At 28.4% G+C, this 72,089-nt stretch overlaps 6 protein-coding genes and 1 long non-coding RNA gene across 15 annotated transcripts; 2 read left to right on the top strand and 5 right to left on the bottom strand.

Annotated features, from left to right (window-relative positions):
* Nucleotides 1-8,986: 8,986 nt before the first annotated feature.
* LOC141532789 (cytochrome P450 6j1-like) lies at nucleotides 8,987-10,492 on the bottom strand. The gene has a single exon (XM_074251292.1). It carries the CDS (start codon nucleotides 10,490-10,492, stop codon nucleotides 8,987-8,989), a length of 1,506 nt encoding a protein of 501 aa, XP_074107393.1.
* Nucleotides 10,493-31,548: 21,056 nt separating this feature from the next.
* LOC141532909 (uncharacterized) lies at nucleotides 31,549-38,794 on the bottom strand. Its single transcript, XM_074251516.1, has 8 exons — nucleotides 38,665-38,794; nucleotides 36,281-37,451; nucleotides 35,027-35,250; nucleotides 34,676-34,891; nucleotides 33,396-33,560; nucleotides 32,991-33,289; nucleotides 32,737-32,893; nucleotides 31,549-31,947 (listed from the first exon to the last, which is right to left on the bottom strand). The coding sequence occupies exons 1-8, from the start codon at nucleotides 38,738-38,740 to the stop codon at nucleotides 31,760-31,762; spliced, it is 2,496 nt and encodes an 831-aa protein (XP_074107617.1). The 5' UTR covers nucleotides 38,741-38,794; the 3' UTR covers nucleotides 31,549-31,759.
* Nucleotides 38,795-40,381: 1,587 nt separating this feature from the next.
* Nucleotides 40,382-42,773, top strand: LOC141532935 (uncharacterized). Of its 3 annotated transcripts, XM_074251582.1 has the most exons (8): nucleotides 40,392-40,741; nucleotides 40,828-40,912; nucleotides 41,001-41,153; nucleotides 41,260-41,348; nucleotides 41,965-42,105; nucleotides 42,203-42,359; nucleotides 42,432-42,539; nucleotides 42,636-42,773. In XM_074251582.1, the coding sequence occupies exons 1-5, from the start codon at nucleotides 40,652-40,654 to the stop codon at nucleotides 42,103-42,105; spliced, it is 558 nt and encodes a 185-aa protein (XP_074107683.1). In that variant the 5' UTR covers nucleotides 40,392-40,651; the 3' UTR covers nucleotides 42,203-42,359; nucleotides 42,432-42,539; nucleotides 42,636-42,773. The 3 variants fall into 3 exon arrangements, with proteins under 3 accessions (XP_074107688.1, XP_074107683.1, XP_074107674.1); XM_074251587.1 differs by having other exon boundaries at nucleotides 40,382-40,741; nucleotides 42,210-42,539; XM_074251573.1 differs by having other exon boundaries at nucleotides 42,203-42,539.
* A 303-nt stretch (nucleotides 42,774-43,076) lies between these two features.
* Nucleotides 43,077-45,257, bottom strand: LOC141532925 (uncharacterized). Its single transcript, XM_074251562.1, has 3 exons — nucleotides 44,736-45,257; nucleotides 43,959-44,101; nucleotides 43,077-43,879 (listed from the first exon to the last, which is right to left on the bottom strand). The coding sequence occupies exons 1-3, from the start codon at nucleotides 45,062-45,064 to the stop codon at nucleotides 43,077-43,079; spliced, it is 1,275 nt and encodes a 424-aa protein (XP_074107663.1). The 5' UTR covers nucleotides 45,065-45,257.
* A 4,349-nt stretch (nucleotides 45,258-49,606) lies between these two features.
* LOC141532977 (uncharacterized) lies at nucleotides 49,607-57,584 on the bottom strand. 2 transcript variants are annotated; one of them, XM_074251611.1, is made up of 14 exons: nucleotides 57,149-57,584; nucleotides 56,731-56,841; nucleotides 56,517-56,652; nucleotides 55,718-55,831; nucleotides 55,323-55,641; nucleotides 55,095-55,252; nucleotides 54,804-55,030; nucleotides 53,518-54,498; nucleotides 52,492-52,722; nucleotides 52,363-52,415; nucleotides 51,219-51,301; nucleotides 50,524-50,562; nucleotides 50,186-50,401; nucleotides 49,607-50,110 (listed from the first exon to the last, which is right to left on the bottom strand). In XM_074251611.1, exons 2-14 carry the CDS (start codon nucleotides 56,812-56,814, stop codon nucleotides 49,818-49,820), a joined length of 2,934 nt encoding a protein of 977 aa, XP_074107712.1. In that variant the 5' UTR covers nucleotides 56,815-56,841; nucleotides 57,149-57,584; the 3' UTR covers nucleotides 49,607-49,817. The 2 variants fall into 2 exon arrangements, with proteins under 2 accessions (XP_074107712.1, XP_074107718.1); XM_074251617.1 differs by lacking the exons at nucleotides 56,731-56,841; nucleotides 57,149-57,584 and having other exon boundaries at nucleotides 55,718-55,848; nucleotides 56,517-56,641.
* A 796-nt stretch (nucleotides 57,585-58,380) lies between these two features.
* On the bottom strand, nucleotides 58,381-64,719 carry LOC141532782 (uncharacterized). Its single transcript, XM_074251284.1, has 4 exons — nucleotides 64,172-64,719; nucleotides 63,998-64,116; nucleotides 61,926-63,604; nucleotides 58,381-60,149 (listed from the first exon to the last, which is right to left on the bottom strand). The coding sequence occupies exons 3-4, from the start codon at nucleotides 63,394-63,396 to the stop codon at nucleotides 58,519-58,521; spliced, it is 3,102 nt and encodes a 1,033-aa protein (XP_074107385.1). The 5' UTR covers nucleotides 63,397-63,604; nucleotides 63,998-64,116; nucleotides 64,172-64,719; the 3' UTR covers nucleotides 58,381-58,518.
* Nucleotides 64,720-66,703: 1,984 nt separating this feature from the next.
* LOC141532960 (uncharacterized) lies at nucleotides 66,704-70,152 on the top strand. 6 transcript variants are annotated; one of them, XR_012480155.1, is made up of 3 exons: nucleotides 66,704-66,802; nucleotides 66,878-69,096; nucleotides 69,692-70,152. It is a non-coding gene; the product is annotated as an uncharacterized LOC141532960 (long non-coding RNA). The 6 variants fall into 6 exon arrangements; XR_012480156.1 differs by having other exon boundaries at nucleotides 66,878-68,855; nucleotides 69,692-70,146; XR_012480153.1 differs by having other exon boundaries at nucleotides 66,878-69,532; nucleotides 69,692-69,812.
* The last annotated feature ends 1,937 nt before the right edge of the window (nucleotides 70,153-72,089 follow it).

Genomic DNA, 72,089 nt, shown 5'->3' with positions numbered 1-72,089 from the left:
TTTACATCTTCAATTTCTCGATTCAATCCACTGCTGCAATCGCCTTGCTCGCTGGTTCTTTTTCTTTTCAACAAATCAATTGACGAGTCAAATATCTTAGAATTTTATTCGGGGAAGAAGAAAAAGAAATAATCAAATGAAACTCTAGTGCCGGCTGAAGAAAAACTTTTTTTAACTTACTGTCATTCGTTAAGCTTTATTCGGAATGAACTACTTATAGGATTAAAATTTTTAACAAATTTCAGCGTGACTGACTTTAAATAATGTAAACTTTTTTTATTGTTTACTTTAACAACTTACTTAAATTTTTAGTAAATAATAATTAAAGTGAAGTTATATTATAATAAAAAGTCAAATGAAGTAAAAGAATATAATATAAAAAATAAAATTCACTTTGAGATGTAGTAAAGAAAATTATCGTGTGTATTGTTGAGGTCGTAAAATACTTTGACGAGTGAAAATGCTGGAATAATTGTCAAGGTAACGTACATAAAGAAAGCGCTGAAATAAAATTTCCATCGTATAAAAAGGTAGGCTAAAGGCTTAAAGGAACGACAAAGTAGTATAGTATAGTACTGTAAGCACAAGCTCATGGAAAACGTATGAACGTATACTGTGTAGTTGATGTAACTATCGTAAGATGGTAGACACTCTTTATTAAAGAAAGCGAGTAGAGGTAAACTGAAGAGAGTAAGATAGTTTTCAAGCAATAAGAGAGCAAAGTAGCAAAGAACTGGAAAATGTACGATCCGTGAAACGGAATAAGGCCGGCAAGTAGTCGCGAAAAGCGTGATACAATGGCTTGACGAGATAAAAGGAGATAGGTATATTGAGGGTAGAATATTACTAGAAAAGGTAGGAAAAGACACTTGGTACTCTCTCACACAAATTACCGAGCAGCATTCGTGGTGGCAGTATTCTTCCTCAAGTATCACTCAGGGTTTACTTCTCAATCTCACTAGGGAACTACTGTGGGTCTCACCTTCGTTCGAGGATAAATTTCCTAACCGTAAAGGCTTAAATCTTCTAACCAACTTGGTGGTTGGAGAAGAGGCTCTGGACAACCACAAGTCCCATCGAATTTGCCGCTCTATTCATTTTACTGCGAGCTCTCGACTTTTGCACCAAATCCAGCCAGTTGATTTATTATTATTTCGCTTGAGTGTTAATATCACAACATGTGTAATGTGCACACAGAAAAACATGTTGAAAATAAACACAATTTATCTGTTAATAATAGATAGCACCAAATTTTATGTTTAAATCTCGCGGGAAAAAATCAAAACTTCAATATTGTTTAATGTGAAAACTTTTGTTGATTTATTTAAGTTCGTAAAAATTTTTCTCATACATTTATGTATACAGTAATAAAAAAATTAACTTGATTTCAAAGAAAAATTTTAAAATCAAGATTGACCATCTTAAATCAAGTGAACAAATTTTTGAACTAAGAGGTTGTACTTGATTCAAGTAAATTTTACTTAATGTAAGGATTTTTAATTTAATTTAAGATCAAATTCTTCAAAATGATATTCTTGGCTCAGGAATTATTCTCTTAAATCAAATAATTTTCTTCATCAGTGTAATACTTGCTATGTCCTGACATGCCCATATATTACCTACTATGAAAATCTGGTTTGATATGCCTTGATATGTCTCCATATGACATGATATGAAAATACCAGGCGTTTGCAATCATCAGAAACAGACAAATTTATTAGTATTATATTGCTAAGTCAATTTTTTGTAAGAATTTCATAAAAAATAATAGTGACAATAAAAAAATTCAAGCTAAACTCATAGAGAAAGTTTATTCGGAAAGAGTAAATCTAATGAATGTTTGATATACAGTTACGGGTTATCATCGACTTCAACACTGAACTTTGTGACTAAAAAGTTAGTCGATACATTTATCGATACGCTGTAAGATGCTTTTGTATAAAAGAATCCATTAATCTATTTAAAAAAATACTTGAAAATTAATAACAGTAAGTTCTTCGATTTCCCGTTCTTAATGTCAAAACGTAGAACGATTTCGGTAAATCTTTTGGGCACCGGGGATGGCTCATCAAGACTTAAAGTTGCGAGAGTCTTGAGAATAATCGACAAAATATTTTGCAAAACATTTGAAGAAAATGCGGAAAGGATAAGAAGAAGCAAAATAGGTAGATTGTAAGAAAATCCTTCCTGAAATAAAAATAGAAGGAGAATCGATTTGAAAAGTTATCGCTTTAGAGTTTCACGAGTTGCACGTAACTTGCTGGTAACGACCACACTTCCTTGACGAAGCGGAAGACGACCAAGTATGGAAGTCTCTCTTTCAGTGACTCCCTCGGTAGTTGGATCGTACGGAAACTCAACGGGTGGACATTTGGAAAGATTGCTCGTAACCTTGTTATTCGCGGCGGGGATCAAAACTATTGGCAAAGTGACTTAAAAGTCACCCTGAGGACGAAATGCAACCTTTCTACCGTAGGGCATATCTGACTTGATTACATTACCTAAAAACTTTCTGCGCGGACAAAGAAAGAGATCGAGAAAAAGACATGAAAAATTTTATATCCACGATAAAAGTAGGGCGGATTTCAATCCTAACACGCTCCTTTTTTTCTGGAAATATGGACGTCAATTAATAAAACGTATTAAATGGAAATTGATTTAGTGATTGATTGAACTACGAACCAATAACAGAAAAGCTTATGAAATAAGTAAAGAAAGTGATTTTTATTTCAAAACTTAACACCTCGAAGTTAACTCTTCAATTATTATACTGCATAAAAATTAAATAAATTATTTCATACTAGACTGTCATGTCAAATTTTCTAAATCCATTATTACACCAAAATTTCACTCAATGTATTTTATTTTTCTTGTTATTCCTAATAACATGCCATTACTTTTAGGCATTAACCCAATAAATCACCTCGAGAAGTTTTGATAATTGAAGGAAGATAACATTCTTTTTTTTTTTCATTTCCGACACAAAAACTCATTTCCGAAATTTGCACAATTTCTATCCTAATATTTAATTAATGGAGAATTGTCACATTTATTGATGTTTTCTTTATACTTTTTTTTAGACAGGGCTTTATTTTTTTTTTATATATTACTTTTGTTAATTCTTATGAAAAATACCTAACTAGAAATTTTGAAAGAATTATTTCGGTTCTTAAGTCAAGCAAGTATTCTCAATTTAAGATTTTTTTCTCTCGAATCAAGTTAACTTTTTTATCAGTGCAATTACAGGTGGATGTGAAGTTAGTGTCTGAGGAGCCAGACATAAAATAAAGCCATAAAGTTATTTTAAAACTATCTCGCAGCGCTTAATTTCATTCTGAAGTTGCTCGGCAGAGCGATTTTTTTCATTAGAGTAATGTCAAACATCGATTAACTTTTATTGAATTCTAGGCGCGATTGAAATAGAATGACAGTAAAAAGATTTTTTTTGTTTCGGATTAAAAAATTCCGAAGTTTCAGATCATTCACTAAACTTTTTCCTCTCGGCCATTTTTCTTTTCTTTTCAGTATCTCTTTAGTTGTGTTGCGTTGAAATTTCCTGTAAGCTAAAAGTTTCACCTTCCGGCAAATTTTGTTGACTTGTATTTATTCTACCACAATGGCTGCAGGGGATTGAAACTGTTAGAATTAAAAACAATGATAAACTAAAATAAAAGGACAAGCTGAGAATCGATGGTCGGATCTCAATATTTTTTTAAGTTATTCTTTATACTTTTAGTTGAGAATCAAACAAGTCATGCAAAAACAGTGTGTTAAAAAAAGGCGAAAAAAATTAATTTACAATAAAAACGAATGTATAGGATTGGAATGGCAGTAAAGTAACGTATAACATAATAAATAATCATAATTGATTCTTCCAATATTGAGAAAAAAATAAATAAAATAATAATAATAATAATAATAATAATAATAATAATAAGCTGTTGTATTCACTCATGAGGTGTCTTGTTTTAAAATTGAGCAGGAAAGTCTTGGTGATTAACAGAATGAAAAATGTTTCCTTTAGAGCCGTGAAAATAGTGGTTTCCGAGTAGAGTGAGTGTTAGCCTTTGGAAAGGGGCTCCTGAAAATGGATTCATACGAGCCTTTCATGCAGAGTAGCGAATGAACGTCGGTGTTGTAATTAAATTAAAAATTTTAATATTACGCCCAGTAGTGGTGTTCACTCTCAGGTTTCTCTTTCACCCTTTATCTCACTACACATTTTCTCGTTTTCTTTCTCTATCTATCATTTACTCTTTTTCACTATTTTTCTCGCTTTTTCCCCTCTGTATACACTCGCATTCGCACCCCAACTCATTTCATTTATATATACATGTATATCTCCGTTTTTCTCTCGCTTTTCTTTAACTCATAAGGGTTTTTCCCGAGGCAGAGGCTTCCACGGACGGTTGAACTCCTGAAAAACCGTAATCGGTAGGTCCACAAGAGCGTAAAAGGGTAATGCACTTTCGAGAGGTGGATATAAGGAGTTTCTTCATGTAATTCGCAGAGTAATGAAGCAGATATGCAAAACTACTTGGGACGTTTTTAGTTTTTTCTCTTTCTACTATACTTTACTCTCACTTTTTTTAGTTTTTTAGGTTTTTTCTTTCGTCCACTCCTAACTCTGGCTCAACCTTCGCCTCCACTCTCCTGCCAACTGTTAAATAAAAGCCGTCTAGAAAGAACAAGGAGAGGTTAAGGTATTTGCATATTTAATTCCACTTGCTCTTTTCGTGCAGCTCGATTTGACTAATTATTCTTTATATTATTGTGCACGTACCTTTTAACCCTGTTCAAACTATAACCACAGAAACAACTCTTAATTTTCATGAAGAAATTACCTTGAGATTTAGATTTTATTTTTTCCTTTTTTTCATCTAAAAGATTCATTGTTTTTTTTTTTATTTTTTTTTTTTTTTTTTTTTTTGTAAAGAAATAAAATAAAAACTTTTATGAATAACTGATGAAATGTATATAATCAAGTTTTAAAAACTTTTGTATACACAATGACGAATAATAAAAAATTAAAACTTGGCCAATAAAACATAACAGTGTCTTAAGAAATTAGTAGATAACTCAAAAATTTATTCATAACTCAATTTTTGTTTTCATTTCTTCTTAGAAAAATAATTTTCTTTCAGTCTTATTTTTTGCTCCAATTCCTTTGTCTTATTAGAGATTTTTAAAACACATCAGACAAGATTTAGTCTTTCTACAATATACTCTCGTGTATATATTTACACCAAAAAGTAACGAGAGATGATGATGATAAGGTAAAGTTAAAAAAAGTAAGTAAAAGAATTTTAGGATAGTATACCAGGAAAAAAGTTTTCTGTATTCAGGCATCTTCAACGTACCATTTTCGGGCTCACTGTCATTATATAAAACTCTTAAACTCTATATAAACTTTTATCGCTACCCTATAGGTATAACTTATACCTATATATCTGTATAAACTCGTAAAATGTTAGAAAAAAACGTAAATAAAATTTACAAAATTAAGTAATAATTATAAAAGTTTTAAATTTTAACTGTAAAAAGAAGATAAACTTTTAATTGATAACTTTAACTTATCCATCATCAACAAGTTAAACAAATCCAATCCCTTTTTTTACTTTTCTCTCATTCTCATCTCATTCCAAAACTTTGCAATAATTTGAGCGTATAATGAAAATCCTCATCCTCATCTTTATCCTCATGAATAACTCCGAGTGATAATGATAATTCATACCGTACCATATATGTAGAAGATAAAATCCATCGATGTAATAATGAGTAATGATTAATGACAGACTTTGCCCACAAAATTGAAGATAATATGAGCACTCATCAGTGATCTGGTGAGCAAATGTCCGGTGTAGAATCCTCCGATTTACTTATTTGAGCAGCAATGTGCTGGTGCGGTGAATTTTCGACTTCTCGGGCTAGTAGTGTAAAGGCATCGACATTAATTTTCCCGCTTACCACCTACTTGGTATCTTCAGTCGTACGAATAACGGCAGAGAAGAATAAGGGTGTGTAGGATGACCCCGTTGCCGTAATCCCGTAGTATAATCCCGGCAATATCTTTTCCTTACCCCCACGGGTCCGCCCGGACCACGATGTGACCTACCAAACGGTTTTACCTGGGTCAACCCTCCTAGGGGCATTACATTACACTGAAATTCCATTTATCATGGCAGAGCTTGAAAACAGGTGGAACAGAAAAACTCCGCCGAACATCTAAATTATACGAACTACTACTTGCTATAGGGATAAAACTGCACTAGAAGGGCACTGGACAATCCTCGTCGCATTTTTATGTCGCCCAAAATATATTATGTATCCAACATTCACTTTTTGTAAGATCATTTTTAATCTAGCAATAAAATAATATAATATCGTGTTTTATTTTTCTTTTACATCTTCTGTTTTGACATTCAGCTTTATGGATGAAAATGATAATAACAATAATAATAACGTATAATTTTTTTTTTTCATTTGATTCGACGTGAAAATAGAAAATGCAAACTTGTTTTAATAAAAAATTTTAGCATTTTGACGTTTGGCTTACATTTTTATATGTAAATTGGAAAGTCGCCAATCCTTAATTCTCTAGTCCAAGTATATATAACATGTAAGTTTATATTTTATTAAATTTTTTAAATAAAATACTTGTAAGTTTTGTGAATTTTCGGGTGCCAAGAGAAATATTGAATCGACATACATATAGATATCTAAAAAAATTTACAATTCTCGTTCTAGTGTAAATGATTGTATGTGTAAAAAATTTTTTTCACGGTGCTTAGTTCTATAAAATATCAACAATTATTTTTAATTATTTAGTTTAAATACTAATACAATAAATACTACACGGAAAAAATTTTCAATGAATTACGTAGAGTTTTTAATATTTTTTTTTTTCACAATTTCAGTACTCCGTTATTAACCATGTATCTTTAAGACAATAAAAAGTTTGAATAAAATATTTCATTTTTTATATTAAAAAAAAAAAAAATTGTTGAAAATAGTTAAAATAATTTTTTTCCGGAGGAAACCCATGTAACCCCTTAAACAAAACTAATTTTTCTATCAATGTAATGGGATATTCAATTATAATTATTCTATAGAAGAAAAGTAAGGGAGCTATCATTAATCTTAAAATTTTTCACAGAATAAGATAATTGAATAAATCAAAGCATCTTTTCTTGTTCATTTAATAGTTTTTCTTACAGCTTTTATTCTCGGGTAAGTAGTGCAGAATAAGTATGTGGTGAGAAATTTGATCGTTTAACGTCAACGGCAGGTGAAATTATTCAGTCGCTAAAATTCAAGAAGCTCATAAAATTTTTTCCAGCCCTAGTGAGTGCACAGACGCTATATAACATCCCTATAAAAAATCCCTTATGCATGGAAAGTGCGGCAGTAAAAGACAATAAAAAAATGAGGAATAGTGAAAAAAGAAAAATATATGAGGATAATAATAAGTGAATAATTTCTCTTAGTGTCAATTTAAATGGAGAATCAATGGTTGGCTATCAGATTTACATTCAAAATGACCATCGGTATATTATGTTTATATATCTATATCAAAAGCATAGGCAGTCTTTCCCGAGTGGCGAGTGGACAAAATCTTGACGTCCCGTCGGTTTTCCACTGGACCGATACATCGATCACGTGCACGCCTAATAGCAGCACGTGTTGGTGATTACGCTCGAGGGACTGTGGGCAGATCGGGTCTAGGTAATTGGCCAAGCATCCCCAGTCGACCAAGCGAAGCAACTACCCTTGATATGGCCATCACAGGATATCCCATGTCCTATCCACTCATACACACGAACACTTATTTACTCACCCACACTCTCTCAATCTCTCATTTGCCATATCCCGAGAACCCTTTAGCAGCATAGTAGCCTGACGGGTGAACATTGCGCTGCATATTCTGGTTCTACTATAGGCGATTGATTGGTTATCATGCTTGATTCGCTTCCGGTTTAGTCTTGATTATCTGTCTACCTATCTATCTATTTATTCATTTGCACTGTCGGCAGCTTTAGCCATCGGCACATTCAACTTTCATTCTACACGCTTTACTGCTGCTGAAAATTAATTTTCCAACTCACTTTTATTTATTACCTACCAGTTTACCAATCTATAAGTTTCGAGAATAGGTTGATAAATTTTATCAAAAATTTACTTATAAACGGATAAAATGAGATATTTTTGAAAATCACTTCATATTAATTCATGGTTATAGGCCTGAAAAATTCTTTATAAATTTGGTTCAATTTGGTTGGGGCAAATTTTTTAATACTGCAAATATAAAAAAAAAAAGCTTTTCAACTAACTTTGCTTTACTTCAACTGTTGATATCATAATTTATTGAATTTTACTCTAAATAAAAAATAGCATTGGATACGACAATTCGGATTCAATCGGTTAAAATTGAAAAAAAAATTTTGAAATCGGTTGACCGCGCAGGCTAACCTTATAACTTCCCGCTAAGTTTTAATTTGAAGCGCCTTAAAATGTGTTTTTTGGTTAATTTTTGAGATTTTCAAACTCAAAGCAACGTTTTTCACATTTTTAGCTCTTTGAGCTCAATAACTTTTGAATGCAACGTTTGATTTTTACTTTCAAAAATGCATTTTCACATGATACGAAAAAAGCGCGCAAATAATTGACGAAAATTTCAAAAAACATTTCATAAGAAATTATTTAATCATTTTTTTTCTTTTAAAAATATCTTATTATAAATCTTCTTATTTTTTTAAAAAATAAATTAGTGCTATGAGGTGTGCACTTTTGAACTTTTCGAAATTTTAATTCATCTGTCAGTTTAATTTAATAGACCATCTCTTAAAATGCTTACTACAAAATAAACACGCAAATTTTTCTAAATTAATGAATAATAATAACAATGGTTGAAAATTTTTGGATAACTGTAAATCAATTAGTTGAAACAGTTCGTTACTCAGTCCTGATCAATTAATTCCCATTCGCACTAATAACTACAGGTCAAACGTCGTAATTTAATCCAGAACCCGCCTTGCGCAGAAGTCAGAAAATATTTCGGCTCTGTCTTCACCGGTTCAACCGTCCGAGAAGAAGCCTCGATGACGTAGTTCTTCAAAATAATCGCCATCGCAGCTTTCACCTGAACAAAAGCCATGCGCTTACCAGAACACTGCCGTGGGCCTTTCCCGAATCCCAAGTACACATATTTGCGGTACCCTTCAGATCCCTTATCAAATCGATCAGGATTGAACTCATTTGGATTCTCCCAATACTTCTCATCTCGATGGATTCCCACCGGCGAAATGAATACCACATCTCCAGGATCTAAAGCACAAGCAAGACCATCAGCTGCCTGAAGAGTGATGCTCTTTGTACATATTTTCTGCATGCTTGAAACGGGACTGAACAATCTGATTGCTTCTTGGATTATTTGATCCAGGTAAGTCATTTCATTGATGGCGTCATAGCAAATACTCTGATATTTATCCATCAATCTATCAACTTCTTTTCTTGCTTTAGTCTGAAATTTCGGATGCTTGGACAGTAAGTAAGCCGTTGAACTCAGAGTTAGACTAGAAATTTCATAGCCTTCGATGAAGAACAGAAAGGCGTAACATGCAACCACGTCACCATACTTGTTATTAGCTTCAAAATCGATGATTTGTTGCAAAGTGTCATATCTTTTAAAATTCAAGCTCTTTCTTAACTCTCTAATCTCCTTGACCACTTTTGTAAATGTTGTGTTCACCCACGAAGGAACGAAGCCTACATTCAGGAGCTTGCCTACCAATGGCAGAGAAAAGAAAATGTTCTGCCTGATCCCAGTGATAACGTTAGCTTCGAACATAGAATCCATCATTGTGCGAAACGATTCCGGTAAGTGAAAATCATCGAATGCTTTTCCATCAACACTAAAAATCATATGAGCTGCTACCTGAGCCGTGAAATTAGAAAACAGATGTTTGGCATTAATATCAAGTACGCTCTCTTTGTCAAACTTTTTATCAATAAATTCAATTAATTTATCACATTCATACTTGGCTATCAATGAGATGAATTTTAAATTCTTAGCCGAAAAGGCTTTTGAGAACAGCCCACGAATGTGCGCCCACTTCTCACCGTTCATGAAGCCCGGATCCATCGTCAACAGAGGATCCGCAAGAGTATTCACAGTCATGTGGTTGCTGAAACTTGCAAATTCTATTTGTATCACTGTCTTCACCAGCTCCAGATCTCTGATTAATAATGCTGGTTGGTCAAAATCGAATAGTCCCACCATACTATCATCGGGATAGGCTTTGTAAGTATCTTGCAATAGAGTAGACAAGTTTTTCTTGAACATCATAACATCCAGCATGTGACCGAATCCCAGTACTGCTCCTCTAGCTGTTGGTATCTTTCGGATATTCCAGTGATTGTAGTTACGAGTAAGGTATTTGTACATGAGTACCGAGAATAGCAAAACCCCAATGTAGGTAATTACCCAAATCATATTTTCTAATTATAGAGTATACTTCGCACACTTATTGATACGTGTAAACTGATACTTTTTTTGCAGAAATATTTTGAGTTTAGCATTTTCGTATTTTTAGTATTTCATATATAAATTATAATAACACTTCACTGCATAAATATTTAATTAAATAAATAACTCAATATCAGAATTTAATCGACAACCAACAATCATTCGATGTTATTTCAAATTTATTTGGTGCATAAAATTTTTAAAACAACAGCGGATAAAAGTGTCATGGCCGAACGTAATTAATTACTGAATCGATAATTATGAAAACTGAAATAATTAATCAGTAATTTTGTCAGAGGCATATTATATATATTCGTTCCTTAAATATTTGAAGTCTGCTTCTTATCGATTTTTTGTGATAATATTTTAACTATAATCATACGCTTGAAATAATTTTTTGATGGGGTCAATTTTCTAATCTGGTCATTCAACAATTTTCTCGAACCTAGTTTAAATAGAACTCGGGTTCTATCACGATTGGCTCGATCGTTCTAGATGATGGTTTGATGACATAGCTCTTTAATTCAAATTTTTCATCAATTTGGCGCGCAAACTCTTTTTTAATAAGAAAAATTTTAAAAAATTTTTAAATTGTCATTTACTGATAAATTGACCACATTCGAATCTGTTGAAATTCTCCTTCACAAGTTCCGACGCCCACCACTCATACTTCGTTCGTTGCAACTTTAAGTTCCGTATTATTTTAAATTATATGTATAATTGAATTAATCAATAGAAGGTAGTAACGCTGCTACATTTTAAAGCGACTTTATTAACCTACTTATAATAACTAATTTTAATAATTGAGTATCACAAAAAAAATTTCAATCAACTAATTCATAGTATTGCTCATTTTATCGAATGCCTTAATTAAAAAATTATACCCTTAAAATAATAAATTAAAACTCGAAAATGAAGTTATCATTTTTTTAAATTTTCAAATACTTTAATAACTGCATTAAATAATTAATTGTACAATTTTTGTATCATTAGTCGAATCTTTTTTCTCATTGATTATATCAGCTCGCGTATCAAATATAATTGACTCCGTTATTATTATACGTTTTTTTTTTTTAATAGAAAAACTTTCATACTGGTGAAAGAATTTATCAATAAATTCTTTGAGTAATGTAATATTCTGTTTTTATTCTTTTGTTAATTTTTGCAATTGTTCAACATGAAATTACCTTCCATTAGTACATATTGTCCTGTGGGCTTTCATTAAAAAAAAAATATCTGGACCATGATATTTGGATCATACTCGTTGTAATCCAGATTATACTGTGTGATATCTGGATTATACTCATTGTAATATGGATTATACTGCGTGATATCTGGATTATACTTATTATAAGCTGGATTATACTCATTATAAGCTGGATTATACTAGCTACTATGTGAAATTTTTTTTTTCACTTATGATATACATGATCAAATCTGACATGTATGGATGGCTCTATCAAAAAATTGTTTATGGTCAAATAATGTTTCAGTGGTTTTGTTTACTTATAGTGACAAGTTACAATTAATTTCCCCCTTCTTTATTAAAGCAGAAGTTTAACATTGTTTTAAAGTTTAACCAGAAATTTACAATCGTAATGAAACTTTAAATCCAGCAATTAGATTATATGATACAATTTTATTATTCATTTAAGTATAGTTGCCTAGAAGTTGATAATTCATAATCTTTGTTTGAAAAATCAAATAAAAGTCTGATAAACAGTTATATTTTATTCTATTTTATTTTATTGTTATGGTTATTGCTATTGCTTTGTTGTTGTGAGTATTTTCTGGTGAAATTAAAATCAAAACAACTTCTATCACAATGAACAATCTGAAGTGGTTTAATTTCAAGATGAGCCGAGCGCAGAGAAAGAGAGATATTTTGAGCTGAGCCGCGCCTTTCCGCGCTAGAACGCGAAATGGCCTAAGGTTATTTCCCACGAGAGGTAGAACTGTTTTCCCACCAGTACAGATTCTGCGGCGTTTCCAGATCCAGACAGCAAGAACTTATACCTACGCCCGCTTACGAAAATTTTGGGGATCGTCGACACTCGCGTCTGTCCCACAACGTAAACTTTGATGAAATTCTCTCCACACGAGCTTACGTCCCTTGACTATTATAAACTTTCACTACCGCTATCCTGTTGCTGTTTCATTTTTTCCTCTTTTTCTTATCATTTTATTTTATAAAACTTTTTTTCACTTCAGATACTTTTGCATTCATATTTTTACATCATTCTTCGACTTATAGGTTTATATTTATGAATATAAGAGCGTGTGGGCATCGATGTATTTTCACCTCGTAAAAAATCACTTACGCGACTTTTATATCTTTTGATATTCTAACCAACACTCATGGCTTTCATAACATCTTCCAAGACTTGAAAGTTTGCGTACCAGTGAATATTTTATATTTCAATGATTTTCTATATTTACTACGAAACGCTTTTTATTGTAAATTTATTAACCAAAAGAAAAATCAATTTTCGATTGTGCTGTTAAAAAAGTGGACGCAAATCCACACTTAGTGGAAGTCATACAGAAAAAGAGTATATAAGAGTACTTTAAGCGTGAATTCTATAGTCAGCTCATAATGGTAAATCTTAAAGATATTCATCATTTTTTTAATTTTTAAATACATTTACAATATGTATAGTCAATATTCTTTTATTTGAGGCTGTATCGAGCGGAGGACCATATAATAAAACTGAAGTTATGTTAACTAGCTGTTTTTAGTTTCTTGAGGTTATTAATATTCTAATTAGGATTTATTAATAATTAATTATTAGATATTTTTCCAATGTAATGATGGAAAATACACATCCGTAAAGTCGTTACAATTTAAATGATAATACGAAAGAGTATAAATTTAGGCAAATAACTCTGCTCTTCCTATAAGCAAGTCTAAAGCCAAGACTAAAGCAACTCGCTTGGCATGATAATGGCTAACCCCGTAAGTCGTGAGAGCTTACCGCAGGAGTATAGCAGGAGTATAGCCCTCAATTCACGCTTCTACAATGTTCGTTCCTATAATCCAAATCCTGGTGATAAAATAGGTACAAGCTTTCTATAATCCTCGAGAAATATCTACAGCGAACATTGTCACTCTTATTGTTTAAGTAATATACACTCATTTATTTTTATAAACATGTTATTATTTGAACTCTTTTAATTATTTCAACGATTTTTATAAATATTCAATATTATTAATTGAAAGGGTAATATTAAAAAAAAAAAAAAACTTCCATTAATCAATTACCAGTTAGTGTCAATTCATAAATACATTAGTATTTATTTACGAATGAAAATAATTACAGAAAGTGCTGGTATATATAAACCCTCAAGGAATGTAAGTTGATGTTCTTCCACTTTGTTGCACTAACGATCTTGTTTCCATAAAATAAATCTTAGCAATGTTTTAGCAATAACTTTTATTTCAATAAATAAACACCGAGATTTTCCTTCCCATACCTCGATGTTTACAAAGGAAAAGAGAAATAAAATTTAATTTTCTCTTTGCAGTAATGGTACAACAAGATAATACAGAACACTCGGTGAGTCTGTATTAAATTACCGTTTCATCTAAAAAGAAAAAATATATCTCCGGAGGATTTTATTTGTCGAAAAATATATATTGTATTTTGTCTCAGTTCACTTTTCGTCAAGAAATTCACTTTGTTCTACAAATAAAGGATAAAGTAATCTACAATACCGTGTAAATCACTAAATATGGATGTTTTACGCGGAGTCTTTGAGAAAATATACCTCTCAAAGAAGAATATTTCAAATACTATTTTTTTTACTGTTTTCGGATTGTTACAAAAATATTTGAATAAATCAATTAAATAAACTTATCGATATTTGTATTTATTATTTTTCAACTTATTATACTCCTTAGGAGCCCTTCATTAATTACGTAAGGGTATTGAGGGGGGGGGAGAGGGATTGAGAAAATCTCTACATGTTTTTATGTTGGGGGAGGGGAGGAGGGTGAAATTAATTCTTACGTAATATTTCGTGAATCAAAATTCAATATTAAAAATCTAATTCCATTTTGGATTCCAAATAGTTTTCTTAATTTTGAAGTGTACAGTCGAATTTTTATTTTATTTGAATAATTTTTATTACTTCTTAATTAAAAAAAAATAAATTTGTAAGATTCATGTCTTTCGACTGATCCTTTCCTAACATAACAGTTCATTATTTAAAAAATCCAGATAAAATCTTACATGGGGGCAAGGGGGGGGGGTCAAAAGTCTCCAAAGTTGTTCTCATAAAATTTAACAGAAAAACTGCAATACTCATCTAACTCTATTTTTTTATTCTTAGGTGACGTTATTTCACTTTCTTATTAGTTGACTCGACGACAAGCCCTTCGCTCAAATATATATCACGAGAAATACCCATATGTATCCCTATAGAGGCTTCTTTTCATTTTGATAAAAAAAACTTGTATAACATATGCACTTTTCTCAATGACTCCTTTACACTCCCAAAGTGCAGGTAGCCTATTTAGCCACGAACGACATAATACTCACACTTGAGAACAAAAAGATATAGGGAGTGCTCGTGTGATCAGACAGACACCAGGGGTGTCTGCTGTCTCAAGAGCACCACTCTAAAAAGTACTATCATTTGGTTTTATACGCGTGTTTCTCTTGTGTTCTCACGTGATACTATCTATGATCTCAAGAAAACTGAAACACTCGTATCAGATATAAAAATCTGAGTAGCGGTTGACTCTGAAAGCCATCCAGAAACTTTATGCTATTTTTAAGCTAAAAAATATGGTTCATATTTTTCTAGCTTTCAAAATCACTTTTATGCGCACTTTCAAGCTCTAAAATCTGGAAGTAAATTTGAAACAAGCTTGAAAAATTTTAAATATAAATTCTTGAAACAAGAAAATTTTCTTAGACCAAGAATAATTTCTTAGCTCAAGAATTTATTCTCTTGACTCAAGAAAATTATTTTCTTCAAAATGGAATTCTTGGTTCAAGAGTTTAGTTCTTGAGTCAAGTCAATTTTTTTATCAGTGTAGGATTAAAGCAAGCAATTGAAATTCCTAGTCATTAAAAAAAAAAGTCACTTTAATATGTGTTTAGCAATGTGGTATTTTTCTAAACCACGATATTTCCGGACAAAAAAAACTGTGGTCTTTACCTTGCTACGAAATACAAGTAGTTGTGCATGTCTCTTCAATACAACGCTTTTTCATCTTTGTGTATTATAACATGAAACAAAATTTCATGCTTTTCTATTATATAAAAAAGAAATAAAAGGTAAAAAACTCAATGAGAGATGAAAAAAAATTTGCAGTTCGTGGCCACGGTGGCAGTCTTTGGAACGGTGTTTAGTATCGTTCTGTATCTACTTTTCTACATTCATGCATCCATACAGAAAACGTGAGTAACTACTGGCAATGATAGAAGAAGAAATTTATGAATGCACTACGGTAAGCTCTTATGTATTTATGCCGTAAAGCAGAAGAGTGCATAGAGAAAATTGTAAGGACTTTATCCATTAAACCATTGCATTGTTCGCAAAAATAATCTTGTATAATGACCATTGTGAGAAAATTGTTCATTAAATTACTATCACAGTACTGTTGAATATGTTATAAAAGAACTTTATAAATAAAAATGAGTTTAAAAAACTGAGATGGTATAATTTCAATTTGATAGTAGGTAAGTACTAAAAAACAAGGTTTACTTGAATTTTTAACTTCCTAATAAAAATTAATAAAAACTTCTAATAAAAATTAATAATTCGCAAAAATTGAGAATTTTTCTCTATCATATTGTTCTCAAAAATGTACTGAACAATTATTTCAAAAGAAAAAACGACTAAATAAATTTTGATGTCACAAATTTTTTTATTCACTTGAGAATAAATTATTAGTATTACAATAAATATCTTTTATAAGCAATAAATTACTTTAATATTTTGATAAAAAAAGAAAACAAAAAAAAAGACGAGATCTAGGGTGAAGTAAGGATTTTTTTAAACCGTACAAAGGATACAATATGTTAGTCTCATATGTGCTTCAGAACAGAAAAATTATGAGCAGGATAATACCATGAAATTGGGGAATAAGAACACGTGCCGCAGTATAATAAAACGGCTGTGAAACTCAAACTAACGAAACACTAAATTTTCTCCATAAAACCTAAGTATTACGATACTATTAAAATTATGACAGTTCCTTTAATTTGTTTTATAATTAATATGTAGAATTTGATACATCGTTTTAATTTCTTTACGATTTTTTTGAACTATGAACAAACAATGCAAAAAGCTTGATCATTTTGAATCAAATAGAAAAATTGTTTAAACTAATAAATTTTTCTTGAGTCAGTTAAATTGTTTTTAATTCAAGAACTTTTTTTACTTTTTTTTCTGTAAAAAATAAAATAAAGAGAAATCAGAATAAAAAAAAATGCATTAAGTGTCTCGTCCAGTCCCTCGGAAAATTTCTCGTCATTAGCCAGTCCCAGATGTTTTTACGGGCTTAAGACCCCTAAATACACGAGTAAATGGAAATTTTATTGCTCTCTTAATTGACTTAATTCATTTAAATCACTTAAATCAAAGTATAAATTAAAAATAACAAAAAAATAAAAATATGAATGATATTTTACTGTTATTTAGTTTAGGTAGGCATGCAAGAAAATTTTTTTGAATTAGAAGAATATTTGATAAAGGTTATTTTTTATCAATTTTTTTGAATTTGAGGATTTAATGTTCAAATAGATACCTTAAAAGATTTTTATAGAAGATCAAAATCCTCAGCACGTATGAAATGCAAACTCTGAAATCGGAATTGAGAATCCCGATTGCAGAAAAAAAAAAGATAAATGGAAAGATAGGATTGAAGTAACTAAGATTGTCTTCACTACGACGAATCATTGTTTCATAAAGAGTGAAAACGAAAATAAAAGACAAACTGTGGTGAGAAGAAATCTGAAAAGACTATTTGATTTACGATGGGATAAAAAAGTGTTTTCCATATCCGATAGAGATGTCTGAAAATATGGGCACTATGAATCTAGATACTTTAAAGATTCTTCAAGAAATCACTGAAAGTCGATTTCTCATCGTGAGTTGAATGCTCCTCAGTAATCATTACTCATCGAATTTTAAGGGTGATAAAATATTTTCTCACGTTAATTTAATCTGTCAAGAAATGACTTTTTTTTTTTTTTTAATTAATCATCTCTAATTTCATTGCTTCGTAATTCAAACTTTTCCTCAAAGGAATATTTTTCACCAGAAATATATTTTATTTTTACTTATGTTTATTCTTTAACATTAAAATTGTTATGGACAATCCATAAATTTTAAGTGTATTGGAATAAAAAAAAAAAAAAAAAAACTTTAGAGCTATATAGTGAATGAAATACGTATAATTAGATTTTCTTGTATCATTAAATACATAGAAAGTTCAAAGTAATGTTAATGTAATTATGAAATAAAAAATGATGAAAAAAAGTCTTAAAACTTTAGCAGACTATCAATGAAAAAGTCTTCATAAAATATTGAATACACTCAAGTTTGTAAAAGCTGCTCAGAAAGAATCAAATTTAAAGAAGAATCAGAGACGTGAGAATTAAACAGTTGTCACGTTAATTGAGAAAAGCCCTACTTTATAAAAGTTATTTATAGTCGAGCTGACCATCCTTTGAGTGCCGAACTTTTCTAAAGGATTTAAATAAAAAACAATTTTTATCGATATCAATGATTCGCTCTATGAATTTTATATTGTAAAACCATTAAATGGATTGATTTTAATGAAAAAAGTTTATAATAAAATTTAATTCCTTTTTTTTCATAAAAATTGCTCAATTTTAATTAATTAAACCCACTGTCAAATAATATGGCACTTTTATTATTGAAAGTTTTGTATAAAGCCCTGAAAAATAAATATATTTTTTTGCCTGACGGCTCGTTACAATTTTTTTGGTTCAAGAAATTTTTTTTTTCTCAAAAGTAGTTATTGTAAAAAATAGAGAAAAAACACGGCTTGGATTTACATCGAGCAATATTGAGGTCAGATGGTTCGCGATAGCACATATTTTATATTTGAGCATTGATGAACTGTTTCCATAAAGAAATTATTAGAGTTTAATTTTAGGTTAAAATTAATTGAAAAAAAATACCGATAAATAAATTATTCAAGTTAATTAATTTCAGAAGTAAATTTCACGTGTTACGGAGAAATAAAAACTGATTGTCGCACAATAAATTACAAAATGATTCATTCGAAAAAGGAAACCGTACAAGAGTAAGAGCTTTTTTTTCATCGTTTCCGTATTGCCGAACGAAGCATGTTCTGTTACGGATTTTCCGGGGCTATAGATAAATCATATCGAGCCAGGAAGTGCAACTTTTTATCTTGCTATACTTTTTAACATTTCTTGAGTGGAACAACGTCGCCTATAGTCCCTGTCCCTTATATAATGATCTTTTATTAAACCTTAGTTGAATTATAGGACAAAATAAATATTATAACTTAAATTAATTACATAAAGTTTTGTCGGGTTCAAGAAAAATAATTTAATCATTAAAAAGCGATAGTAAGTTTGAGCATGATTTAATAAGTTCAAATGATTACAAAAATTGTAAATCATAAATTTCAAAATTTTTTGCACAAAGATACGAACGGCTTAAAAATCCAGATATGAGATCATAAAAAAATATTGCAGCAAAAGAAAAGTTACAGACTAAATTATCTAAATTATCATTTAAATATTAAATCAATTTATAATTATTAATTAATTAATAAATGCAATTTTTAAAGAATATTTTTTACTTCTAATTTAACAAACAAAAAAAAATCATAAAATTCAAAATATCGGCTAATTTTAGTTTTATTTTTTTTATTAATTTTATTCTTCATACAGGACCTCAGCAAGTCCCACCCGACACTTTCTTTCTTTTTAATTTTTTAAACCAGACTGGATTCCCTCATGGATTTTTTTTGATAGGGTTATTTATAATTTATAATATTTTAAATCCAACTAATTAAAATTCACAGTTTATTCATCATAAAAAATAAGCGATAATTGTAAAAAAATTGAAACTTTGTCGGTTCCACGAGAGAAGTAAAGATTATCTAGAACGAATAACATCATTACAAGACTTTACGATAAATTATAAATAGGCAATAAGTGCACAGCTTAACTGAAATTGTTATCTTAAAAATAAATCCCTAAAACTTGATGAAAGTTCTTAATTAAGACTCTTTGCTACTCAACTTCAAAGTTAATGTCATAAAATATTTATACCTTCAAAAATTGAATAACTAATTACAAATTTGTAATTAATTTAGTAATAACTTAAGTAATATTTAATTTTTGATAAAAAATTCTGGCATTTTTACCCTGACAAATGATTACGTATACACAGTATTTCATTTAATCGAAACACTCATAAGCAGGTCAAGTTAAAATTTTTTGAATCATAAACGGAAAAATTTTTAATTGAAAAGTATAGTTCTTCGATAGAAAGAATTTTGACGATATTGGTAATTTAAAAGCCAAGAAGACGAGATCCAAGACAAGAAATTATTGAGTCAAACATCTGATAGTTTTCAAAATAATTTTCTTGGGAGAAAAACTGATTTATAACCCTTTTATTCACGAAGCATAAATTCAAATAAATAGTAATGAATATTGACTCTGATGTACAATCGACACAAAGTTAAATAGTTAGTCTGCAGGCTGACATCAATGTGCTAACTTAGCCGGCATGAGTTATTCTATCCCATCGACGCTTCAGGTTTCTCATACATATAACAAACTTTTATTTTTCCAAGGTAGGATCTTATATACTTTGAAAGTGCTGATAGCTATTCATGGGTGAATTTATAGCTGCCAGGATATCAGCCGTCTTTCCAAGCCGCTGAGAAAACTGAATACAAAAGCTGATCATCAGAAATGTGCGTATGCACAAATAGTAGATTAAGTTGGTAAAGAGAGACGTAATTTCAAGGGAAAAAACGCTTCAAAGAATCATCTCTTTAGTTACGAATGAATATTTTACAATAATGACATAGAAGTGAATAAAGACTTTCATTTCTACCAGTTGTATTTTCATATAATTATTTATAATTCTGAAAAAGAGCACAAGAATAATCGTTACACTTAGCTCAAAAACGTAATAATGTGAAATTTGAAGCGCTTTACACTTGAAATTAGAGTTACACTCTCGTTGGTCCACGGAACTTAAATAAGTTACACATCATCAGATAGAAAATTCAATAAGGAATAATTCTGTTATTTTTGAAGACTGATTTGATGTATTAAGAACTGAAAAAACTATCAAAGTATAAAAAATAATTTTCCCGTTAAACAGTAAAAAATAATTCCGTAACCCGTAAGCCTAAAAACTCAAGAAAAAAGCCATTATTTGGATCACTTTCTTCTTTAAGAGATTATTTTAAAGCTGAAAAATACAAAAAATAATAAATGGCTATCAGATTTGGTCCCATTTATTTATAATTAATAAAAATAACTTAACTAATTTTGTATATCTATATATATTTTTTACATATGCTTAAGTCATATCAGATACACCTGCTCAAAAAAATACGTCTGCCTTTTTTTTTAATCTCACAGTAGATGAAGCCATAAGAAAAATATATGTCAATTTAAATTTTTATTTGCATCATTAATAAAAAAACAACAAACTTTTTTTATATAATAATAAAATTCTTCTTTCTATTTTCTTACAATCAAATGAACATTATGAGTCTTGCACTTTTGGATTTTCCAAACTTTTTTTTTTTGAAAATCAAAATTTTATGAGATTTTCTCGATTAACTTCAAAATTAATTATGAAAATCTTCAAAATTATAATTAATGTCTAAATTCTGGCAATTTAATTTAAAATTTTATATAATTAGCTTCAATTTATCTGATATGAATTTTTCTTGTAATCTATTTTTTTCTCTAACTTTTAAAATCTGGAAAAATATGAAGACTAATATAACTTTTGTAGAATAGTCTTCAAGTAACTTTTCTTGGTTTAAGTAAATTTTACTTTATTCAAAAATTTTCAAAAATTTTTTGTCATTATTATTCTCTCAATTCAACTAATTATCGTCTTTATTTTTCTCTTGATTTGGCTTAATTTTTTTTCTAATGCGTTCTTTTTTATTATACTTAAAAATAAAAAAAATCAACATAATGAATTAATGTAGTGTAATTAAAAGCTCGAATGATCCATTGAAATCTCCATAAGATTAAAGGAATGCTCTGATGAAAATTCAGACCTGCAAGTGAAATTTCCGAGATCTTTTACACAGTGGTCGACAAGAGTAAGTAAGCACCATACTTGGAACCTAAGTGCATGGCCGAGTGATTCTCTGCTTGGAGACGAAAATTGCAGGTACTTCGAAACTCACTACACCATAAACTTCTCAGTAACGTTTTTGGAACTAATGCAAAACAACATGAATGAAGTCCGTTTAACCACGGATAAAAATATTCCAACAAGTACAGTAGTTTTTATTACAGGTTAAAAGCATCTTGCTTTTTCCGTCAAACGTTAAGCGTAATAGCATTGCATTAAATTCTCAATGCTGAGTATAGAGTATAGTCGTCAGGTTCTTTTTCGTTTGGTTGTTAAAAGTCTTTTTCCGTTTAGAAGCATCCATTACTAAAAATATAGAGTGATACTGTGGGTAGTTTATTTCAAACGCTGCAATCTTTAATGAAAATAATTCAATCACTGCATTAACTGTGAGTAAATTTCATTTGCAGGCAAAGTCCGGTTGACTTAGCTCTCAAGCGTGCATGAAAGTTTTACAATTATGCATGCATCTCTGGACACATGTAACGCTTGAATTACGCAAGAAACTTATCTCATAACCATGTTTTTACGTAACATTTTACGTAACATTTTGTAATACATAAATTTATATTTTTGAAAACTAGTTAATTTAATTTTAAACGTGTACGATTATGATCTTAGCTAACCAATAGTTTGAGATTAATAATTTAAATAAAATAATTTTTTTTCGTTAAATTTAGTATCAATAAAAAAGTCGTGACCGGAACTTGTTCTTTTTTTAAATTTGATCAATGGCTTTCATAGATAATTAATTTATTCCGATAAGTTTTCGGAGTAGTTCTAAATAGGTCCACAGACTTCAATCTGATGAAAACTCGATTTTCGCAAAACGGGATAAAACCGACAACTTACCGAATTTCAAAAATTTTTCAATTTTTTTTAGCGAAAAGTTAAAAATTTTTTCAATAAGTACAAACTGATATTTATAATACTAATGCAAATGTAAAAACTTTAATTTTCCTCGCCATCATTAAAAATATCAAACACATGATAAAAGTAATTTTTTTTTCAATTATGATCTATTATTGCAGTATATACTTTTTGTGTAAAAAAGATGAAATTTTTCGGTTATCAATGTTCATCTGTATTTCGAAACAACGAATTATTTATCTTTTTTATTTCAGTATTGATCTTTAAATCTAGCACTAAAATTCTATCACAAATATTTTATAGTTATTGATGTATACACATGGAAAAAAAAGTAGTTAAAAAATTACAGTTTTTGGAGTAAAAGCAGATAGTATATTGCTCAGACTCTAATTCTTGAAACGTTTATAGTTACAGTAACATTACAATTCAAAGCATTAAATTTTATGGCATAAAATATAATTTAGTCAAATGACACTAGGAAGTATTACAATTGTAAATAAAAAAAAAAAAAAAACTATTTATATACAACAATATATCTTACCAATTTTTTACACACAGAAAAAAAAATTAACTTGAATCAAGTGAAAAATTCTTGAACCAAAAAAATAATTTTGAAAAATTTCATTGCCTTGAATCAAGAAAAATTTCATTAAAACAAGAAAATTTTCTCAGTTTAAGAATTTTTCTACTCAAACCAAGAAGATGAAGTTCTTCAAAATTATTTACTTAATTCAAGTAAATTTTTTTTCTGTGCTTTTGTATTTTTAATTATAGCCAGCCGGAACTTGAGTTATATCACTAGTTTTCATAGCTTCCCAGTAGATAAAAACATACTCTAGATATACTGTATAATATAGATGCTTACTATTATTTGTAATGATAACAAATTTCAAACATCAATTTACAAAACTTTATATTTTTCGAATTTTGAAATTAAAATATAAATTAAACAACATTCAATATAAATTTTTCAATAAAATTCGATGAAATCTCATAATAAATCACTTCGTATAAATAAAAAAAGAAATTTATTTTACAATACTAGTAAAATAAAATAAAATTAAAGAATTAACATTCTACTAATTGAACTTCAATCTAATCAATATATATTTGAAGGCAGATTGAAAAGACTTTTTCAAAAGATTGGAAAGACAGAAACTAGTCTTTAGTAGCACGACAGTAATTTGTCGCCATTGAGTAGGATAAATAAAATAAAAGTTTGAAACAAAAACTCTGAAATAGAACGAAGGATGGCTTTTCAACGCTTTTGTATTTGTAATTGGAATTGGATACAGCCTCACGAAACTTTTTCGCTCTCAGTGTTGTTGTCTCTGAAGAATCTGATTTATACCTATTCCTTTTTACACTCCATTGTTTTCTACCCTCACTTTTCTTTCTCGTTTAACTTCGTAACCACAAGTTGTTGAAAATAACTCGATGGCAGTACCTTATCATTACTATGTAATTTTTTATTTTTTCAACATTTTTTTTATTATACCCATTAATTCAGAGTAACAAAAATTCGTGAACCCTTTTGGTTTAAAAAAAAATAGATAATTCGTCGGAAGATAAAATAGTTGAGTGGAAAATTTGCTGTTCTCCATTCAAGAGTTACAATTTATTGATCCAAAAATCAATCATTTAAATAGAGAGAGTTTAAAATTATTTTATTTTATTTTATTTAAATAAACAAGCCCAACAGCCTAGGCTATTAACAGGGTTGATAATAATAATACATTAGTTAGTATATAAAAAAATTTTTTGATGTATAACAAGATGACTTAAGTAGATAAATTGCTAAATGAAAAGACTAATAATGAGTTAGCAATTGTAACCCATGAAAATAATAATAAAATAATAGTAATACTTCTTATAAAATTTATATAATTGCACGCATTCAACGCCATTTAGTTACTAGTTTGCCAAGTAACGCTGTTACATAGCCATTAGGACAGTTCAAAGAGTCAATGTGCATAGCAAAGTTAAGCTTACTGTCAAATGTTACACCAAGTATTTTGGCTGAAGTTTTCTTTCCTACGATTTTACCAGACAAGTTATAATCAAAAATTGATGGGACAATAGTAAATTTTAAACAGAGAATATTTTTCTCAAATCAAATAATTTTATTTCTTCAGCATAATGTTCTCTTCCTTACTCAACCCAATACAACATCAACTATTTGTTCATCTTACTTGTTCACTTCAAAAAACATCACCTGTAAAAAGAGCTAAATGAAAATTGGTTCGTTAAAAATTTCACATACAGAGAGCACAGAAAAACAAATCACAACAAGGCTTGTTAGTTAGAGCTGAGTGTGAAGATGTAATTCATTTGGAAAAAAAAGAAATCAAAACAACCTCTATACGAGCTACCCATTCGGAAAACTCTTTTCTTCTCTTTGTTTCACTCGTATTTCAACAGTTACTCTTTTCGTCACACGATGTGTACCCTCGGCGGTCTACCTCCACCATTTTCAAGCGATAGTTCAAAAAAAAAACTGAAACATCGACAGAGTTAAAATTCAATAAAGTACACCACTAGGTAATTGGCATTTCGCATTCTATTTGCGTGTCAACGCCGGGCCGTTTCGATTCTATAGTCGTCGGTTCCGGAAGTACGCGCGTCTCGTCAAAGGATTCTTCAATTCTCATCTACGTTTTGTATAGCTCATACAGTACTATTCTACAGTCAACTTTTGCCCTGAAGTCGCGACGCCATCACTCATAGTAGTCAGTCATAAAAAAAAAAAAAAAACTTTGCTGCATAAAAATTGAGCGACGTGGTTTTACCCGTGAATCCATAACCTTTTGTTCTCTTGCTCTCTATCTACATATACATATATATATATATATATATATATATATATATATATATATATATATATATATATATATATATATATATATATATATATATATATATATGTACTATTGAAATGGCTTGACCTGTTCATTTCAACTGCCTATCTTTAACTGAATCGTGACTACAAAAAATGTCTAAATAATATTTTAAAAATATACTATTGAATTTCAATCCGTTGAGTTATTGCTGCTGAAATGAATTTTAGATTTTTTTGACATTTCTATTCTTTCGTTTCCCATTTTTTCTATTGAAATTCTCAACTCACAGTCAATTGAAGTATCGTTTTCCAGACTCATTGTCATCATTCAATATCACAATGAACGAAAATTATATTCAAATTTACGATATTAACATTGTAATTTTCGCTATTGTATATTGTACTTGTGGAACGTTCCATCGTAAAATTAAAATTTTTACAATGCTTTGAATGCAAATAATCATGGTCCAATTTTTTAAGTGAATGCAAAATTTCTTAAAACAATAATATTCATGTAACATTAAATTTAATTCCATCACATTTAAGTAAATTATTATATTTATTTAACGGAATAATTGTATTGGAATTTATTAATGGTCTTTTCACCTGATCCTTATTAAATAAATTATTATTATTATTGCTGTTATTATTATTATTATTATTATTATTATTTTGCTATTAAATGCTCAGGGGGGTTATCCCCGGAGTCCGATTCTCCGAGGGCCCAGCCTGAGCTCCATCCGTTACTGCTGGACCACTCTGCACAACAAGGCGGTTAGTGATCACAGCAGGCCAAAGTCATTTCCCTTAAGAGACGGAGAGAACCAAGTAAAACAGCCTTCTGCATCCTAACTGCCAAGAACTCAGCTTTTGATGAGCAAGCTGGAACTTTGGCAAGTGAGGATACAAAAGACTGTTTCATCCCTCCTAGGACGCCAACAATCAGGACGACAAGCTTGACACGGTAACCTGGGTAAAGTTTGCCAATTTCAAACAGGAGATCCTGATATATTTGTCTTTTGTGCTCTTCTTTGGCTGAGATGTTGTATTCAGCCGGGGCCGAGAACTCAATGACATAAATGTCACGAGTGGCCTTGTCGAAGAGCACAATATCAGGTTTGTTGTGATCTATCCGCCGGGTTGTTGCAAATGGCATGTTCCAATATATTTTGCAACTGTCATTCTCAACAACCTGGGGAATATCTCCTGGCAAATAAGGCAGCACTGGTGTCACGTCAATACCGTAGCAATGACGAAGATAGTAGTACAGTACTCTCAGGGCAGCATTGTGACGCTGGATATATGCACCTCTCGCCAGTACTGGACATGCCGACAAAAGGTGCATAAGCGTCTCCGGATGTTGTCTACACCTCCTACAGGATGTGTCCGGAAGCTGCACCTGGAGCACCTTGCTACGGTACTCAAGAGTGTTAATGACACCATCTTGGCAGGCAAATATGAACCCTTCAGTCTCGGACATCAGGCCCGCTGACTTTAAGAAGGAAAACGTCAGCTGGATGGACAAGCCATGATCACGCACGTGTTTAAAGAACACGCTGTGCATGGACTTGTCCATCAGTTCGCCAAGGAGTAGTTTTTCCTCGGCGTTCCTGATGACGCTCTTAAATTCCTCCTTTCGGAGTTCCATAAGAGCGTTTATTTCTCCAAGACCAAGGGTTCTTGCCGCATATATTGCTGCCTTATACAAGAATGACCCCTTATGCGCATTTTCATGTTTATGTACAATTTGCATAAGAAAGTCATCCTCGTCTGCAGTGAAATTGACAACTTCGTGTGTTAAACCCAGGACCAAACGGTCGTGAAGCCGCTCCAAACTCTGCAAACCTCTTATTATTATTATTATTATTATTATTATTATTATTATTATTATTATTATTATTATTATTATTATTATTATTATTATTATTATTATTATTATTATTATTATTATTATTATTATTATTATTATTATTATTATTATTATTATTATTATTATTATTATTATTATTATTATTATTATTATTATTATTATTATTATTATTATTATAGCTTTTTGAAAACATAATTATTTTAGCCCGTGCAAAAAAAAATTCTGATTTAAAAAAATTTTACAGATAATTGGATTGAATTTCAATAGCTAGCTTATGATGCAAAATTATCACTATTTTAAAGCGAGTATTATTTAGTATTAAGCTTTTCACACAAAAACGATTACATCAGTCTAAAAACTATTAATTTTTCTGAAGTAGCAATAAGAGCATGATAATTATTAAATTTAATTTAAAATATAAAATAATATAAAAGTTATTTATTTTTCAACATTTGTAAATTATATAAATTATAATTCATCATTTAAATTCTTCTAAAATCCAATGGACATGATAAATTCAATGAAACGATTATAAAAAGAGTAATTAATTTGTCGCATTGTTCTTACAAACTAATTAAACTCAATTAGCTGACCTTGACATAATAGACAAAATTCAAAAAGATAAAATATGAGAAACGTTAAATAATAAATGTAATGAAGATTAAAAAAAAAAAGAAAAAAACGTTATCCGTTTATTTTCGTTGAACCCGCAAATTCACAATTTTTCTTTTGTTCCTTTCATTTACTACACCCCGCATATCTTTTATACTCTATGCGTAATACAATTCACCTTTTAGTTTCGCTTTGTATCCTCTTTTGATTTTTATGTTGAAATATTTTTCAAATGCCGCATGTAGCAAATGTAGTTTTCACAGTAATAAAAAATAAAACCCACGCGTTGTTAAATTAAATATGACGAGAAGAAAGGATATAAAAGCAATGAAATGCATGTATATTTTACATTTTATAAAAAAAAATTATAACATTAAATTTAAAAGCTCAAAAAAGGGCGGTTTAACTGTAAAATAAAGTTTTTATATAAATTAGTTAAAATATATATTCAATGAATGCAGTCGCGTTTCTATAAAAAGAAGTGTCTGCACGTGTCGGAAGTAGAATTGTCAATCATAAAGAATAATAAAAAATACTAAAAAAAACCGAGGGCTATAGCTTATTTCCTAACAGACCTCGCAGAATGAATTTTCGAGAAGAACTGATGCAAAATCTCTGCTAAGAAACTCAAGTAAATCATCCGGAGTCTAGTTTACAATAACCGACTTTTCTTCTTACCTTATTCTTATTCTTCTTCACTTAATTTTCTCATCGTCTTCATTCTTTGTACTTTCTGGTTTTCAACCAAGAGAAACTCACTCACTCAGAAGAACCGGAGATTGTAAAGAAAATGAATTTAAAGAATAGAATTTCAACACTTCCTCTTTAAAATTACTCTAAAGGTGCTTCTTAGCAGAAAAATATATTTGGACGTGAAGCATCTACATACGTAAAGAAAAAAGAAAATTTTGAGTTAATGAAGATTAGTTATTTTAATAAGGTTCCTTTAACACATGGTTGCATTTTGTTCAAAAATCACTTTAAATATGCTTACATATAAAGTTATTCGATCTCCACGAAAAAAAAAAAAAAAAAAAAAAAAAAAAGATAATTGTTTAGTTCTACGGTCACTTAGTTTTTCTAAGATTGTCAGGAATGCATTTTTAAACTTGTTTTAAAACTTTTAAAAAAAAAAATTCTAAGTTGACCGAAAATCATTAATGAAATATACCGACATTAGTTTGGCAATTTTTTTCGTATATTTCACATAAAACTAACAATTTATAAAAAAAAAAATGATCAAAAATGTTAATTTTGTATCATCCCTTAAAAAAATTTTTTTTCGTTGAATAATTGAAATATTTTTTAAAAGTTAATTATTTTACTTTTTATAAACTTTAAAAAAATCAATATATAATTGTTAAAAAAAAATTCCAAGTTTAGTTTTCTGTATGGGTTGAAGTATTGTAGAATGCGAAACTATAAAAAATTATCAATACAAAAAAAAAAAAGTTGTGTTGAATTGAATTAGCCAAAACCTTATTTTTCATAGTTACATTCGTCGTATTTCATTTTTCTTTTTTTTTTAAATTCAATATTTTTTCACTTTCGAGTCATGTTACAACGACAAGTGAAAATTATAATATAATCCTCTACTTACGCTCATGTGACATATAAAAGATCAAGTTTTTAGCCGTAAAATTTCGTAGCGCGGCATCGTAAATCGTAATGAAAATGAATGACCGACAAAACCCCGCGAAATAGTCCTCGTGGTGAAATAAAATGGCTGTCGCGTATTTACACTCTGGCAAAATTAAAATTCCTCAAGTGTAGCAAAGCAACGAACAACGAGCCGAAGCTGCCTGGAAGAGAGAGACTATTTAATTAATGACCGGACTAATTAAAACGCCTAAAGAAAAATATTCGCCCGGCCGTGTCAACTGTAGTAGCGCTGCAGTTACTGACGAGTACACGCTTAAAAGGAGACCACTAGTGCAACTTATTCACCTTTTCATCTCTTGACTACCGTTAATTTACTATATAGATTTTATCATTTATATAACCAAGATATGACATATTTTTTAAAGCTAAATTTTTATTATTAATTGTTAAAAAAGCATTACTGAGTACTTCATTTATTGTTCTACTGCTACTAGCCATTCAAGATATATATAGAACAATTCAGTCAATTTACAAGGAGAAAAATTTCAAGTAAGTATTTCGATCCTATCCCTTACAATATAAAATTTATAATTTAATTAAGATTATTTTGAAATTTTATTGAATTATAAAAAAAGAATGGTCCCTGGGTAATCTTAAGTTGAGTAATTCCCAGCGTCACAAAAAGAAATGTCGACTTTTTGGTAGATTTTACTCAACAAGAAGTCAAAAATTAATTATCTTGAACTCAAATTTAACAAAAAAAATTTGTGCCGCTTGAGTAGTTGTTGATATTGAAGCGCACGTCCAGTGCGCGATTCAAATTTCTAGTATGATCTGAAAAGTTTACGACTGGTCCATTTCAAAAGATAGTAACTAACATTTTTCTAATTTAATCAAATGTTTCTTACACAGAAAAAAAAAATTTACTTGAATCAAGTAAATAATTTTGAAGAATTTCATCTTCTTGATTTGAGTAAAAAAATTCTTAAACTAAAAATTTTTATTGGTTTAAATAAATTTTATTTTATTCAAGAATTTTTCGTCTTGACCCAAAACAATAAAACTCTTCAAAATTATTTTCTTGGTTTAAGAATTTTTCTCTTGATTGAAATTAATTTGATTTTAATATCGCCATTTAAATTATAAAATTGATAACTTTATTTTTCAAAAAAAAAAAAAAAAAAAAAAAAGGAATTTTAAGTACTCGAAACTATCCAATAATAATTTTGATTGTATTGCAATCAATTTACAATAAACTTCATAATAAATCATCTTTTAACTCTGATTTTATTTATGAAATATTAGGCGGGTATATAATCCTCCAAAAAAAGTATGCTCATAGCTGGGAAAAAAATATGGAAAACAAAAAGACCAACATGATGTAGATTGATGTAAATTGGGCAATAAAATCAATATTTATGATTTTTTTTTTTTTTTTTTGAGCGATTCCCGTCATTTTGGAGATAATCTCGAAAATGAAATAAAAGAATAAAAAATAAATAAAAAAATTTTGTCTGTAACTATAGTGCAACGTGGATTTGACAAGCTGCCTGCGTGTGATGAACGATCGATGTCCTGGTAGTAAAACCAATTTATTATGCAATTTACCGTAGAGACAATGTAAGCTCGTAAAACAAAGCCCCTGCTGCCAGCGTTCGTCCACCGATAGTACCGAAGATAATCCCGCAGGCGAGCCACAGGAATTGCATCCGTTTGTTTCGATTCGATTTATTTCATAGGTATAACAAAATAACAAAAAATAATAATAACGTTAATAGCAATAATAAAAGTGAAAGCATTTACGCACAGTGGAAATATTACGGGATATAAATAACAATTCAATTGAATAAATTTGTCGTTCATTTAAATAAATATACATTATCATTTGCTTTAATTTATTTTAATTAATTATTTATTTGTACACTCATATACTTCAAATCAATCAACGAATAATATAGCAAAAGTAAACGTTCAAATATTTATTATTGAGCTAACCGATTTTCAGTATAGAATATTTTTTTGATATTGATTTTTTTTTTTTTATTTTTTACCTCGAGCGAAAAACAATACTTGTAAAACACATTTACGACTGGAGAAAAGCCACACGAATCCAATCGCTAAAGTGATTCAATGATGTAAAACCTGTGTAGGAATTGTAATCGCAAGAGTAATCCCTGACAGGACTGACACTCACGATTCCCCGTAGATACCAAAGTCCATCACTTTCAAAACATAAACCTCCACCGCTATCACCTTCACAAAGACTGGATCCTGCGAACAATATTATTAAAATAATATCAAGGTATCATTTTTTATATAGAAAAACCGAAGAAAAATAGGTCACCGTTTTTTTAGATTAAACAATTTTTCTAATAGCACCGAAAAAAATTGATGAAAATTACAGAAATAACCAATTTTTTCAACATAATGTTTTTTTTTTTAAACATTTAAAAGTAATAATTGTAAAAATAAATACGGTAAAAATTTGACTTATTAATTTATTCTTCTATTTATAACCCCTATTATTATTTTCTTATTATTACAGACGTTTAATTTTTCATGTTTAGAAAATAAATTTTCTCTTACAAAAAAAAAAAAAAACTTTTAATTTTTCAATTCAAACAATTTTTTATTAAAAAAAAATAAAAAGTGTTTAAAAACTCGCTTTTAAGCAAAAATTAATTTTAAGCAAAATAAGCATTTTTCTATTGAAATTGATATTAAGTATTCAATCAAGAATGTATTTCTTGACTGACATCATAAATAAATTTTGTACAAAGAATTGTAATCTAGAATAACCAAAAATTCTACTTCAAATTGAAAAAAAAAAATCCTACATTGGTACAATCAATAAAAATTAACTTAATTAAAAAAAAAAAATTTTTTCTTGGAAATTTTTCATACACACAAAAATTAAATGATCGAGAGTTTTTATACTGGTAAAAAAATTAAAGGAAGCTTTTTTTTTATTAATGTGAGAAGCGTTTTTATAAAATTATGACACCGTTCCCATAACTTTTTCCGGTGACGTAATATTTGTACATATAAAAATAAACTAACCGTTCATATAACCAGCGCAAAATTTATCTGGTGTAATATATCCTTGAAAGTCGGTTGGAACTTCCGACAAACATTGATCGAATGATATAAAAGGTATATTTATTTCTTGAAGCTCTTCACTTGGCGCACCATTTGCCGTTTTTCCCCATCCAACAGCCTGTGTGTATATAAGTCACAAAATATTTACGTTCAACATTTCAGGCTACATATATTTAAGAGTAATTCAAACTGAAATAACATAAATCATTATTTACTTTTCCATATTTTCCAGGCTGTAAATGTTCTTTTTCTTTAACGTTATCCCAGTCAATACAAACCGGACGTACGAGACTAGTCAATTCGAGTGGACTTAGTAGCTTGAGTAGAGCAATGTCATGAGCAAAATTACCTCTTGCTCCCATGTACCGACTCCCGAGACGGATCCACTCGACCTTGGACGTTTGAGCGTAGTCCTCCTGAACATTCCAATTTCTGTAGTGCTTCCCTGCAGCTATCGAGAATCTTGAGACATTTTTCACCTCATTTAAGCTTTCGTCATAGAAACAATGCGCCGCTGCATAATACAAAGTTTTTAATTAGTTTAAAATATTAAACATTTATCAATTTCAATTGATAGATAGTATATAAAAGAAAAAACACCCTCATACATCAATATTTACCGGAAACGATGAGACTACTGCTTATAAGTGTCCCCGCGCAGATTTGTTCATAAGTTTTCGTCGACTTTTTTTCATAAATTCCAGTATGCCAAGGAAATACTCCCAATTTAGCTGTAAATCCACTTACGATGAGTGTACTACCGTGAGAAATAGTCGTCCCACATTCTGATACAAAAAATATATAATTTCATGATAAATATATCGAATTTCAATCGTGATTCATCATCACAAGATTATAATTAATAATTTTACTTCTGGTAATTCATAATTATTTTGTTAATAATAAATCATTATCACAAACATATTTAATCATTATGTTATTAATTAATACTTTACGAGTTAAAATAATGAAGTTACATTAACTTCACGGTAAAAAAAATATTGGGATTTTTTTTATTTTTCCAGTGGTAGCATGGGAATTTTTTCTTCATTAATATGATAGAAATATCCATGTGATATAGGAAAAATTCATTTATCACTAAAATTTATATAACTTAATTGAATAATTAAGTTACAAGTTATGAAAAATAAGACTAAAAAAAAAAAAATTGAAATCGAAAAAACACCACTCTGAAATTTTCAGGATATTTGTAGAAAATGTCAAAGTTTCATATGAAAGAAAGAAAAAAAAATTAAAAATCGTTTTCATCGAGAAATTCGCAGTTTTTTCTGAAAATCTAAAAAATAACGATGAAGATAGGTTTGAATAATATTTTTTTAATTTTTTTCCAAAAAGAACATTTAATAAAAAAAATTTTGAAAAAAAAAAAAACATCCCGATAAATCAATTTTTGAAGAAGTTGTGGTAATTTAAAAATAAAAATTATATTTCTATCATGTTAATAAAGAAAAAATTCCCATGTTAACATTGGAAAAACTCTTATGACAACATAGGAATTTTTCCTATACAAAAATAGGAAAAACCCCTTGTTGATTTTTTTGGCGTGTTGATAATCTTATATTGAATTTACAATGATTTGGAAAAATGTTTTTATTGTTGAAATTTAACTAAAAATGCAGGAAAAAAATTTTATATAATAAAATAACAGTCTTGAGTTGTTTCATTATTGATAAAAATAATTTGTATAATTATAGCACAGGTCTAGATGATAAAAAAAAAGTTATGAGCGTTCTTGTATGTTTTTTTCCGCTGAACATGAATCCAAAGTCAAAATCGGAGATCGATGGGCAAATTCTTAAAAAAACTGTTTAAAATCGTGATCTAGTAATTGCACGACTCATGATAAGAAAAATATTGAAGAAAAAAAAAACAAACAAACTTGGTAAGCATCTAAATATAGAGCGATCCCAACTGCCATTTTCAAGACAAGTAATCTCCCTATATACAGGATCATCAGTCAATGGAATCTTATAAGATGGTTTGCACTTGAGCATCGCTGTAGTACCAGGCTCGGCTGGTTGATCGCAAGACACAGTAGTACCACGAATTTTACACGTTATATCTACACTCGAACTCTTAAGAGCAGGGCAGGATTCTGTAACACAAAGCGACATACAATACAGCAGAAAATGACCCGTATATCTGATCTGTTCGGTCAAACTACCAGCACAGAGCTTAGCTAGGGAGAAGATATTTCAATGACATCTTCGTTTATCAAGTACATACTTACTCAAGCACGAGAGGGGCATGTACCATGAGTCGTTGAGACAAACGGACACTGCACTACCGTTTCTGACGTAACCCTCTTCGCATGTGTACGTGAGAATACTGTTTCTGGGTATCCAGTCACCTGGAACTTTGTCGCAGGAGGACTCGCAACCTCCAAGTTCATAATTACCACCTTGTGGCTGTTTGGGTAGTCTACAACCACTTCGAGATGGATTAACAACTGTCCTGTTTAACAGTAAACAACCATTTCAATTTAATAATACGTTTACTTTATATTTACTGTTGATTATAATCTTAATTGATTAATTTAAAAAAAGCTTTACACTGAAAATAATTATTCGATTTAAGAAAAATATTTTCTTCAAGATTTCACATTTGTTTCAAAAGATTTAGCCTTCTTGGTCAAAAAAATTATAATTCTTTGATAAAAGACAGAAAATTATTCATTTAAAAAATGTTACCCTCCAACAAAGCACTTTATTGTTTTAAAAAAAAAAATACATTAAAAAATAAAGTTTTTATTGAAGAAAACTTGTTTTCTTAAAAAATATTTTTAACTTCCCGCTAAGAAAATTGAAAATTTTCAAAATTCCGGAAGTTATTTTTTAAATACAATAAGTTAAATTTTGAATACAATTTGGACCGATTTGAATGGAGAGATTTTGAAAAATCACAAAAAAACTACAAAAAAAAATTTTTTCAAATATAGTTTTTTTGGAATAACTTCTAAACGGCTTTACCGATCAATTCTAAAAACTAATCAGCGCTTAACATAAAAAAACCACGTTGATTTCTGCCAGCCCGATAAAAATTGGTTAATTATTTCGTGAGTTATAGTTGTCGAAAGAAAACCGAAAAAAGTGTTTTTTTGGAATTACTTCGAAATTTTTAATTCAAAATATTTGAACTTGAAAATTCTTTATGAAGCTTTTATTCAACAGTTATTGCGGTTTGAAAATTAAAAATATAGTATTTTATTAAGCTTCTATTAAATTTTTGAGCTTAGAGAGCTCAAAATGACTCAAAAATGATATTTTAGAGCTCGAAGAGCTCAAAAACGTAAGAAGTGAAATTTTGAAAGCTCAAGCATGTAATATAAGCGGGAAGTTGCAGGAATGGGTCAACCGTTTTCCTAATTTTTGTTTGTTTTATGATAATTTACTTTTAATCAAGTTAGTAAATTTATCAGTATGAGTAATTTTAATTAAACGATGATATAAAGGTATAAATTCCCTTAAATATTATTCATTCATACCGATTATTTTTAGTTGAAAACTTTAGTTCCTCTTCTTCGTCTTCTTCGCCTTCTCCTCTTTCATATATCCGGGTAGTGGATAATATATTTACATCAGGATGTTCCACATTTGGCATTGCATTGTTCCGATCATTTTGAGGTCTTCCACTTCCGCTGTTATGAAAATTACTCGAACTAATACTTGATTGTTTTTCATTATTTTTATTCGATTGTGAAGGTTTACTACCACTACTTTGAAAATTTCCATAACCATTTGTATTTTCTTGGGGTTTTTTATACCCCGAATTATTATTACTGTTATTGCTTTGACTTGATAATGGTGGTTTATAGTTACCATTGCCGCTACTTTCTTGACCATGATTTTTATTTGGAATCTTGTTACTAGGATGATTATTTTGATTATTCAAATTTGTGTTAGGGCGTTGGTTGTTTTCATGATCGGTATTTCTATTGGTCAAAGAAAATGTTGGCAAAATTATGTTAATATTTGAGTGAAATTCAATTGTACTAGGCGTTGATGTTTCGAACTTCTGTCCACTGTCACTATTACCATTTTCATTAAAATTATTTTGCGACTGAGGTCGATTTGATGCCCAGTTTTCCACTTCGCCGTTATTGCCATAATAACCTGCGTTTCCTGACGGCTGCGATGGAGTTTCTTTTCGATTCTGATCCTGGAAGGCGGGTTGATAGGACACCGGTCGTTGTACAAATTGGTCATTCTTATTTTCGTTATACGATGACAATGATGATGAGGATGATGATGATGAAGATAATTGCAGTTGAGAATTTTCATTTTTATTTTGACTATAAGTTAAATTCATTTTATTACGATTGTAAAATATTTCTTGGGATGAAGGTTGTTCAACGTTTCCTACAAAGCCATATTGATTATCCGGTGGTTTCTTGATTACTGACCCTTGGTTGAAATTATTATTATTGAAGTCAATATGTGAAACTTCTTCGCGTTCGAAAGGTATTTGTTGTGTCGCATGATTTTTATTGTTATTATTTGCTGTCAAGCCACTGTACTCAGGAGGTCTTTTATTGATCGGCTGTTGATTAAATGCTCCAAATTGAAGTGAAGCTGTTTGAGAACCTCCTAATTGACTTAAGGTATTTCCAAATGATAAACTAACTTGACGTTTTTTTTTTATGATTTCATTGCATTCTGTAAAAAATTTATAAAGTTAAATCAGTGATTAAAAAAAAGAAGTGTTATTCGTAAGGCAAGAAAAAAAAATAATTAAATATTTAAACTATAAAGCTGTTGTTATAAATATCCAATTAATCAATTTTTTTTTTTTCTATTCAATTAGACTTATTAATTTTGTTCGAACTACCGTAGTAAATTTACATTAAATTTCCTGAATTTATAGTGAATTTACTATTACTTGATGTTAATTTTAATTGTAAAAAATTTTGACTCATAATTAAAAGTGCAAAAAAATACATTATTCTAATGATTCATTTTTTATTTAATTATTGATATTGTAAAAATAAAATTTATAATTTTTTTCTATTAATTATTGATTCCTGAAATACTCTCTGAAATCCTGTTAAATAATTAAATTTGCTTATGTATTGAAAATAATTAATGATTTTCTATATTTTAGACACTCTACTCTGATGGATTCATGATGGAAACATGAAAAACATGAAGTTTTTCATGTTTCATACTCAAACTAATTAAACAGTACTGTTAAAATGGTCTTAGCTGCTTGAATTAATCAATGCTAGTAGGGGATTAATTAATAAACTTTTAGCGACAATTATTATTATTCCACGGTTAAGTCAAAATATATGATACATCAAGTAAATTATTTTTTAAAGGATAAATTTTTTCCAACGGTGCGTCAAAACTTTTTTATTAAATTTTTAGTTTAGAAATTTTATACAAAAACCTTTTTTAACGCAATGAGAGAAAATTTGTTAATGATGATGTATATTAGGGTGCTTTGTTTTTTTGGTACTTGCAACAAAATTTTGTGATGGGACCGAAAAGAAAAAAAATTATTGAAAAAATTGTGTAAAATTTTAAAATTTGTTTTTGTCGCTGTTTTATTAAATTTAAAAAAAATCTAAAAATATTTGAAAAGTTTCTGCCTTGATATGAAGATCATAAAGTTCAAGGATCATTGAATATAATTAACGATGTCACGAACTCTTTACATGTAGATCGTGTCAAAAAAACTTTAACAATCTATTTTATGAATCTAAAAATAAATTCTTCTACAATACTTAAACATTTGCAATAAATTTTCTTAATATTTTATAGAAAAATCCTTCGACTATAAAAAAACAAACTCATTAAGTAATACTCGAAAGACGACAACGTAACAGGAAGAAAATGAAATAAAAAGAAAACAGTATTGGTAACTTACGAATGAAAGAATATAATGAAAAAGTCACGAAAATCCACAGTGACAACGATTTAACATCAACAATTGACATATTCATTTCTTACATGCACTATATATAATACTCGTACTCACAAGAGGAATAATCTTTACCCAAGTGATGCACCACAATTAGTAAACGACCTTGCGAAGCATAGTATAGAAAGGACGACAAAGAGAGTGAGTTAAATTCGATTGGGAAGACAAGGTATCCTGAAACTGGTACCCAACTCGTTTCTCGAGCATCTAGCCTCCAGCTAGACAAATATTTTACCGAAAAAAATTAAAAAAAAAACGCAATCCAGGATACAAGAGCTGACGTACCACTGATTAAAACTATGTCAATAAAATATTCCGTAGGAACCGATAAATACATGTAAGTCTGTTTGTTTATTCGGTGATTTATTCATTAATGAAAGATATAATTCAAAGTTCTTCATTATTTTGAAATTGTTAACCCAATCGATTATTTGAACATTTTGTAAATTAACAGTCGGTCTCTACGATTGCAGCTGTATATTTCTCTCTTAGACAAAGAAGAATTTAAAAAAAAAACGCAATAGATTTTTTAATTATCTATTTTTTAGCAGAGCGTTTTTTTCAAAATTCTCATAAAACTGCAGTAGCTTTATAATCATGAGTGCAACAAGGATAGTACCGTTTCTTGCCTTAATTTAAGAGTGACGTGAGAAAAAGAGGGGATCGGCTGTTAAAGAATAGTTGATCAATTAATTCAAAATTTACATACTCTATTATCGATGAAAGAAGAAATTTTTATCAACTAAAAATCATTTGAAAAAAAGAATTGGATTTTGGAATTTTTTAACAAAATAATTTTTCAGACAAATCTATAAAACTTTAAAGCTCTTTTTTTGCCCTCCGGGCGGAAAGTGGCAACTTTCGTCCCGCTGCGCTAAACAAAGTTGCCACTTTCTGCCTTCGTCGAGCAAAAAAATAGCACACACTCCTCGGGAAGTAAATAAGAAACAAACATGTGATCTAAGACATTTCTTACTTTACTTCCCTCGGTGTGTAATATACTAATTGCACAACTCATGATACGAAGCATCAGAGAGTGCTTTATTTCGGCAACTATTTTTACTATTGTAGCCTTGTTAGTTCACGGAATCAAGATATTTTGCATACTATTATCAAGATTTTTTAATTGAGATTAATGCCATCCACTCTTATAATCCTTAATATAAAATTGAGATGAAATATATGTGGCATCAATTTATTCGTGATGTGATTGGTCGAATATATCATAAGCATGAAAATATATGCAAATCCTAAATTCATGTGCACGTTTGCGCGCGCAAATTTGAATTTTAGTTTAAAAAAAAATAAAAAAGAAAAAATTTCACAGGTAGAAAATTTTTAAAATTACACATCTAATTTTTTAAAAATATTTTTTGTCATAATTTAGTTATTAAAAAATCCTAATATAAAATTGAGATGAAATGTATGTAAAACCAATTTATTTGTGATGTGATTGGTTAAGCAAACTATTCGTAGCGTAATTGGTCAAATATATCAAAGCATGAAAATATATGCAAGTCTATAGTCAGGCGCGCGTTTGCGCGCGCAAATTTGAATTCTAGTACTTTTTAAAAATTGATTTAGTACAATAAAAATGGAAAGAAATATCAAAAAGGGTCAAAAAATTTTCCTGTCCGCCATGTATGAAGCTCCGGAAAAACTATAATCGATTCTGATCAATCTGAAATCGATTTTATCAATCATTAATTTATTTTTTGTATTTCAATTTAATAATTAATGGAAATATTCGCGCTAATGATATTGTAAGGTTATTAGATAAATTTACAAAGTGAAAAGCTTCGATACTTATCTATATTCATGCTGTAAAACAAATGCATTTATATTTTTGACAAGAACATTATCTAGTTATTTTATATGCTTCACGATAGTATTTTTTGAATTATCAATCGATAACTAAAAAAAAAAAACTCAAATGGATAGCATATTACAAAATTATGATTCAAAATTTATGTATCAAGTGCCTGACGGATTACGAGAATTGTGCAAAGATATTTCTCACAAGGTATGGATAAAATGTATAATGTATTGATTTTACAAGTATAATAATATTCAATTAATATTATATAATCATTTTATTACCATACTCAGGTTTTGCGCAGTCAGCCAACAAATATTTATCATTTTATCGCTGATTATGTTGACGTACTTTTAATTACACGAGGCAATACGAAAGGTATTTTTTATTTATTAAAATTACTTTTTTAATTAATATTCTATGTTATTGCGTTATAATTTATAATATTTATGGATTTTATAATTAGTGGCAATTAATGTTGTAAATAATATTGTGGAGAGCAGTGAATTTATTATTAATACTCTGGACTCTATGGGATTAGACTTGAAACAAATTGCTAGAGTAGCACCGAAATTACAACAAGCGTTTCGTGATTATTTGGACGCCAATCATAAATCATGTAAAATTAAAATACCTTTTAATTTTATTTGCTGTATATTTCAATGTTGTTAGATATTTTATTATCTTTATCAAATAGTATTAATATTCATTGTTTGTTAATCCAGATGATGAGAGCGGAATTACTATGAAAAAAATTTTTGATAATCCTAGTATTCAATCGGATCAAGCTCAAAAAGCGGCCACCACTATTCAAGTAATGTTATATGTTTCATATTTATTTTATGATGTCATAATTATTATATGACAAGAGATAGAACCAATTATTTGATCATCAAAAAAAAAAACCAAAGCCGGTATTACCCAAAATATCAAATAATTTTTTATCTCTTGCATTACATCGCATTTTTTTTTTTAAATCAAAGTCTCGAGTTTCAATGTATGATTCACTACCAAATAGTGAATATTCAAGCGTAAATTTTTTTAAATCAAGAAAATCTTACGGAAGACTAAAAATTTCTTGAACTAAGTTAAAATTTTTTGAACAAAGTTAAATTTTTTTAAGCCAAAAAAATTTTTTCTTGCTCCAAAATAGCTTCAATCTTCCTTATAATTTTCTTGGTTCAAGAAATTGTTTTTTATGATGATATTTATTCTAATAGATTATAAATAGTAGCCAGTATAATCCAGATTACAATGAGTATAATCTAGATTATAATGAGTATAATCCAGATATCACTCAGTATAATCTGGAATTTTATTAGTTATTATCTGAATTTTTTTTTCAACTAATTAAGTAGATATTAAATCTTAAAGCTTAAAAACACATTTAAAAAAATAATATGCTTAACTAATTTACTTTACTGATCCAGAAAGCCTTTAGAAAATATTGCAAAGCGTCGATAAATAATAAAATACCCAAAGAAAAAATGTTAATGCATGAAATAAAAACTGATGTTAAAGAATCAGCTGTTTTGTCAAAGGAAATAGAAGATATTATTTATTCTATTTAGGTAAAAAAATACAAATATAAATATCTGCATGATATTTTGTTAAAATGTGCAATGATGATCAAAGAACACGAATTATAATACTAAAATATTATTCAAGTTTCCAGTCAACATACCAAAGATTTTTTCCCACTGAAAATGATAAAAGAAGAAATTGCATAAAGGTTACGGTATTAAAATAAAGTAAAATAAAAAGATGAAAGATTTATTATTAGAAAGAAATGGGAATTTTTTTCATATTCCACAAGGAGATTAAAGTAAGATTTTAATTATTATTGACAGTAGATGAAAGAAATGAGAGCGTTGTAATAAAAAATGAATATTCTCAGCCTGAGAGAAGTATTCAAGCCAGAGTTTCATTTAATGTGATGCATAAATATCTTGATAAAATTCATTCTGAATCTCAACGCGTCAATCAACCAGCAACAATTAGTCAGGTAATGGAATTTCAGTGTCATTAATTATTCTCTTTAATCTAAACACTTTTTAAAATAAAAATAGTTGATAATTTTTATTTTTATTATCTTCAACAGAGAAATTTCCAAAGACATCGAACTCCACACAACCTTTATAAATAAAGAAGCTGAAGAGATACGCACTCGATGATTGTGGGAGCGACTTGCCAATACTTTAGCATTAAAAATATTGAAAGAAATTCTGTTATGTGAAAATATTTCAAAGAAATTATTTTATAAAGACGAAATTGAACAACATTTTATCCTTAAAAAAAAAACTTCAATTTACGGACATACAAAAGAAAATATATATTTGCAAAACAAGACAGAGTTACAAAAAATTTACACCTTAATTTTCAATTTTGATAATTGAATAATTGAATAATTGAAAATTTGAAAATTTGAATAATTGAAAAAATTGAATATTTGAATAATTGAATAATTGAAAATTTGAATAATTGAAAAATTGAATAATTGAATAATTCAAAGTAAGTTACAAAAATTTATAGCGAGTAAATTTTATGTGAATAAATGATTGATTAATTTAAGTTGCGATCGAAAACTCTTGGGTCTAAATCGATCGCACAACTGTAACTTGTTGGGTCTACTTAGAGAACTTTTTGTGTGAGTCCAACAGGTCTTACTAGCTCGGTGATCTGTACAACAAAGTTCTTTTGTTGCGTCGTCTGACGTAAGCTGATCTGGGATTTTCTCGCATGACAAACTCTCATCGATCTTCATCCAACTAGGTATTACTTTCTTGCCCTTGGACTTTGACTCCCCAAGGATTTTCCGGTTCTTGAATTTCTCCACGAGAATGTCCAACGAGTCTTTGTGTTTGATGAAACCCTTACCTTTGACTGACTCTTGGCCCTCATAGTCGTCTCCAGTCTCGTCTGTATCTTCAACCGAAGTATGGATCATTTTTAAATTTATTGGTCGAATCGCATTACATCGTTTACAGAAAACTTGCGGTTCTTCGCTTTTATAGTCATTTAATTTATTTATCTTTCTTTGATGCTCGCACCGGCTTTTTTTCTCGACATTTATCTCTTGACATTCAGAGCTTATTGAATTATACTGACGTTGATGGCGATGACAGTAATTACGACGATGATGAAGATGACATTTTTTTTGACGAGCATGTGAATCTTCGTGGTAATTAATGAATTGTTCTTGTTGTTGAGATTCTTGTTCTAACTTGGAAAGTTTTGATGGAGAAAATCGTTGTATCTTCATTAGCGGGCCGTCGCGAGTTCGACGTTCCCACTCGTGTAGTTTACGTGAAAAGTCGACCACTCCATCATCATTTCGAGTGTCACCTGAAATTAATCGATGACATTTAATTATTTCGAATGAATAGAAACGTTTTTACACTCACTCTTCAATTTATATACGTACTTTTGTAAAGAAGATCGATTGACTCGCTAGTGCGATCGATTGATTTTCTATTGCGATTCGATTGTTCACAGTGATTACGTTTTATTTCGTGATATACTTTACCCCCTTTTATTACACTTGAAACTTCCGCTTCTCTTTGATTACTACAAAATTTACAATAAAATTTTTATAAAAAATTACAAACGCCTTTAGTAATTTATTTTAATAAATTAATAATTCAAGGATAATAAATTTTTAAAAAGCATTTTAAAAAACACTTTCATCAATGAAAATATTTTTTTACATAAATATATCAATAGTTACAATTTCGCTAACATTCATCATATCTAGGGTAATAGCTGTTGACTTCAGTGGATTTAAAAGGTATGAAATATATTTTTGTAAATATTTTATTATTTTAAGTGCACTCAATTAGTCATAATAGTATTTTTTATAATAGTAACAGTGCGTATAAATTTTTCTGATTGAAAAAATAATGTAGAATTTAAAATTAAAGCTTTTTGCGATAATAATTCCAGTTAAAAATAATATTTTTTCTCAAAAAATTGGAAAATATATTCAAACTTTTTATAAATTCACAAAAATCTGATTGCCGCAAGTGAGTGTAGCAATCAATATTTAATTAAAATATCTTACTTCAATATAAAAAAACAAATATTTTTCATTTTACTCCGATCAAATAATAATTGCCTGCATATACTTAAAAAATTTACGTATTAATACAACTTTTTTTTCTGCATAAATAAAAATAAAACTTAAAAAAAAATATATATTTACTTATAATCAACAGCATTATAAGAAAACTGATAATCAAGTGAATCTTTGAATTCATCAATCTCATTTTTGTCTGTTTCCTTGACTGCATCCACATTGTTAGTGACATTTTTCATCTTAAAAACACCAACCACAATTGAATCTCCAAGAGCGTCAACGGCGCCGAGATGTTGATTCGATTTGTCTTCATCGAATGAATGCTCGTCACCGGCAGATTTACAATTTCGCAAGCAACAGCAGTCACGAGATACTCTCAGCTTCGAGGAAGCATTCCCCGTCTTATCTAACGTAGTTCTCGTTGCTGTCATTCCTATCGTCGTTGGCGTTATCATACCTTTACAACTTCCTTCATTATTCTGTGCATACAATATAAAGATGATTAATATAATTTAAATATATTATCTTCCTCAATATAAATTTATCGTTAAATGTATAGGGGAGGGTGGGGCAAGACGGCCCACCTGGGGCAAGAAGGCCCACCTCAAAAATTTATTTTTCTAATATTTTTTAATCATACTTTGGAGATGGACCATCTTGCCCCAAAAAAAAAAAATTTTTTTTTTGGAACTTTCGAAAAATTTCGGTGTATTGAGTCAAAAGTGGACGAGAGTATATCCACTTGATAGTAGAAAGCCACAAAAAAATAAAAACTAGCTTAGGTGGGCCGTCTTGCCCCATCTTTCCCTATGCATTAATTTTTTAGAGAATTATAATTATACTTTTGTTGATAATGACTTTTGTGAAATTTTACTCCGTGAATAAACTTCTGATAGATTTGAAAATTTTCTTCTCGCCCGATGAAATGCTAATGCGGCGGCAGCTAATTGATGCGACGAAGATGGACAGATTTGCGACATAATGATGTATAATGAAAAAATAATTCACTCAAAAGATCCTTCGTGTCACATTACCGAGGAATTATTTTATTTTTTTTTTATTACCGTAATTGAGGTTAAAATGTTTCATTAATGATTTAACAAAGTCACAAATGACATATGCCAACTACAAAATCAGTTGAACAAATAATTGTCATCTTTGTTTTACATAAAATTTGAACACTTCTCATAAAAAATTTCACTTAATAGTATACTTATAAATTAATTTTTATATCAAAGATATTTATTGACAGATTTAAATTTATAAATCAGTTCTTGCAATTGCATGACTGTAATTAAATGTATAATAATACGTTAACAATTCTTCGCGATTTTTCCTTAATTGTATCAAATATTGTTCAAAAAAACTTGAATAATAATTGATTTATTATCACACTAGAATTTATTTACTCATAACTCATAGTTTACCAACATGTACATAATCGATCTCATTAGAACTGTGGAATAGCCTCTTAGCTTCACCAATTAAACTCAACTCGAAGGTTTTACGCCGAATGAAAACGAGTTAGAGAAATTTTAATGATGTTTGCTAGTTTGAAATCAGTTTAAAATGATTGGCAAGGTTCGGACTAACCAGACAGAGTAATGCATTTTAACGGTCCAGTGATTTGCAGTGATAATCTGATGATTGAGCGAATGTGATCATACCATTATTCTTATTTCTTTTTTAGTGAGTTATTCATTAACAATCATTAGTAGTAGTATTGCATAATAAATTATTACGAATTTGAGGCAAAAAAAAAGGGTATAATTTAATTTATTTTTCCATGTATTGGTACACTTTAGAAAAAAGCTGATTTAATTTAATTAATAATTAAAATATGTATTTTTAACAAAAAACTTTATATGCTTATGATAAGTTTTTTTAAACTAATATTCATAAATATTTTCGACTAATTATTTATTATCGATATTTATTTGTTTTATGTATTAAATTTATTCAATTAGTTTTGTATTTTGACAACTAAGCCTATTGATATAAGTCTTATTGTTAATTAATATTGAAAATTTCTATCGATAAATTTATTTATATGCTTATAATAAGTTTTTTTAAACTAATATTCATAAATATATCGGCCGCTATTTTTGACTAATTATTTATTATCGATATTTATTTGTTTTATGGTTTGCATTTAGTCGTAGACTTGATAAATTAAGTTAATTTATGTTTTTTTGAGAGTATTTGTAACAAATTGACCCTTACCCTACTCTAAAATTAATCACTTAGCAAAATTAACTTAATAAATTTAATATATAATTTTTAATAGTATTTGAAGGATAAAAGTCAATAGAATATTATTAAAAATATGATCAAGTATTTTACAAATAATTTAACGCATGTAAAATAATCGAATTTTACCATTAATTAAACATGTGTCACTCTGCAATAAATAATAAACGTTATGTAAGTATAAATTGAATAAGCTTGTAATTAAAATAAAATATTAGTTAATCCAATATCCAAAGAAAAAAAATATTAATAATAAATAAAATTTATTAATAATATATATATCTGTAAATAAAACTTAAATTTGCAATAGCCTGCTTCTGGATTTATCTGCACTATATCTTCTGTGCACTGTATTTCTAAAGATGAAAATTTTATTTTTATTTTCATATTAAATATAAAATATGTATTTTTAACAAAAAAATTTGTTCTAAAAAATTATTTTTAAAAAATTGCATTTTTAAAATATTAAAATTTCTACTTTTTTTTTTTTTGCTATTATTTATTTGTTAAAGAAAATTAAAACAATTGTGAAGTGACAGCTAAATTTAATATCATTAAAATTATATTAAATATATTATATTTTGACAGTAATTTACGATAAAATTTTTATTTATAGTTTAAAAAACTAACAAAATTGCCTAGGAGAATGATAGTATAGCTGATCAAAAATCCTGAAATAGCATACACTTTACTAGAGTAGGGTAAAATTTAGTAGATACTCACGTTACGTCCATTGGGATTTTTATTTTAACAACGGATGTTCATTTACGTCGGTCTAAATGTCGATGAAATTCAAAAAGATTGGAATACATATGATACAATCAAAGTTGTGGTAATAATAATAAAAATTATTATTCATCCAATATACCATATACATTTATGATATTGTGACCCAGATATGATGTCTCGAATGGAAAGATCAAAATATGTCAACCATAATATTGATAAAAAAAAATTATTTTATGAAACAAAATATTGGATTTTTAAAAATAACTCATCATCTTTGAAAAAAAAAAAAAATATTAAAAATCGGAAATCGAAGAGATATTGCAGTGGAAACAGTACATTATTGAATTCTTCCTAAATAATTTTTTTATTAAATTAGCAAGTGTTTTTACACCAAACGATTCATACACACATTTTGTCAATAATCCCTCTTGAATTCCCTGTAACTTTATGATTTTATTTTATTTTATTTTATTTTATTGGATAATTATAGTGAGTAATGAGTATCGACTAAATATTTTTTTTAAAGATAGAAATGATCTGCAAAAAGTATTCTTTACTTGCTTCTCAGTCAAAATTAAAAAACAAAATGAAAAATATCCAATTTAGTCATCAAGTTTTTATATTAAATAATGATTATTGAACATTATTCAAGTACATTTTCTTTTTTTAAAGTATTAACGAAAAATTTTAGATACCATAAATAAATATAAAATTAAACATTTCAAAAAACCGTAATAATTAAACTTTACTATTTGTCTAAAATCAGATAATTTCGGTCTACACAGAAAGAACAAGATGACACTGAATATCATCCTAGATTATACTCAGTGATATCTGGATTATACTCATTATAATCTGAATTATACTCATTATAATCTAGATATACTCATTATAATCTGGATTATACTAGCTACTATCTGAAAATTTTTTTCACTCAGTAAAATCTCAAAATATTATAATGAACATCACTAAAACACTTTAATTCATGTTTAAAAATGAATCAAAATATTTTTTAATTAAATAATCAATTAATTAATTAAATTTAATTAAAAATTAATGTCAGAAATAATACTAATGGAATTATTACTGCGAATAGATTCCTATAAATGAAATCCCGTAAGCTATGCGTTAATTAGCATTGAAATAGCTGCATCTATGAGATATAATTTATATCAAAGACGTACTCTGATGACAGAGGACAGTAGCTTGACCAACACAGTCAGTTGGTTGGTAACAACGCAGAAACAATTCATGCACTGGAAATCCCATCAAGCGATTGGATCCATGAAGGTAAGCAATTCTCAGCTATATTCGTGAACAATCCCTCAAATCCTATTATACGCCAATATGAATGGGATTCAAGATCGGATCGTCGCGTTAATTACAACCGCATTGATTGTATTTCGGGATAAGCGTGCTTAAACTGATATCGATGTCGACATTTGAATCCGGGTATGTTTGTTCATCTAATTGACACGAATTACTTCAACTATCGACATCCGATCGCTAATGTTTCAGTACTCTTACTAATCATCCGCATTGATGACTTTATTTTTAATTGCATTCATAAATGCACCAGTATATAATTATTTTCTTATGAATGTAAATTGAAAAAAATAAAAATATATCGTGACCCAAATGCCAAAAGGGCGTATGTTTTAACTTATACGCCTTTTTAATCCTTTTAACGCCTTTTCAATTCAATTCAAAATTAAAACATAAAATCTTCTGTAAATTATAAAGGGCATAATAATTCGAACAAATTAATACAGAAAACATATTAATGTAATAAAAAAAAAAAGTGTAATCATATTATATTATAAAATGAATTGAATTTATTGATAAGTTTTCTGTATCGATCTTCATTTAATAAAATGATTTTTTTTTTTTATAAATAGAAACAACTTTATTTTAACTGTACACAATAAATTTAAATTGATTATAATATATATTACATATTGAAATGATCAATGTATTTGGACGCGCTTTAGTCGATGCATTTCGTTGATAAAAATTAATTTTTTTTTTTTTTTTTTTTTTTTTTTTATTACCTGAACTACATTGAATTTGAATGTAAACAATGTAACATTAAGGCTTGTTAGTTGTCTAAGACAATTAATGAAATTTACCGAGACAAGTATTTTATAAAGACGATCAGGTTACGATAGTTAAGCAAAGATTACTGGAATAAATTGAATCTTTGTCTAATCAGCGAATATGGGGATTCAACTAATTCATCCATGGAGGACAAGCCGTCGGGGGTTGATGCCCTTGTGAGGCTAGTTGGTATTGAGGTCGCTGATGATGATGAGATGAAGGTGGTGGAGGTGGCGGTAATGGAGGTGGTGGTGGTGGTGGTGCATTGCAGACAGACTGCGTTAATTGTGATGAATTGTATGGTGGCTTAGTCGAGTAAGGAGGCAACTGATTATGCTCGACATTCATGTGATGCTCCAGAGTTGCTCCTTGGACGGGAGATCTAGTTTGATCGACATCTTGTTGTTGCTGTTGTTGATTTTGGCCTCCAGAAATAGCACGGTATTACTATTATTACCGTCTTGTTTGCATACCTAAATTCTCATTCATTATCGTCTTACCTCTCGGCCTAATTTGAGGCGGTGGCATATTTGTTGGCAATGGCGGTACAGGATACAACATATGCTGTTCTCCCTCACGAGGTACCGATGGTGGTGGTGGCGGTGGCGGTGGAGGTCTAGACCAAGGAACACGAATATGATGAGACTGCCACGGCGCTGCCGGCGGTGGAATTGGCTGTCCTGAGCCACAATCACCAGCATAAGTTTGATCATTCTCTGGATTTAATTTAAATTTATTAAAATTATTAAAATATATTTAAATAAGTATAAATTATTCATACGAATTAAAATTATCAATTTTAAAAAAGGACATTCAATTCCTATTGAAATATAATTACCTAAATTTGATCCTGGTTGATCCAAATGCTGTTCATCACCTGTGTACACAATATTTAAATTATTAACGCCATATCAAATTTTTATTTACTGGTAATATTAATTTTACATTATTAATAATAAAAATAAAATAAATAAAGCTACATTTAAAAATATCTCCAACTCTTCTTTTCATAGAGAGCAAAGAGCAATAGGACTGAAAAAAATTAAGTAATAAAATTAAAGCACAAAGGATGATTTCTGGATACCATCTCATTGAGGCTTCTGGAATTGTAAATTCTAAAAAAAAAAAAAAATTATTCATAATTCATTATTAATGCACATAAATAAAATGATCATTTGAAAAATAAATGATTATTTATTTCCGGTGAGTAAAAAAGGGATCTGAAAAAAATAAAATGTAGAAAATAATACATTTTCAAGGACTCCCATCATTGGTGATTATCAAACAAGCTATAATTGCACACATAATTTGAGAAAAAAAAATTTAATTTTATATTACAACTACAGCCTAAGAGTTCAAGGAAACAACACGAAATACTCGTCGAAAAATAGCAGCTTTGGTATACATATTGTTAATAAAATATAATTATAATTTAATATTTAAGGAGTCGACCAACGGTGCTATTTGTAAAACTAGTGACTAAAATGACGAGTTATTTGGCATTTTCCAATTCGAATACTCTTAGCTACAGACCTGGATGAATTAGAAGCTGATTTCCATCTTCATGGTGATGGGCAATACCTCCTATCGATTGAACGTGCATCGATTGCTGCTGTCTGCTTAAACAATTTCAAAATAATTAATCAAACGATGTACAACAGACTAATACAAATTAGTCTGTTGATTAGATCCTTGGATAATTCTGAAATAATAAGTTTTATTTCAATAGGTCCAATGTGTTTATCTATAACGGATATTGCAAAATTTTATTAATTAAAAACTGATATAAATTATGTATTAAATTTATTCAATTAGTTTTGTATTTTGACAACCAAGCCTATTGATATAAGTCTTATTGTTAATTAATATTGAAAATTTCTATCGATAAATTTATTTATATGCTTATAATAAGTTTTTTTAAACTAATATTCATAAATATATCGGCCGCTATTTTCGACTAATTATTTATTATCGATATTTATTTGTTTTATGGTTTGCATTTAGTCGTAGACTTGATAAATTAAGTTAATTTATGTTTTTTTGAGAGTATTTGTAACAAATTGACCCTTACCCTAGTCTAAAATTAATCACTTAGCAAAATTAACTTGATAAATTTAATATATAATTTTTAATAGTATTTGAAGGGTAAAAGTCAATAGAATATTATTAAAAATATGATCAAGTATTTTACAAATAATTTAACGCATGTAAAATAATCGAATTTTACCATTAATCAAACATGTGTCACTCTGCAATAAATAATAAACGTTATGTAAGTATAAATTGAATAAGATTGTAATTAAAATAAAATATTAGTTAATCCAATATCCAAGGAAAAAAAATATTAATAATAAATAAAATTTATTAATAATATATGTATCTGTAAATAAAACTTAAATTTGCAATAGCCTGCTTCTGGATTTATCTGCACTATATCTTCTGTGCACTGTATTTCTAAAGATGAAAATTTTATTTTTATTTTCATATTAAATATAAAATAAATTATTAAATAATAATTGTAAAAATTTTCACACCATCGTGTTCCGTTTTTCTCTAATACCGTAACCTTTCCTATATAATAAAATTCATTCATTCATTCATTCATTCATTGATAAATTAAATTAACATTTTATGAATGCAAACATAAGATTATTAAATTATTTAGAATTTAACTCACCCATTTCCGTGACGTTGAACCGGTGGTGGACCACATTGATAAGGAACTGCTTCCTACATTAAATTACTTTGTAAATTAAATCGTTTTTAAAGATAAATTATCAATTTCATTTAATACAAAATAATATACCTGAAGTCCCTCAACGTCCGTAAATCTCCTCTTTACCCCATGACCTTTATGATGCTCTGGTGAATCCGGTTTATGCATTTCAAAGGGTTGCGGAGGTGGTTGAATAGTATAGTGCACTTGCGTGGGTATATGTCCATTTTGACATTGCAATTGGTGAGTATGATACTGAATGTGCGATTGAACTTGTGAAGGTGGTGCATGATGAAACCCTTGAGGCGGCGGTGCTTGAACCTACAAAATTATATAAACATTTACATATATATTCATACTTAACCGTTCAGGAATTTAAATTTAAAAGATAATATTTTCATGAGGTCATGAAATTTTTATTAACATAATTCCTTTTACTACCACAAGCCTCACAATGATTTCTAAATATAAATAAGAAAATAAATATTTTTTTATATTATTCACTTGATATAAAAAAGTATTCTTTCAAGTTTCTTATATTAATGAATTCAAAATTAAAAATATATTTTAAATGTTATGCTAAAAAACAAATAATTCGCGAGCTTAAAGGTAAAAGGGTTTATAGCTAAGGGTTATAGGGATTTGTGGTGAAAGAGCGTATAAAAAAATTTTTTTTTGCCATACGTTTTAAAATTGTTTGAAACGTAAAAATCTGTGAAAAAAAAGTTTTTTTTTTTTTTTTCACATTTTTAAACTACGAATATGTTCCTTTGTAAACTGGCCGAAAAAAAAAATTATATACCTTTTCACCTTTAGATCACCGAAATTTCGAATTCTTAAAAGTAAAAGGGCGTATAATTAAAGGCATACGCCCTTTTACCTTTAAAAAATTTTTTTTTAATTTTAAGTGTAGAATGTGTCTACTACTTGATTAGCAATAAAAAAAAATATGCGCCCTTTTACCTTTGCAAAAATTATTATAAGCCCTTTTACCTTTAGACACGCGAATTATATTTATTGATCAAAAGAATTAAAATCCGAAAAAGTACCCTTTTGAATTTTATGGCTTTTTAATTATTCCCACAGAAGTAATTACTAGCAATAAAATTTTTTTACTTGTATTTGCCCTTGATGAGGTGGCGGTTGTTGTGCTTGATAGAGCCATGGAGCATTTTGCTGTGGTGGTTGTTGGTTTGGTGGTGGCATAGTCGTTAAAATATTTATCGGGTTTGGTAATTGATTTACTGTCGGTGGTGGTACCATCTGAGGTGAAGGGGGTACTGGTTGAGGGAGTCCTTGATCAATTGCTCCCTCGTGTTGTCCCTCGACTCCCATTATAAAAGAGCCTTGTTGGCGATGGTGATGGTGATGATGAGGATGAGGATGAGGATGAGGATGAGGATGGGAATGGGGATGATGATGATGTTGATGATGATGAGAAGGATTTGGTTGATGACTCGGCGAATGAGAATTTGGCACGATAAAAGTTTGTGTTGATGGTGGAGGTACGTGGAGCGGATACTGGTGATGAGTAGGTGGTTGACCCTCGAATTGAGGTGGTAAAATATGGTGAGCATGTTCAGAATTTTGTTGTAACTGATTGGACTCCTCAGACTGTAGAATAAACTGGGTTTGCGACTGAGGTCCTGCTTGTTGGTATTGTATTTGATATGTCTGAGGTATTGGTGGAGGTGGCTGATTTGCTGAAAAATTCGGCGGCGGAAAATGAAGATGTAACAACGGTGGTGGAGGTTGATGAGTTGGCGGTGGTTGTTGTAAGTTGACAGTTTCGATAGGTGACGCAGGTCGTTGGATATTTGGTTGCGTATAAACATAAGAAACTGCTCCACTGACTGGTCCACTATTACTGGCTATGAATCCGTGTTGACTTGGACTCTGCGGTGGTGGATGACCCATTACGTACATTTGTGCGATTGATGGCGTGGAAGAATGTGATACTGATGGCATCTGTATCCCTTGAATATGGACTGGCTGACTGGGATGTATTTGATATTGAACTTCACTTACTGTCGGCGGAGGTCCAATCAATTGTACTTGACCAACAGACGGCGCAGAAGATATTAATGCTTGCATTTCCTACCAGAAAATTACGTATTAAATTAAAAATAATTTTAATTAGTCTTAGAACAAATAAATCGCAATTTAATAGTTAAATTTTATTAAAAACTAACAACAGTGTACCTAAAGATTTTGAGTTGTTCATATAGTAAATGTTATAAAGAAAACTAGATACTTTTTCTATATTTTCCATAAAAATTATTTAAATAAATAAATAAATTGTTTGCCAGTAAAATACTTATACATTGTGGAATTATGTACTATGTATGTATGCATATATTATATTCCGTGTTGATAAATAAATAAATAAAAATAAAAATTACTTGAGATTGCGAAGAAGGTACTAGAGGTCCAGAATGTGCTGGAATATGAACTCCTGGTGGTGGAGGAACATTAGCTCCTGGAGCTGGTCCACCTGTCATTGTTGCTGTTAATATAGTAGCAGGTAATGTAACTACACTACTTTGAGCATGTTGTATAATATCTTGGTGTTGAATTGTAACAACGTTTGATTGAGTTAATGCACCAATGTTCATGGTTTGAAAGTGAGCTGTTAGAAACAAAAATAATTAAAAACCCCAATACAGTAAACTAAAATACAACAATATAATTACTTTGTTGAATTTGTTGGATTGGTCGATTTTCTAAAACTTGTTGAGGTTGAATTGGCGGTAGTAGCTGCTGTATGAACGACTGAAACTCTGATTGCATTGTTTGTATCAAATTAATTGCTAACTGTTTTGCATTTTGTAGCGCTTCAGATTTTGGATGCCTGCAAAATACCAAGAATTTTTTTTTTAATTATCTTGAAAGTTTAATTAAAGACTTATAATTAGTCTTACTCAATGTACAAATGCAGTGGTTCAGGTGATTCTGTTCCCAGAGAAGGATCAACAAATTGAGATCCTCGGCCTCGTAACGTAACATTTGCTCCAGTTTCTCCTCTAATGTATAATAAATTGGCTCCTCCGGTGCCAATAATACGACCACGTAAGTCAAAACTTTGTGGGGCATTTTCTATGCCAATACAAATTTTTTCTACTGAAGGTACTCCTGTATGTAAGCTCATAAGAGGCGGTGGAGCATTTGTAAATCTACTTGGCCTATTTAACGAACTTTGATACTCCGTTTTAATAATTTCATTAATTTTTTGAATTGCCACTGTAAATATGTGAATATTATATAGATATTCATGTCAATAACAATGAAATTATAATAACAAATAAATAGATCATACGATCAATATTATTTTTCGCGTGGCCTTGAATATAAAGATAAAGTGGACGTTCATTAGGACATCTTGTCTTCTCTTGTTCAGTCATATATCTTCCCCGGGTAGAAACAGTAGTTCCTGTACAATAAATATATCTATTAAAAAAAAAAAAAAACAAAAAAAAAAACCATAAATTTATAAACTTGATGACAGTATTCATAATTTTTTTTTCTCTAGTTTTAAAAAACTTTATATTATTTTAAATTGGAATTAATTTCAATGTCATTCAATAATTTAAAGAGCATAACTTTGTCAAGAATAAAAATAAATATCGATTTAACAATTTAAAGAACATTTCAATTAAAATTAATAAGCTATAAAACAATGAATATATTCAGTCACGTACAATTGACAATATTGTTTTATTTAATATTTATAAAATATAAAATATAGGTATGCATTTAATCTAAGAATCGATAACTATTTTTATACCGTGCATATTTTACAAACTATGTAACTAGCAAAAGTTGAGTATATTTTTAGCCATATACATAGTATATGCTATCATATTATACAATAATAATTTAATGCGATTAACTGAGTTTTTATCACTTCATATGGTTATTTAATACTTATCAATCTTTTTTGCCTTTCAGCTGTTCAAACACTTTTGATATAAAAATTCATCAGTAAGAGTACTATTGCTGATTACAATATTAAAATATTTAAAACTATCGACTGTATTATCATTAAGCAATAGTTGCTTAAATAAACACATTAATACTATGGTTAAAACATGTTAATTTTACCGATTTAATCATACCTGAAAAAGAATTAATTTCATCTTGAATATATCCTTTAGTAAGTAAAGTTCTCGCACTAGGAGGTGTTTCATTAATATCGAATTCTGTTGTAAAAACTTCAGCTCCTTTGTATGTTCCATTTGAGTATGACAGAGCCTATCCCAACAAAGAAAAAGATAAAAATTAATAAAAGATGTAAATAAATATAAATAGTTTTATAATAAATTAAGTTACTTTATTTCCATTGGAACCTCGAAATTTTCCTTTCGCCATGAGTGTTGAATTTATTTTTTCAGTAACATACGCCACTGATTTCATATTCACTTTGTCATTCCAGTGTCACATCTACAATAACAATTTATAGTTATAAATAAAACATTATTTCAACTTTCTCTACTTTTCAAATTACAAATTTTTTTTTTCAATTTGTTAAATTTTAATTAAATGGTAAACTGGTTAATTAATTTGATAAAAAATTAAAAAAAACAATAGCGATAGAATGGTATTAGAAAATAATTAAAAATAAAATTTTTATAACAAAAATAAGAAAAAAATTAAAATCAATACTTAGAATAAAAATAAAATGAATGACATATTTTATTGTTTATTAGATAACAAATAATCGTGTTAAACGACAGTAATAAATAATTACCTAATGGTTTTAAAAAAAAGTTGTGCTCTGAATGTCTTGATACCGGATAAAATAAAATAATCAGTAAGCATTTATAAGAATACATTATTTCATCACACAAATTAACTATCGAAATGATGCTCTTCAATGTAACTTAAACATGTTACTATATTTAACATGCATACATTTATTTACGTTAAGTGTGCTAATCGATTGCAATGATTAACAATGGCCGTCTATTTAATATAAAAAAAAAAAATTTATTAAAAATTATTTTTTCGTGCGTAAGAGAGAAAACCCGGCTCTCAACAGTGTACACATATATTTATAACAGACGATACATGTATATTACATTTTCCTCTACAAAGTAACTTTTTATCTGCCTTTGTCACACTTTGTGTTTATGTCAATACATCTACTCAGTTTTATTCGCAACTTTGACCGGCAAGTGCTGCACTCTCGCCGTGTTTAATTGAACTAGCGTGAGAACAGCGAGAGAAATGATAAAAAAAAAAATTAAAACTCATTCAATTTTAGAATCAAACATCGACTGTCAGATATCGATTGTCCGTTCTTCATTTCGAGAGTTTATAAATTAAAATTTTAAGTTTTATTACAATGAAATTGTTGTGAAAAAAATTTTTAAAAAAATTCCACATGTAAAAATTATGACATTAAAATTAGCTGTCACTTGACAATTTTTTTATTTTTTTTAACAAATAAATTTGCTCCAAAAAAATTATTTTTAAAAAATTGCATTTGTAGTTTTTTTAAATTTCTAGATGTCAATTTTTTAAAAACTTTTTTTTTTTGCCATAATTTATTTGTTACAAAAATTCTTAAAATTATCAATTATCTGCTAAGTTAATTTTCATGTAAGAATTAAAAAAAATGATGAGTGAAAATTTTTAGAAGTACTTTTAGTATTGTAATTGATTTGTGAAAAATTTAAAAATTTAACTTCAGTATCATAACTAGTAAAAATTTTTTTTCTGGAACATCAAAATAAAATGGCTATTAATAATGAATAAAATTATGACATTTAATTTAGCTGTCACTTTTTGAATTTTGACAATTTTTTAATTTTCTTTAAGAAAAAAATTTGTTGTAAAAAATTATTTTAAAAAAATTACATTTTTAATTTATTAAAATTCCTACAAGTCCATTTTTTTAATAAATTTTTCTTACCATAATTTATTTATTAGAGAAAATTAAAAAAATGTAGTATAATTGATTTATATAATATGTTCTGTTTCAAAATAAGAATATTTAGTTTATTACTTGTAACAAATGTATAATTTACAAAAAATTATTTCAAAATATAAAAATTTTTAAACGCACATGTAAATTAATAAATAGAAAAATTTTAATAGTTTTGTAATGTCTGTAACTTAATTCATTTTTAAATATTTTATGAATCGCTTTAGATCGTCATTCTTCAAATAAGAAAATATTTCGATTACAACAGAATGAGGTAGTTTAGATAAAATATCAGAAAGGTGTTTTTCGACTTGTTCTAACAATTCTTTCCTCAACACACCTTTTTCAAAACAATTTTTAAGTATAGCACTATAAACTGGAAAAGTTTTTCTTATTTCATCTCCGGATAATACTGTAGCTATTCTCGCATTTTTTACACACGTTTCTAGTTGATAAATATTTTTCTTTAGGAGCTCATAGTACGAAAGACGACTTGTACCAATCATTTCTCTTTGCATTTTTTTAATTTCTTCTTCACATTGTAATTCGTATGATTCCAACCATACTTTAGCTTTTTGAATTTCTTCTTCTTCCCACTCATCGTGAGGAATTTCTACTTCACTAGCACTTAAATCAACAATTTCAAGCTTACCGGTGTGCCTCTTGAGAACTCTTACTTTAATTATATGTTCCTTAAGAATTTTATTTAGCTCACCGTAATAAAAAATATGTGCAATACTTTCATCCGGAGTCAGTGGAGGATTCAAATCAGCACCATTAATCAGTAGCAATTCAATGATTTCAAAATAAAACCCTTCAAGAGCTAAATTCAACGGAACTGGCCCTGAGTTTCCATATCTATCGGGAACATTAACATCAAAACCAAGTTTCATCAAGAATTTGGCAATTTTAAAATTTTTCTTTTCAATTGCAATGTATATTGCTTCACCATTATCTTTAGTCTCAGCCCCGTAGCTTATTAAAAGTTTTACTATGTCAAGTCGATTTCGTTGGATTGCGAAATTCAAAGGTGGATATCCGATATAGTAACCAAAAGAATTTTTACGATTTACATCAGCCCCATGTTCCAATAAATATTCAACAATTTCATAATTTCTATCACAAACAGCCATAAGAAGAGCAAATGGATTATTTTTAGCCTCAATATTAGGATCGGCCCCTTCGTTTATTAAAAGTTTCACTGCCTCTAGATTATTACGCTTTGTAGCAACATGAAGAGGAGCAAAACCTCTTAGTTTTGGTGGTATCGGTGTATTGTCTAAATAGTAAGTCTGCTTTTTAGGTTCGACTTTAAAAAAACTGACATGATTTACGTCAGCTCCTGCTTCTAGTAAGAGTTTAATTAATCCAATGTTTTCTGTCTTGACAGCCGTGTTAAGAACAGAGTGACAATTATCTACTTTAATATTGACATCAGCACCATTAGCAAGTAGAAGTTTAACTATATCTAAGCGATTTTTAGTTACGGCAATATGTAGTGGTGAATAATTTCGAAATGAATTACCTATTTTCTTAACTTTTAGACTTTTACCATCCATTTCATCATCATCATCATTGTCATCATCACTATCATCCCCATCTTTATCATCATCAATAGGACCATAATTTTGCATCAATGCATTGATATTTGGATTTTTGCCAAGAATCAATTTTATCGATTTTATTTCACAATTATTGTCGATGGCTGCGTGCAGAATTGTATAACTGTTATTTTGATTATAAGTGCCTGGACTGTTGATATCCACACCAGATGATATAAATTTTTCAATGATCTCATGATTGATACCTTCAAAGTTCAACATGATGAGTTACAATTATTTATCTGAAATTTAAATAAATTACAAACTTTTAATTGACTTAAAAAATTTACAATTGTAATCGATTTTTATGACACTGAAGTTGACAGATATTAAAAATTTTTTTAGAATTTTATAGCAATTAAATTAATATAAAAAAAATTAATTAAAAAATTTCACACGTGAAAATTAATAAAAATTGCAAGTGAAAATTTTTAGAAGCACTTTTTTATTGTAATTGATTTGTTAAAAAAATTTTTAAAATTGACAGCTGACAGCTAACTTCAGTATTATTCGATTTTTATAATTTTTCATAAATTATTTTCAACTTATTTTTGTGCTCAAAAAACTGCATTTATTCCAGCAAAACAATCAAAAGCAGTGATTAGTTAGAAATAAAACCAAAAATAACCGACGTCTTGTAAAATGTCACTGGAACCTTTCATATATGCGTTGAACATAAAGTTGTAACGAAATATTTAAGTACAATCTTTTAAAACATGGAGAATAAAAAGAATTACTAAATTTAATTAAATCAATATATACAAATAGAAACATAATTACCTTTTTTTTTCTAAGTCAATAACCTGTCGTGATTATCCCGGTATCCTGTGTTTGTTGTGACGTCACTGATGTTAAGTATCATGACGTATGACAGACCTACCAATGTTTACACTTTACGTCTAAAAAAATCTCCAAGCAACACGAATTTTTTGAGCCTATTAATTTAACAGATATTTATTAAATTTTAATGACATTAAAGTTAGCTGTCACTATTACAATTGTTTTATTTTTTTTTATTAAATAAATTTGCTCCGAAAAATTAATTCTGAAAAATTGCATTTTTTCCTTTTTTTGTTTTTATTTTTTCTTTGTCATAATTTATTTGTTAAAAAATTTTTTTAAATTAATTATTATCGGCTAAATTGATTCTCATTAAATTAAAAAAATTTTTTTAACAAATAAATTAAGGTAATATAAATAAATAAAAAAAATTGACATGTAGAAATTTAAAAAAATTAAAAATGGAATTTTTTTTTAATTATTTTCCGGAAGAAATTTGTTTAAAAAAATTTTTAAAATTATTAAGTGACTGCTAACTTTAATGTCATATTTTTATTTTTTCATTAAAAAAAAATCAAAAAGCCTAGAAATTAAAGATTAATTAAAATTTGTCAGTATGAAAAAAATCAGAGATATTAATAATAAATGATTAAAATAAAAAATAGTTTACAATTTTATAATGACAAAACAATCAATAGAAAACTACCAACGTGTATTTATATATATATATATATATATATATATATATATATATATATATATATATATATATATATATATATATATATATATATATATTTTTTTTTTTTTTTTTTCATATTAATAATATAAATATGTATCATGTCGGTAAAATTATTTTATTAGAAGTTTCTTTTATTACCAATGTAATCATTTCCTAAAATATTTAATCACATCATTTTAGATCATAAGTTCATAAATATTGTTTCAATTAATACAAGCCAAAAATTATTGAATACAACACATTGAAAGAAATAACGATGAGTGGAAAAAGGAAATGTTATTAATAAAATTTATGTTTTCTTTCATACAATACAGTAAATTTATTCAATAAATTCAGTATTAAAATATAAATATTTATTTATTTTTTGATTAATTTATAGTTCATTTAAAAAAAATAAATAAATTCTAATTGTGCATTTGTATAAAAAAATAGAAGAATTCAATTAATTTTATCACCTTTGCAACTTTCTATTAATTTATGTTCAAATATTTTATGAAATGCTTCAAGTCGTCATTCTTCAAATAGGAAAATATTTCGATTACAACAGAATGAGGTAGCTTAGATAAAATATCAGAAAGGTGTTTTTCGACTTGATCTAATAATTCTTTCCTCAGTACACCTTTTTCAAAACAATTTTTAATTATAACCCCATAAATTGGAAAAGTTTTTTCTACTTCATTACCAGATAATACCGTAGCTATGCTCGGATTTTTTGCATACATTCCTAGTTGATAGATATTTTTCTTCAGAAGTTCATAGTATGTGACACGACTTGTACCAATCATTTCTCCTTGCATTATTAGAATTTCTTCTTTACATTTTGTTTCGAATGATTCCAACCATTCATTTAACATTCGTGAATTTTTCTCATCACTCGAATCGTAGGGTATTTCTACTTCACTAGAACTCAAGTCTACATTTTCAAGATCGCCGGTATAACTTTTCAGAACTTTTACTCTTACAATATGTTCTTTAAGAAAATCATACCTTTCACAATACGAAAATAGACGCAAAACAGATGGAGTCATTGGACAATTTATATCAGCACCGTTAATCAGTAAGAACTCGATCATATCCAAGTCGTTTCCATCAAGCGCTGTATTCAGTGTCAGTGGTGCTGTTGTTGACATTTCACTCTCATTATCGGAAACGTTGACATCAAAACCAACTTTTATCAAGAACTTGGCAAGTCCAAGATTTTTCTGTTCAATCGCCTCATATACTGCTTGAGCATTATCATTAGTCTCAGCACCGTAGCTTATTAAAAGTTTTATTATGTCAAGATAATTATTTTGAATCGCAAAATATATAGCTGGATACCCTCTAAAGTAACCCCAAAATTCTTTACGATTTACATCAGCTCCATGTTGCAATAAATATTCAAGTATTTCACAATTTTCATTCAAAACTGCCATAAAAAACGGAGATGAATTATTTTGAACTTCAATATTAGGATCGGCCCCTTGGTTTATCAAAAGTTTCACTGCCTCTAGATTATTACGCTTTGTAGCAACATGAAGAGGAGCAAAACCTCTTAGTTTTGGTGGTATCGGTATATCGTCTAAATATCGTCGTATCGGTGGTATGTCGTCTGAATAGTAAGACCGCCTTTTAAATTTTACTTTGAAAAAACTGACATGACTTACGTCAGCTCCTGCTTCTAGTAAGAGTTTAATTAATCCAATGTTTTCTGTCTTGACAGCCGTGTTAAGAACAGAGTGACAATTATCTACTTTAATATTGACATCAGCACCATTAGCAAGTAGAAGTTTAACTATATCTAAGCGATTTTTAGTTACGGCAATATGTAGTGGTGAATAATTTCGAAATGAATTACCTATTTTCTTAACTTTTAGACTTTTACCATCCATTTCATCATCATCATCATTGTCATCATCACTATCATCCCCATCTTTATCATCATCAATAGGACCATAATTTTGCATCAATGCATTGATATTTGGATTTTGCCAAGAATCAATTTTATCGATTTTATTTCACAATTATTGTCGATGGCTGCGTGCAGAATTGTATAACTGTTATTTTGATTATAAGTGCCTGGACTGTTGATATCCACACCAGATGATATAAATTTTTCAATGATCTCATGATTGATACCTTCAAAGTTCAACATGATGAGTTACAATTATTTATCTGAAATTTAAATAAATTACAAACTTTTAATTGACTTAAAAAATTTACAATTGTAATCGATTTTTATGACACTGAAGTTGACAGATATTAAAAATTTTTTTAGAATTTTATAGCAATTAAATTAATATAAAAAAAATTAATTAAAAAATTTCACACGTGAAAATTAATAAAAATTGCAAGTGAAAATTTTTAGAAGCACTTTTTTATTGTAATTGATTTGTTAAAAAAATTTTTAAAATTGACAGCTGACAGCTAACTTCAGGATTATTCGATTTTTGTAGTTTTTAATAAATGATTTTCAACTTATTACTATTTAAAATGTAATTTTTCAAGTTTTCTTTTTTCTGTAAATAAATAGATCATATTTTAATAGAAAATAAAAATTATACTTACTCAATATAAAAAATATTCAATATCTATATATTGGATGTTTTGATGGCCTTTAAGTGTCACTGGATCCTTTTGCAAGTACAGAATATAAATTTAATACAGAAGATTTAATTTTTACAACCCTGTTGAGCATTTAAAATTAAAACAATTATTATTTTTAAAAGAAATTTTAGTTACCTTCATTTTTTAATCCAAGATCTTTTTTTGTCGAAAATAATCATACTGCTTACGGCGTAATTACAGTTTGCGTCGTAAATTTGTCCTATAATTGATTTCCAGAAATAACGTATTTATATACCAACTATCATTTCCATACCCAAAAAATAAAATATGAGCCACGCGTATTATTTTACTGAAGAGAACTCTAGGGGCCGTATACCTCATTGAACTTGTCGACTTCAAATTGTTTAATATCAATTTGTTATAAACAAATCAATTGTTCGTCATTTGTTCTTTAATGTTCGTTAAAAATTATTATTTGTTCGATTATTGTTTATTTATAAAAAATTAAAAAAATTTTTGTTGTAAGCTAACGCTTTGTATTTCCAATTTTAATATTTATTACTTTAATTGATAGATTATTTTTTTTTATGAATTGTTCGATCAATTTAATTCTTTGTTCGATCGTTTTTATATTTTAAATTAATTTTTTAGATTAATTTTTTTATTTTGTGTTGCATGCGTAAACTCACACGAATGTAAATGTACATCCTATACCTATTGGACAGAACAAAATTGAGTACATTTCAGCTGATGATTTGAGCACCTTTCAAATAAAAGAAACTCCAATCACTTATATGGTAAGTGCATCTTTAATAATTAATAAAATTAAAATACACTTGTTATGACATTAAATAAATTTAATTTTTTTCAGCGGTTATCTTTGTTATGAAAAGATGAATATTTTCAATTCGGTGAACTTATATTACCTGCTATGATTGCTCCATCACCATTAAATTATTCTTACATAGCACCAGATATACTTTCCCGGGAAAAAATGATTTTGCCTAATTATATATGGTTATATATAATATAACTTATATATAATTAGACCTGAAAATTGGCCAGGTCTAATTATATATAATCATATACAAGTTATATATAATCATATATGAGTTATATATAATCATATATAAGTTATATATAATTTTATGTACTCATATATAACTACATGTAACAACATTAAATTATATATCATTACCCCTAATTAAATATGTGGTTATTTTTAGGGATATAATATTTGATTTCGGCGTACCTAATCCTGTAACCAAAAAAAAATCATCACATATGATTTTGCAGCTATAACTCCGACGCGGTCACCCATCCAATTACTAACCACGCGCAATGCTGCTTAACTTTGATGATCCCAGTGCGTCTCGAAATTCCCGGCTGCTATGCTGTCGTCTTTTAAGTATTGATGATTCTATGAAGTATATAACGTATCAAATCAATTTATCAGAAATATAATATAAAAATTAATTTTATATTAAATTTTGATACTCTTGATTCGCTTATTTCACTGAACCTAATTATAACAACATATTTATTCCAATAATCATTTTATTATTAAACAGTAGCAGGGCAAACCAAGACATCCTATAGGAAGTGCAATAAATTTTTCATTTTATAACTATTTAAGCGTATTGTAAAACATCATTTTGCACTTTAAGTGATATCTAAAAAATGTTTGCTTAGGTCTGACTATGCATGAACCTATATATAATTATATATTAACTTATATATAATTTAATAATACATGATAATCTATAAAAGGGTAATTATGTTAGCCAAGTTTGATCACATCTAATTATATATGGACCCGTATATAATCAGATCTGATTACATACAGATTCATATTAGTCAAGTATGAGTAGGTATAATCATATATAAGTCTACATATGGTTATATATAATTACTAATTATTAATTAGATATAACTATATATGATTAGGCAAAATCATTTTCTTCGGGAATATAATCAGATTTAATTCAACAAAGTATACTCTATTAAAATACTAATAAATATATCATGTAAAATTTAGGAAATATTATACATAATCTATTATAAGTGTATTACTTCAATATATATAAGCAAAATGTATTATTAATTTAGTATTGTTTTATAAATAATAGTAATGAAATATAAAATAAAATAAAACTTAGCTCTTTATCTGCAATTATTAATAAAAAAATTCAGATCTTATACTTATCTTAAAATTACTAAAGAACATAAAATCAATAATCATTGATAAATTTATAATTTACGTTTGATTAGATATAATTATGTACATAGCTTTACGTTTGATTATATATATATATATATATATATGGTCCTATATAAATTAGATCTGATCAGATCTAATTATATATAGATTTATATATAATCATATATAGCCCTAGATAACTCAGGTCTAATCAGATCTAATTATATATAATCATGTATGGACCTAGATAACTCAGGTCTAATCAGATCTAATTATATATAGACTTATATATAATCATATATAGACCTATATAAGTCAGATCTAATCAGATCTAATCATATATAGACTTATATAAAACATACATATAATACATTAGTCCATATATGATTATATATATTTTATATAAAAATTTATATATAATAATATATAATTATATATATTTAATATATAATCATATATATATATATATATATATATATGGTTAGGCAAATTCATTTTTTCCCGGGTTTACCTAGAGCTAGATGGATCGATGCTCATCGTGGGAGGTTGATCATCCTCATATACCCTGTTTCAAGTGTACATCTTCAAAATAAATGTATTGATAGGTACTCTTATTTCAAATCTCTCGTAAAAACTAAAAATATTGATTCTACACAAAATAATTTCAAATTTTTTTTCAGATTTTCATCTACCTGAGGTTATTGAAAAACTTAACAAGTACCTCCAAGAATCGGAGAAACACGAATGGAAACAGAATCAAGATAATCTTGACTAAAATTATCTGGTGCAGCTGTGAACTCATATCTTAAATGCTAATGGAGATATCATTATCTACTCTTGTTGGTCGTAAACATGGACCCAACAGAAAAACAAGATATTCTTGATGTTTATCATATACTACTTCTAACATAAGAAACTGCATATAATTATAAAAAACTATGTTATATTTATGAGTAAATATAATTCAATTATATAGAAATTATACTTTTAATATTTTAATATTATTCTTTTTTTGTTTCGCAAACTTCATGAAGCTTATTCAAGAATAGATGAACTATCCGGTTAACGAGTAATTAAACCTTATATCAAAGTTAGTTTTTACGGAAGAAAATTGAGTGATATCGATGGTAAGGAATTTATTTTTCAAGTAAATATTCTAACGAACCTTTCTGAAGTAGACTTAAAAATTCTTACATCAGACAATTTAGTATTGATAATGTCAATATAATAAAAGATTCTAATCCATTTGTTAACAAACTGAATCTTGATAAAGCATAAGTTCAAATTACGTATAGAGAACCGTATTTTGAAGAATATGAGGTGAGACGCAGGCTAACAGTTTTTCATAGAAACTTAAATATGAGTTATTTATTTTATTTTTGTACTTAAAAATTATTTCTTATTAAGTCAAAGTAATTTTTTTTATTTCAATAGTCCGAATTATTTCTGCAACACCCTTTACTATAAGTTAAAAAGCATAAGGTAAACTGAAGGAACAATGTAAAAGATAAACAATATGAACAGTTGCTACGTATTCTCCATACCTTAAAACATTTCAGGTGAAGTTCAAGTAATTTCTAATCTCATAAGGATAAAATAATCGGCTAAGTCTTGTTGTGATGGTGGATGTGAGTATTAAAATTTATTTCACAAAATTATGCTAAATTTTCTTAGATGAGGGGTGAAAATTAATTATTTTATTCTAATATAAGTTAATATTTATAAAAATTCAACTGAATAAATAGAATCTTACCATTACAGAGCCTAAAATATTGTATTTAAATTAATTTTTAATAGAGATTATATTCATAAAAATTTCAAAACTTTTAATTTTTAAAAAATATAAAATTTATTGTAAAAAAAAGTTAGCTGTACGCTGTACGTTTGTTTAAACTTAATAATTGCTTGACATTACATTTTTAATGATATATTGGATAGATAATTACATTTTCCATAATTTGTCTCATAATTATAAAACTAATTTAATTCTATTTAAAGTAAGAAAAGAATATGTGTTCATACGTTAATTAATTTATTATGTTTAATTTATTGCTGGTATATTATTTTATATAACAAAGAAAATTTATTAAATCATCAGTCGACAATCGATCATTACTGCCGTATTTAAAGTACATTTATATCTATATAAAAACTTTATTTTTTCTGAACAAATGACAGTCGTTTACATTTCAATATTTCTCATATACATTTCTTTATAATCCATTGTTCTATTATTAAAATTTGTAATATCAATACATTTAATTAAATAATAATAATAAAATAATAAATTTAAAATTTAACAATAACTTTAAAATAATAAATCTTGAAATCTTTGAAATCACTCTTCGATTTTTGTTTATAAATAAGTTACTACTAAAAATCTTTGATGATGATAATGATAATAACTATAAATTTATAATTCTATAAAAAGGTTAGTTTATTTTTAAAAATTCGAATTTCAACAATGTGTTCTAATTATAAATTAATTTGATTTTTTATACAGAAATATTTACTAAATATTGGACCTAAATCACAAGTGAGCGTGGATCTCCAGTAAAGAGGCATTAAAAAAATATATTAAATATGTTATACCATTTGAGAAACCGACATGATAGCTAAACTTGATAATAATACATCGAAATATGAGGAATAATTTCCGTTAGTTAATTTTTTGTTTTATATCTTTCATAAATTTATATATATATATATATATATATATATATATATATATATATATATATATATATATATATATATATGTAGCCAGTGAATCTTAATTGATAGTATTAGCCAGCTAAAAAAATTAATATTATTAAAGTAATAAAATTCAATAATAGTGTCATTAAATTAATACTTCAATTGTTTTTTTCTGAATATCTTCAATAGCTACTTCAACAGGGTAAATTACAATTTGCTTTCAAGCAACGACATTATCAATACTAAATTGTTCGACGTGATAATTTTCAAGTCTTAAGAATATTTTAGAAAGTTTTGTAAAATCGATACTTGATAAACAAATTGTTTACCAATTGAGATCACTCAATTTTCTTCTGTAAAAACCAACTCTGATAGAAGGCTTAAATACTCGTTAACCGGATAGTTGATCTATTCTTGAATAAGCTTCATGTAATTTACTAGACAAAAAAAAGAATGATATTAAAATACTAAAAGTAAAATTTGTGTTTATATAATTGAATTTTATTCAACTATGAATATTATAGATAGTTTTTTGTATTATACGAATCCAAGCTAACATTTTTTCGTCATCTTGACTCTCTGAAAAAGAAATTAATTTATTTCTATTTATTTATGATGATAAAATTATATCCTTCAAGGTGTATATTAATATTAATTATTAATTTGAATAAACTTACATTTCGGTCTCTGATATGTTGAATAATCATTGATCTCTTCATCTGATGATGCCATTACATGTGGTTTACAAGCGTAATGATATTATAAGAGTTTATCAACTATTTGACTGTGTATTTCAGGTGATTCACGGAAGTGAACAGTGGCTACAGAACTTGTGATAAAGCGTCTAGTGCCTGTAGGAACAGTGGTTCAGGAAGAAGAGCTAGAAATAACCTATCGTGTACTGTGATTGAACTACCATCTAAATTAGCTACTGTATGACGTCCATCTAATATTTACGTACATATTTTTATAAATTATTCCTGTCATTATAATTTATAATAATACTTACCAATTCAGTTGTTTTATGCTTTAAATTACTATGTACACTAGGGTGGGTCAAAAAAATCGAATAATTTATTTTTGATTTTATACTCTGAAAAATAGGTTCGTAGACACCTAAAAAGAATTCTCTCCAAGTATAAGCTCTTAATTATAACGGGAAGGTCCTCCGCTTTGCGGGTTTCTATTTTTTTCGAATAATCAGATAAAAAAATTTATATCTCGCTTCCAACTGCTTGGAAAAATATTCCGTGGCATAGATTTTGTGAGAAATTGAATGCTTTACAAAAAAGGTCTCTTATGACTTTTTTCAAAAACTCAACCGATTAAAAGATATTCATAGTTGAAGTTTGGCTATTTTAAGGAAAATATTCGTTTTTATTATGAATTTTATAAGTCGATGAAAAAAATTATTTCGGATTGCGGAACTCATGATTTTGTAGGAAATTTACTGCTCTACAAAAATGGTCTTTTATGATTTTTGATTAAGTGAAGCCGTTACGAGATATTCATCGTCAAACATTAACGAATATCAATATTTCCAGTTTTTGATCAATAATTCGATAAATTTTAATTTAAACTATGAGTTTCAGGAAAATTTACATAAATTTGAGTTTCGATCGATAAAGAAATGTTATAAACAATTTTTTAATATTGTTTTCAGTCTTGAGCTTGTTTGATTGCATTAAAACAAGAAATTAGAGCATTTTTTTCGACATATAGCCAATGATTAGTTTAATTTAAAGTGAATGACATATTTCTTTGTCAAATTTAATATGAAAAGTATTGAATCAAGTGAGAAACAACCAGTATTTAACTTTTTTATAGATAAATTTTTTATTGAATTATCAATTGCAATATAATTGTCTATATTTTTAACATAACAGTACGCTATTACTATAAATAATTTCTTTTATTACAATTTGGGAATGTTTTTGATGTTCTTTGACAACTTGCAATAAGTACTGGAATTGTTCTTCATTTTTGTCAAGCATTGATTATATTCACTGACTAATGCAACAGCTCGCTCTGCTGAATCATTGACAACTTTTAGTTGTTGAAAGTATTCTTTATTTTCGAGATAACTCTCATTAGTAGGCCATAATTCAACATCGATATCAAGAAAGTCATACGGTAGATCGAAGATTTTGAAAAGATTTAATGACTTTTTAGACACAAAGTCACTCAGAGTTCTCTGCGCCAATGATTTCAAATCTTTTTAGCAATTACAAATCTTTTAGCTTTAGAATCTATACCTTCACGAGTATTAACAGCTTCAACAATACTTTTTTTACTTCTAATGGAACGCCATCGTCAAACAGTGATAAAATGGCAAGTTCATCGCTCAAATACCATAAGTGCGAAATCATTTTTTCACACGTAGCTGAAGAAATCAAAGGATTGATATGTTTGTACTCCAATAAATTTTTCATAAACTGCAAGTCATGATAAGCAGCAGTTGTTGCAGAAGTTGATGAAAACCAAGCTTTTAAATACAATGTGACTATAAAAATACAAAAATGACGACGACCATGCAATTCTTTCTGAGAGAGTTTGAATTCATCTCTGAATAGATACATTTTCAAACTATAAATGGCCTTAGCCATCCATCTAGCATGATGAACAGCACCAGGACGTTTGAAAGAAATCTTTTCTTGAGGCATTTCTCCAAGGAAAATCAATGATAATTCCAATAATTCTTTATCTAACTTATTATAACATTTCTTTATCGATCGAAACTCAAATTTATGTAAATTTTCCTGAAACTCATAGTTTAAATTAAAATTTATCGAATTATTGATCAAAAACTGGAAATATTGATATTCGTTAATGTTTGACGATGAATATCTCGTAACGGCTTCACTTAATCAAAAATCATAAAAGACCATTTTTGTAGAGCAGTAAATTTCCTACAAAATCATGAGTTCCGCAATCCGAAATAATTTTTTTCATCGACTTATAAAATTCATAATAAAAACGAATATTTTCCTTAAAATAGCCAAACTTCAACTATGAATATCTTTTAATCGGTTGAGTTTTTGAAAAAGTCATAAGAGACCTTTTTTGTAAAGCATTCAATTTCTCACAAAATCTATGCCACGGAATATTTTTCCAAGCAGTTGGAAGCGAGATATAAATTTTTTTATCTGATTATTCGAAAAAATAGAAACCCGCAAAGCGGAGAACCTTCCCGTT

The sequence above is a fragment of the Cotesia typhae genome, unplaced genomic scaffold, assembly GCF_013202065.1.
Source record: "Cotesia typhae breed Kobodo isofemale line unplaced genomic scaffold, CoteBio_Ctyphae contig_122, whole genome shotgun sequence".
Classification (NCBI taxonomy): Eukaryota; Metazoa; Arthropoda; class Insecta; order Hymenoptera; family Braconidae; genus Cotesia; species Cotesia typhae.
Note: the sequence above shows the minus strand (reverse complement) of the source record. Positions and strands in the feature narration are given on the sequence as shown.

Bases quoted from the DNA above. Each gene is read 5' to 3' on its own strand.
- LOC141532789 (XM_074251292.1), bottom strand. From the start codon at position 10,492: ATGATTTGGGTAATTACCTACATTGGGGTTTTGCTATTCTCGGTACTC.
- LOC141532909 (XM_074251516.1), bottom strand. From the start codon at position 38,740: ATGAATATGTCAATTGTTGATGTTAAATCGTTGTCACTGTGGATTTTC. The intron at 35,251-36,280 runs GTATGAATGAAT...ACTGTTAAACAG, and splicing joins TTTTCAACTAAAAATAATCG to GACAGTTGTTAATCCATCTC. The intron at 33,561-34,675 runs GTTTGTTTGTTT...TTTTTGTATCAG, and splicing joins TATATTTAGATGCTTACCAA to AATGTGGGACGACTATTTCT.
- LOC141532935 (XM_074251587.1), top strand. From the start codon at position 40,652: ATGGATAGCATATTACAAAATTATGATTCAAAATTTATGTATCAAGTG. The intron at 40,913-41,000 runs GTATTTTTTATT...TTTTATAATTAG, and splicing joins TACACGAGGCAATACGAAAG to TGGCAATTAATGTTGTAAAT. The intron at 41,349-41,964 runs GTAATGTTATAT...TTACTGATCCAG, and splicing joins AAGCGGCCACCACTATTCAA to AAAGCCTTTAGAAAATATTG.
- LOC141532925 (XM_074251562.1), bottom strand. From the start codon at position 45,064: ATGATAACGCCAACGACGATAGGAATGACAGCAACGAGAACTACGTTA. The intron at 44,102-44,735 runs GTAAATATATAT...TAAATTTTGTAG, and splicing joins TATAATGCTGTTGATTATAA to TAATCAAAGAGAAGCGGAAG. The intron at 43,880-43,958 runs GTACGTATATAA...GATTAATTTCAG, and splicing joins AATCGATCTTCTTTACAAAA to GTGACACTCGAAATGATGAT.
- LOC141532977 (XM_074251611.1), bottom strand. From the start codon at position 56,814: ATGAAATCAGTGGCGTATGTTACTGAAAAAATAAATTCAACACTCATG. The intron at 54,499-54,803 runs GTAATTTTTATT...ATTTTCTGGTAG, and splicing joins TACCTTCTTCGCAATCTCAA to GAAATGCAAGCATTAATATC. The intron at 52,723-53,517 runs GTAAAAAAATTT...ATAATTTTGTAG, and splicing joins CTCATCAAGGGCAAATACAA to GTTCAAGCACCGCCGCCTCA.
- LOC141532782 (XM_074251284.1), bottom strand. From the start codon at position 63,396: ATGCAAAATTATGGTCCTATTGATGATGATAAAGATGGGGATGATAGT. The intron at 60,150-61,925 runs ATTAATAGAAAG...TGTAACTCATCA, and splicing joins CATAAAATATTTGAACATAA to TGTTGAACTTTGAAGGTATC.